The sequence below is a fragment of the Cetorhinus maximus genome, chromosome 6 (assembly GCF_964194155.1).
Source record: "Cetorhinus maximus chromosome 6, sCetMax3.hap1.1, whole genome shotgun sequence".
In the NCBI taxonomy this organism is placed as follows: Eukaryota; Metazoa; Chordata; class Chondrichthyes; order Lamniformes; family Cetorhinidae; genus Cetorhinus; species Cetorhinus maximus.
Genome location: NC_135884.1, coordinates 94410917 through 94483005, shown reverse-complemented (window position 1 = coordinate 94483005; position 72089 = coordinate 94410917). Strand labels below are relative to the sequence as shown.

The following is a 72089-nucleotide window of genomic DNA, read 5'->3' as shown; positions in this document are numbered from 1 at the left end:
GACACAAGGAGCCATAAAAATAGATCTCAAAAGTCTCCTGACCTCTTACAAATGCAATGTTTGTCACGTTTCTAGAAGGCTCCAAGTGGGTAGCCAATAGCCAAGCCCAAGACATGTGAAGATATTTGAAAATCAATTTTGTGCAGAGAACCCAGGAGACCTCCGGAAGACAGTTCCAGCCCACAGCTCTCAGCTGAACTAACAGGGAACAGCTTTTGAGAGCTGGGTTTCTCTCTGCCACCAGGAGTCACAGAGGAAGTTGTCCTGAAAACATCACGGGTCTGTTGAAAAGGAAGCCAGGCAGTCTTCAAATGTCGTGCTGACAGAACCAGTAAAGAAAAGGGACCTTTACTCATTCCCAAAGCTGCTCTATCTACAGAGTCCATCTCATAAGGCAAATTCCAACTATTGAACTACAAAAGCCATCACAGCTGCTGAACACAAACTCCCCAACCTCACTCACTCATGGATCACTTTGAGGAAATGGCATTTACATAGTTGTTACATTGGTGATGTGGTAATGTCACTAGACTAGTGATCCAGGGGCCTCGGCTAATGTTGCAGAGACATGGGTTCAAATTCCACCCCGTAAACTGGTGGAATTTAAATTCAATTCATTAATAAATCGATCTGGAATTAAAAGCTAGTTCCAGCTTTGGTGACCATGAAAACTTCAGATTGTCGTAAATACCTAAACTAAGGCGTGTGTAACACTGTTAGGGTGGCAGTCAAAAACAGTGATGGGGGTGCACCCATCGACCGGGCCTTTTGGTCTCAACCCAATAACAGTGAATCTGTTTTGAACACCATGGCCTGGATTTTCCAGACCCATCACAGGCGGGACAGAAAATTTGACAAACCAGCAAAATGTCCATTGACTTTCAATGGGAATTTCCATGAAGGGACTGGAAAATCCCAGCCTATGGGTCTGCAGGAATACACCCAAGGCTGAGACTATCACAGACAATGAGTCTGTGCGTGACACAGTTTTAATGGGTATAAATATTACCTCCCTTAATGTGCAAAATGTGAAGTCTACTACATAATGTGTTCCAACCTTGGGGTACCCCACCCAGGTCAAAGCTAACCGGCTGTTTCTGCAGGAGTGTGGAATACTGCACCTCAGCACCTACCGGCAGTGGTCACAATGGTGGTCCCATGGACCATCGATGTGGTCAGGATGAAATGGTTCTTGTTCCTCTGGTCTGGGCATTCTGCTGTGGGGAGGAAATTTCACCATCCCTGAAGTTAAGGAGATGGTGGGCGGTCACCTCTCTGTAGCAGACGTAATGTCCAAAAACAGTCTGCTCTGGTTAATCAACACGTACACCTCAACAGCGAGCGGCTGGCCATCCTTCAGCAGCTCCCACAGCTGCTGGCAACGTCCAGGCTGGTCACCCTAGGCAGTGACTTCAACTGCAGCATCAATCCAGGTGGACGATCAGCAGGGCCGACAGTAAACTGGACGCTTCGTCCAGGCTCCTGATGAAAACAATAAAAGACGCCAAGCTGCACGACATCGTCAGCAACCCTGCAGATGGAGTACCGTGTTGATACAACTGGTCGAGGCCAGCCAGGTCCGTCCGTTCCAGGATAGACTTCCTGATTGGGTCCCGTGCGTTCATGGTCAGATCCACTGATGTCAAACCTGAGTTCTTCTCTGACCACTGCCTCCTACTGGCCGACTGTCGCCTTCAGGAAGACCAGAGGGTTGGTTGAGGGAGATCACAGAATCACACAGTGCAGAAGAGGCCCTTCGGCCCATTGAGTCTGCACCGACACGTGAGAAACACCTGACCTACCTACCTAATCCCATTTACCAGCACTTGGCCCATAGCCTTGAATGTTATGACATGCCAAGTGCTCATTCAGGTACTTTTTAAAGGATGTGAGGCAACCTGCCTCCACCACCCTGCCAGGCAGTGCATTCCAGACCGTCACCACCCTCTGGGTAAAAAGGTTTTTCCTCACATCCCCCCTAAACCTCCTGCCCCTCACCTTGAACTTATGTCCCCTTTTTGACTGACCCTTCAACTAAGGGGAACAGCTGCTCCCTATCCACCCTGTCCATGCCCCTCATAATCTAGTACACCACGATCAGGTCACCCCTCAGTCTTCTCTGCTCCAACGAAAACAACCCAAGTCTATCCAACCTCTTTTCATAACTTAAATGTTTCATCCCAGGCAACATCCTGGTGAATCTCCTCTGCACCCGCTCCAGTGCAATCACATCCTTCCTATAATGTGGTGACCAGAACTGCATACAGTACTCCAGCTGTGGCCTCACCAAGGTTCTATACAACTCCAACATGACTTCCCTACTTTTGTAATCTATGCCTCGATTGATAAAGGCAAGTGTCCCGTATGCCTTTTTCACCACCCCACTAACACGCCCCTCCGCCTTCAGAGATCTATAGACACACACGCCAAGGTCCGTTTGTTCCTCAGAACTTCCTAGTGTCATGCCATTCATTGAATACTTCCTTGTCAAATTATTCCTTCCAAAGTATATCACCTTACATTTTTCAGGGTTAAATTCCATCTGCCACTTATCTGCCCATTTGACCATCCTGTCTATATCTTCCTGTAGCCCAAGACACTCAAACTCACTGTTAACCACCCGGCCAATCTTTGTGTCATCTGCAAACTTACTAATCCTACCCCCCACATAATCATCTATATAAATGACAAATAATAGGGGACCGAGCACAGATCCCTGTGGTACGCCACTGGACACTGGCTTCCAGTCACTAAAGCATCCTTCTGTCATCACCCTCTGTTTCCTACAACTGAGCCAATTTTGAATCCACCTTATCAAATTACCCTGTATCCCATGTGCATTTGCCTTCTTTATAAGTTTCCCATGTGGGACCTTGTCAAAGGCTTTGCTGAAATCCATATAAACTACATCAACTGCACTACCCTCATCTACACACCTGGTCACCTCCTCAAAAAATTCAATCAAATTTGTTAGACATGACCTCCCTCTGACAAAGCCATGCTGACTATCCCTGATCAAACCTTGCCTCTCCAAGTGGAGATAGATACTCTCCTTCAGAATTTTCTCCAATAGTTTCCCTACCACTGACGTGAGACTCACTGGCCTGTAGTTCCCTGGTTTATCTCTACAGCCCTTCTTAAATAGCGGAACCACATTAGCTGTTCTCCAGTCCCCTGGCACCTCCCCCGTAGGCAGAGAGGAATAAAAAATTCAGGTCAGAGCTCCTGCGATCTCCTCCCTTGCCTCCCTCAGCAGTCTGGGACACAAATCATCTGGACCTGGAGATTTGTCCACTTTAAAGCCTGCCAGCACCTCCAATACCTTGTCACTCCCTATATCAATTTTCTTAAGAACCTCACAGTCTCTCTCCCCAAGATCGATACCTTCATCCTCATTCTCTTGGGTGAAGACGGATGTGAAGTATTCAATCAACACTCTAGCAATGTCCTCTGGCTCCACCCATAGATTGCCCCCTTGGTCCCTTATGGGCCCTACTCTTTCCCTGGTTATCCTCTTCCCATTGATATACTTACAGAATATCTTGGGATTTTCCCTACTTTTACCAGCCAGAGCTTTCTCATATCCCCTCTTTGCTCTCCTAATTGCTTTCTTAATTTCCACCCTGCACTTTCTGTACTCCACTAATGCCTCTGCTGATTAGCTTTCCTTCTACTGCTAAAAGCCTCTTTTCCTTCTCATTGTATCCTGAATATCTCTGGTCATCCATGGTTCTCTGGGCTTGTTACTCCTTCCTATCACCCTAGCGGGAACATGTTAAGCCTGTACCCTCCTCATTTCCTTTTTGAACGCTCCCCGCTGCTCCTCTGTAGATTTCCCCACAAGTAGCTGTTCCTAGTCTACTTTGGCCAGATCCTGCCTTACTTTACTAAAATCCACTCTCACCCAATCCAAAACATATTTTTCCAATTTGTCTATTTCTTTGTGCATAACAAGCTTAAAATGTACAATGTTGTGGTCGCTATCACTAAAATGCTCCCCCACCACCACCTCAGCCACCTGTCCGGCTACATTCTCCAGAATTAGGTCCAGCACTGCGCCGTCCCTTGTTGGACCCTCTATATATTGACCTAAAAAGTTCTCCTGTACACGTTTCAAGAAATCCACTCCATCCAAGCCCTTAACACTATGTCTATCCCAATTAATGTTGGGAAAGTTCAAATCACCTAATATAATTACCCTATTGTTATTGCTTTTACACACCTCCGCAAATTGTGCATGTATTTGCTCCTCAATCTCCCGCTGACTATCTGGGGGTCTATAATAAACACCTAACAATGTGGCTGCTCCTTTTTTATTCCTAAGCTCTACCCACAAAATTTCATTCGATGCCCCCTCCAAGATATCATCGCTCCTTACTGCAGTAACTGACTCCTTAACTAACAATTCAATGTCTCCTCCTCTTTTACCCCTCCCCTATCTCGCCTGAAGATTCTACATCCCGGAATGTTGAGCTGCCAATCCTGCCCCTCCCTCAACAACGTCTCAGTGATGGCTACTATATCACAATTCCACATGTCATCCAGAGATGAAAGCTGAACGAGAAACTGATGACCCCAGAAAACATCAAGGAACTCAAAAAAGATTACAAAAGTTGGAGAACTGTGAGAAACCCTCTTTGAGTCCCTGTAGCACTGGTGGGAAGTGCTCAAGGCAAACATCAAGAGATTTTTCATCCTCACAGGTGTTTACAAGGCAAGAGTGATTCAGAGGGAAATGTCCCGACTCCAGAAAAGGAGGCAGAATCTGCTCCTGCTGCAGTTCATGGGGTTGAAATGAAGCAGGATCTCTGCAGGTGAAGTGCCAGCAGTCCTCACTCTTTGCTGTGGAGGCCTCCAAGATCATCTTCTGGTCCAGCGTCCATTCTGTGGAGCAGGAGGAGACGTGCTCGTGTTTCTTCTTCCCAAAGGTACACAGAGAGCGCTCTGCGATCAGCAGCCTGAAGCTAGAAGGCGGTTCAGTAACATCATCGCAGCCTGACATACCAAGGATCAGATAATCAGCAAAGCCTTTTATGCTGGATTGTAGGATGTGAAACTCACAGACAGCACAGCCTCCCAGTCCTTCCTGTCCTCTATCGTGGGGGTCTGAGACAACAATTCGCAGAACAATCTGGACAAACCACGAGCTCTGGATGAGCTGCCAAAGGCCGTCAGGTCCTTTAAGATGAGTAAAACTCCAGAAGTGATGGTTACTGGCTGAGTTGTATTGGACTCAGTGGGACTGGATCGGCCCAGACCTGTTGGAAGTATACAAGAGTGTGCTTCTGGCTGGCAGCATGTTAGAATCCATGAGGAAAGGCATCATCACCCTCATCAAGCCAAAGGGCTTAACAAATCAAGCACGGTGAGCATCAATAGTAAACAGACCCACATAGTCAATTACAGAATAACTGAACACAACAACTGGCAAAGCTGTATTTATTGTTCATCCCGACTCACCTTGAGGACATTAAAAATCACCCATACAGGACAGGGACCTTGTGTAGGTTGAGTCAGGTAAATGTGGCATCTCTTCCCTGAAGGACATTAGGGAACCCGATGGTCCTTTATAACAATCAGGCAGCTTTCATGATCCTTTTCTGCCAAAACCCCACAAATACCAGATATATTGAAATTACAGCTGACCACGATAGAGGAGTCACAACATCCAGGTTTTACTGGGGACTTGAGGCTGTAACCTTTACCACATTAATTGATTTAGCTTTTTACCAAAACTGATTTTAAAAAATGAGGTATCAAAGGAAATTGTAGCAGATACTTCTGTGAAGTTTATCAATTTCAGGGTGAAATGTATTGGTGATGGGAAAGCCCAGCTTTACTCTTTAGAACCCAGTCAGTTTCAGGATCTCCCAGATGAAATTTCCAAATTCAGACTCCATGAGTTCCTCCTGCTTTGATACCCTGGCCTCAATTTTAACCTGCACCTCTCGATTAGTGAGCGAGGTTGGTGACCGGGGGAGCAGGTGAGGGTAGTGGAATTGACGAATCCAACCTGTTGCAAATATCTAGTTCATCATTCACGTGTTTTCGAATTTCGCTTTTAGTTTAGGAATTAAAGTTTAACTGTAGAAAATGGGCTAAATCAATTAAAACAAACTTGGATCCTGTTACACTTAAAAGGTTGTGACCATGTTGTCTTGAGAGATTAATAGCTGGAAAGGCAAGATCATAAAACAACAGCTGGAGAATCTTAAACAATGCATAACCTATCTGTGAGCATTTTGCAGGAGACATCATGCCTGTAATCCTTGCAGTAAAGGCAGTGCAAATAGGTGTTTTTGTTTTCGAAGTTGGAGCTAAATTATTTTAAAATCATTCACTGAGCCTGAAAAAGTTGCAAAATCTATTTATTTCTCCAGATCAAAGAAGAAATTGTCAATGATGAATAATTAGATAATTAACTTGAAAGCCTGTTTGAGAACATCCCAGAGCATGCCACATTGTCATGGACATGGATGGAACTCTGGGTGGCTCTCTGGTTTCAATATATCTGGGTGTTTGCTGAGAGTTTTAGTTGCAATTTGGACCTGGTGTGGTTCGATGTTCACTAAGAGGTAGGTGAAGTAAATGATGGTTACCTAGGCCTGTGCTGTAAGCAGAATGAAAAACTAACTTCATCATTCACTGTGTTGAATGTGGGTGAGGCTTAATCTCAGTTTGAATTTTGTAAGGGAACAGGAGCTGGAAGGTTGCCCAGTTTGAAACTCATGGAAGAGTCTACAATTGTCCTCACAGACCTTTGTGGCAATGAAAGAAACCAGCAGATTAACTTGGAAGGATTTGAAAAGTAACCAGAACAAGGGACTGTGGCATCTAGTCAGGAGCTGAAACTGAAGAGAATTAAAAATAGTTTACAGAGGACTGTGCATACTTATGGGTGGTAAATAACTTTGAGATTGATGTGTCTGATAAGAGAATTCTTGGGGGAAAGTAAGAAGTAACGCTGGGTGCAAAACATACATAGTTATAACCATATTAAGTTAACAGTACTTGTTTTGTTTAAGTCTTTCATGTACAATAAAGTTTGTTCTTGTTTAGGAATGTGAAATCATGTGGCATAATTATACTGGTTAAAACAAGGTGTTTGGATTTATCTCTAAATGTTAATAGTCCCTAACCGGATCGTAACAAACCTACCTCCCAGCCTCTGTAGTCACAATGCGATCCAGGCACTGGATGAAGCTCTCACTGAAATCAGACACAACTAGACAACATGCAAAAGTCATGGCCGATGATGTAAGCAGTGCTGTGATTTATTTTTAACCTCGGTATCAGGGATATCCTGCACTCTCTGGCATCAAGAAGCAGACTTCTTGGAGGAGCCAACTGGTTGGAAATGGCCTGGCTAAGTTTTAGATTGAACCTTGCCTGGCTTTAAGCTCCTTGTGAACCAGGAGGGGCAGGAGTGCTGCTCCTCAGCTTCTCACCTGGAGGCATTCATCTTCCTCAGCCTGAAGCTCCAGTCCTCCTCATCATAACCATCAGCAAACCCCTCCCCCACCTCCCCCATTCGTTGTTCTCAGCTGACTCATATGATCATAAGAAATAGGAACAGGAATAGGCCGTTTTGCTCCTTCAGCCTGCTCCACCATTCAATAAGATCATGGCCAATTTGATGATGGCCTCAACTGTTCCTGTCTGTCCCCCATAACCCTTGACTCCTTGTCGATCAAAAATCTGTCTAACTCAGCTTTGAATATGTTCAATGAATCAGCCTTCACTGCTCTTCGGGGAAGAGAACTCCAGAGACTAACAACCCTCTGAGAGAAGAAATTCCTCCTCATCTCCATCTTAAATGTGAGACCCCTTATCCTGAAACTGTGCGCCCTCGTTCAAGATTCCCCCATTAACTAATAATGTTTCAAGCTGCGAAATATCACTTAATATTCAACAAATATCATTTGTAGTTATATTCAAGAGTTTAACTAGTTAAGCTATAAATTTAATAGCATACTTCTACACCCCCAATACCAGCTGAAATTACTGGCCCAGTTTAGAGAAAGAAAATGAAACCTAAAAATTCAAGAACCAATCACCTGCCTTCTCATCTAATTAATGACTCTGGACTGCAGCTCTCAGGTCTCGGCTGTCTCTGGCTACCTCTCTTAGATCACTGTTCTGTAAAAGACCAGAACAACATTTCCTTCCACACTGTGCTGAATTCCCTCACTTACCAAATTCCCTTGAGTTAAGCGCACTGTTTCTCTGTACTATGTGGAACTGGACTTAGTGCTGCTTACTTTGTGCTGTTGTATAAAAACCTCCTGTCTTCATATTAACTGAAATTCCAGAGACCTGAGTCAGGACCTTCTGGCGAGAGAAGTAGCTACCTAATTAACTAACTGTAGCTGCCTCCAGCAGAGAGCTTGTTCATCACTGACTCAGACTGAAAGAAACTACAATTTAATGTTACAGTTAAATGCTAAATCCAAACTTGACTAGATTTTAGAAAGACATCAAAACTTAAAATTCCCTCACTCACCAAATTCCCCAAATTAAACACTCTGCCCTGCTGTACTCAGTCAAGCCAGACTTTGTGCTTCTTCCCAATCATAGACCAAGGACTACCCTACCCCACTAATTGGTTAGACCTTCCCCACAGGTTCCAGACTGTGGCCTCCTAACTCTATTGCCTGTAACTTTGCCATTCCTTCACTGTTGCTGGGTCAAAATCCTGGAACTCCCTCCCTCACAGCACTGTGTGTTTACTTACATCACATGGACTGCAGTGGTTCAAAAAGGCCGCTCATCACCACCTTTCTCAAGGGTAATTATGGATGGGCAATAAATGCCGGCCTACCCAGCTATGCCGATATCCCATGAATGAATAAAAAGCATCCAGTGGAGTGGCAATTGAGTCGGATTGTTACTCATAGTTACTCACTGTGAAACCCAGTCTTTCCTATCTTGCCCAATGTGCTGACTCGAGTCGGGCGAGGTCTGTGTTGGGCACCGGATTACCGAGGCCGACAGTCAAGGGAGGCTTGTCGCAGGTGAGTACGCCACTTTTTTACAGCACTAGATGCCGGAAATCAGGTAAGTTTAAAGGTCCAGCCAAGTTTAAAGATCTTTGACAAGCCAGGGAGAAGGTAAGTATATAGGGTAAGTGGGTCGGATTGGGTGTGGGGGTGGGGTCAGGACAGGCCTGGGGGCTGAAGAACTTGGGGGTCGGGTCAGTGGGGGCAGTTGGGAATCAGGTGGAAGACAGGAATCGGGTCAGAGGGAAGTTGGGGGGTGGGGGGGGGGAGAGTCAGGTTGGGGGTAGCCGGATGGGGGGAAATCGGATTGTGGAGGAGTTGAGTTGGGGTGCGTCAGGTCCGAGGATGACAGGTCAAGGGGAGTCGGGTTGGTGGGGGGAGGAGTTGGGTCGAGGGGAGTCGGCTCGGGGGGAGTTGGATCGATGGGAGGAGGAGTCGGGTCGAGGGAAGTTGGCTCGGGGGGAGTTGGTAGTTGGGCCAAGCCTGGGTGGGGGCAAGTGGGCGGTCAGGTCATTTCAGACCGGGGGAGGGGGGGGCCATGGGGTGGGTATGGAAGGGGGTGTTAGAGTAGTCAATGTGCTATTGGGGTTGGGGGTGGTGGAGTCCCGTGGGGATGGTTGGTGGATATTTGGGAGATGGTAGTGGGGGTTATTTGCGTGGGGGGGTTGGGAACCTTCTTGGAGGATAGGGGGTTGGGGGTGATCCAGTGAGGGGGGTTCGAGGGTGTGTGGGGAGTACTTTGGGGGATAGGTGGAGGGGGTAGTGGGGGTGTCCTGTGAGAGGTCGGGGTGGGTCCGTGCTATAGTTACTGAGGGGCTCGAAGCGGTTTGAATTCTTCTAACTTTTTCTGGGGAACTATTGCTGTAAGACAGTCAGAAACATCCGAAATTTTCCATTTAAATCATACATTCGGATCATTCCCAGTGCAGGCAATTGCCAACAGGAGGTATGAACTTCCTGGGCAATTGCCATGCAATCCTTACTGGGAACTTGCCGGGGCAGGGGTCCCCAGTGCATCTTTGGGGTACCCCCCAGGCACACAGCCCTGGAGCTGGCGAGTTTGGGCCCTATATTGCTGCTCCTGCCGAAAAGCAAGGCAGTCAGTCTGGTCGGATGTCAATCAGGATTCTGCACAGAGCTATTGAAATGAGCTCCTCCTGTTCCAATCGGCAGGACCTCCACAATCCCGGCCTCATCAGCTTCTTCACCCACGGCTGGGCTCTCTCACACCCTCCCCACCTCCCCGGTAATATCGAGGCCCCGTCTCCCCCTTTTCATTCAATAAAATCCCCACTCTGAACAGGCTGTCATTAACGTTTCTGGCTCAATAATCTGTCTGTAGTTAGATGTTTGATGGGTAAACAGACATATTCTTATGGGATCTGGGAGGAGATGGGATGGAAGAACTCAGATGTACTCCGATGTGGTCAGGAAGTTTGCAAATTTAAATTCTTGTTCACTTGAATCCCGTGGATTAAAGACTGACTTTAGCTGAAGTGAGTCGGAGCCGCCCCAGAAATACAGTAAAAACAGCAGGTTACAGATAGAGAGTGAATAATACCCAGACTTAAACCACAAACTTAATAACAAATATCAACACTGAGCGTGTGGAATCCATACCATTGCAAATTCAGATGGAGTAGTTTACTCTGTTACCTGGAGTGAGGTTTTCTGCTTGAACTGAGTGAGAACAGCTCTCGGAGGAAGAGATGAACTGTGTCTATATCCCAAATTAACCTGAACAGCAGCAAACATCATCTGACCATCAGGACCCACCTGTACAACAATAATCACAATATATTGTTCAATGGTTTGGATCGCATTTAGCTGAACAAGCTCCTACAATGAGAAGTTTTATTATTTATAATTCCATGGTGACCAGGTGAAGGAGGCAGAGATTGAATTTTAAAGGATTTGACAATCTGTAACTGAAAGCTTCATTACTGATGGAAGAAAGAATTTTCATTTCTACAACAACGTTCAGAGCCTCAGGATGTTCCCCACTTCACAGCCAATGAATAATTCAGGATTGTTTAGTGAGAATCAGATGAGAAAAAGATGTTTGTGGATTTGGAAGTTCAGGGAGCTTCTGTTTTGAATGAGGGGCTGAATTGAATTCCCGCGCTCTCCATCTTGGCGGGGAGACTGGAAGTGGCTGTCATTGGTGCCCAAGCTAAAGGCCCAACCTCAACCATGGTCTGGAGCTCAGAGAATCGCCCAATGGACAAGCGGGAGCAGGAACAAGATCCCGATCTCAGGGTCACCTGATTGAAAGGCAGCTGCTGGCAGCATCTTTAAAGGATTATTAGCCCCGTCTTCATCATCAGAACCAGCTCAGCAAGAATGCTGAAGATCCCCATGGACAATAAATACCCCCGCACCCCAGTGACTGTACTGAATACCCCCACACCCCAGGGAATGTACCGAATGCCCCTGCACCCCAGTGACTGTACTGAATACCCCTGCACCCCAGTGACTGTACTGAATATACCCCCGCACCCCAGTGACTGTACCGAATGCCCCTGCATCCCAGTGACTGTACTGAATATACCCCCGCACCCCAGTGACTGTACTGAATACCCCTGCACCCCAGTGACTGTACTGAATACCCCTGCATCCCAGTGACTGTACTGAATATACCCCCGCACCCCAGTGACTGTACCGAATGCCCCTGCATCCCAGTGACTGTACTGAATATACCCCCGCACCCCAGGGACTGTACTGAATACCCCTGCACCCCAGGGACTGTACTGAATACCCCCGCACCCCAGGGACTGTACCGAATGCCCCTGCACCCCAGTGACTGTACTGAATATACCCCCGCACCCCAGTGACTGTACTGAAGGCCCCTGGATACCAGTGACTGTACCGAATACCCCTGAACCCCAGTGGCTGTACCAAACACCCCTGCGCCCCTGAGACTGTACTAAATACCCCTGAACCCAAGTGACCCCTCGAACGGGCAGGAGCCCAGGGCGGCTGGGTAATTGTGAAAGGTGCAACTGGGGCCGTGAGCTGAGAGACAGAGAGGAGGCATTGAGTTTTCGTGTCCAGCACCAGACACATGGAGGCCCACAGCAGGCAGGGATGGGAGGAGGAGATGTGAAGCCCTCAGCCCCTAACTGTTTATGTTCCCTCATACAGGGCCCCGCACTCCAGGAGGACAGGCAGCCACTGAGACAGGGGAGCTGCAGCCTACCTCAGAGGAGGAGGAGGATTCTTCAGAGGATTCAGGGTCACATCATCCCGCCCACACCCTCCACCAGCGCAGATACTCTCACGTCGGTGGGTATCCGCTCACAGTTTGATTCAGTGTCACAAGCTGGTGAGAACATCACAGACTCGCCTAAGCAGCTGATGGAGGCTGTGACCGCCGAGGTCACTGACAGTCAGAGGACTGTTGGAGGCCAGGCCCATGCTGAGTCCCAGGCTGACGATGGGCCTCTGGATTCGGCAACATGGCACCTGCTGCAGCTGCATCTAGAGGTGAGAGAACATCTGCTGGCAGTTCCAGGAGCTCAGCACACACATGTCAGGACAATGGAGAGTCCATTCAGGCCATGAGGTTCCTCCAGCTGCTCTTCCATTTCTGGATCTCAGGGAGCTGTAAGTGGAATGGCGGGGAAGCTGCTGCCTGAATACGGGGGATCCTCTCAATGAGCTGCAATTGTGGACAGTGGCTTCTCCGCCCTCAGCCAGTGACCGCGGTACCTCCACTGGCTGCAGCAGCTGCCTCTCCACTCGCCCCGTTTTCAGTCTCCCGACTGCCTCTCCACTCGCCCTGTTTTCAATCTCCCGACTGCCTCTCCACTCGCCCCGTTTTCAATCTCCCGACTGCCTCTCCACTCGCCCTGTTTTCAATCTCCCGACTGCCTCTCCACTCGCCCCGTTTTCAATCTCCTGACTGCCTCTCCACTCGCCCCGTTTTCAATCTCCCGACTGCCTCTCCACTCGCCCCGTTTTCAATCTCCCGACTGCCTCTCCATTCGCCCTGTTTTCAACCTCCCGACTGCCTCTCCACTCATGCTGTTTTCAGACTCGAGGGAAGGACAGTCTGTAATTACAGCATTTTAAGGGAAATCATTCACAGGGAACCTCATTTCAGGAGCTTTAATTAAAAAAAACTGTTCTTCAACTGCAAGGACTTGGAATCCGAAATTAGGCACAGAGACTAGTCCCACAAGATATCGGAGTTCAGATGTGAGTGAAGACCTCACTCCAAGCTCAGTGATTTGGGCAAAAGGCTTTGTTTTATCTGAATGTTGAGATCAGCTATTTAGAAGCCACTCATCCTAACAGTGAAGGCTAGAGTGTCAAATTTGTTTTAACAAAGGTGCCCCAGGCTGAGAGGGCCGGGAGAGGCAAGTTTCAACAGCTCTTGGCAGAGCTCAGCTGAACTGTCGGGCGGTTCTGTCATTTTGTTCTCTCAGTTTAGGCACCAAATCCAGCTTTCCTGTCCTGTCAGTCAAGGCGCGGTAGCAACCCAGCAGAATAAAACTGCACAGTTTCAATACGGCAACAGAAACAGCCGGCAAAGCTAAATCTCTGCAATCTAAAGATCTGCAACTTAAAACCCTTTCTCCTTATTTCCAGCCAGATTAAAAGAAGCCAAGAATCTAAAAAACTACTTTTAAAATGTACAAGACAGAGAAAGAATAACGTAATTTTCTCCTGATCAGCGCCACTGTTAAGAGCCAACAATAATACATTGTTGCAGCATTTAGGGACAACAGAAAGACAACAGGTTTAGATTCACACTCGGAGATACAGCATACAGCAACTACATTCGTGTAACACCCAGTGCAGCGAATAACCAAGAACATCACACCGGCAAAGAAAGATTTGACTATGAACTGGCGAGCAGGAGATCTTCTTGCAGAATTTCAACTCTTTAGACAGAAGATGTGCTTACGCTTTGTCGACCAGCAGGTACAGGACATGGGGAAAAAAGCTACCTAATTAGTAATTGCTGTTGGCAAGGAGGGGTTAATGCATGTAAACTCATCAGGTCTATCTGCTGAAGACCAAAGGGACCCAAATAAAATCTTCAAACTCATCGAAGATCAACTAAAGCTCCGAGTTAACTTTAGAATTCGCAGGCTAGAGTTTATGGCATAGAAACAACAGCCAAGTGAAAGCATTGATCAACTTGTAAGCAGGTGCTGGTGCAAAGGAGCCGAATGCGACTTCAATGCCAAAGACCTTGTGGGGAGATTGGTGGAGCTTGTCATCACTTCAACACCCATCCAGTCTTTCAGGGAAGCGCTACTAGACAATACCAAAGGTTACACAATAGATGCACGATTGGATGGAGGTAGAAAATTTGAAGCATTAGTAGCTGGGAACAGCCCCTTCAAGTTCTCGATCACAAATCTACCACTGCCGCAGTAACCAAATCATTAAAGACACCCAAAACATGCATGTGTTGTGGTCTTACACACTTTTAAAAATTCATTCAAGGAATGTGGGCTTCACTGGCTAGACCAGCATTTATTGCCCATCCCTTAATTGCCCTTGAGAAGGTGGTGGTGAGCTGCCTTCTTGAACCGCTGCAGTCCATGTGCTGTAGGTACAACCACAGTGCTGTTAGGGAGGGAGTTCCAGGATTTGGACCCAGCGACAGTGAAGGAACAGTGATATATTTCCAAGTCAGGATGGGTGAGTGACTTGGAGGGAATCTTCCAGGTGATGGTGTTCCCATCTATCTGCTGCCCTTGTCCTTCTAGATGGCAGTGTTTGTGGGTTTGAAAGGTGCTGTCTAAGGAGCCTCGGTGAATTACCCAGGCCGTGTCCAGCATATTTCAACATGTGCAAATTATGTTCCACCAAAGGACATTGAGCAATAATGTGTCATAAACACAACCAAGCACACAAGCCCAGAGTACAAAACTCACGACAAAAACACGGATATAATTCTGTTACCTGTGTATTAAAGAATGATGATTCTCTATATTTATACCTGGATCCAAGACGACTAAACATGGCACTAAAGCAATGTCCTCACAAAATCCCCACACTTGAGGGACTGAACCCCAAGCTTACAGGAGGAAGATACCTCTCGAAGCTGGACTGTGTGAAGATGGATATTCTTATTCTAATATTTTGGGAATACGGTGGCTTACTGTGCGTGTGTATGATTAATTTAACTGGAGGAAGGTTAGTAAAGACAGTCTGTGGCTGTGGGAACTGAGTGATGAAAGATAAAGAAGATAAAGGTGCTGGGTGCATCCATTTGTAATGAGAGGCTATTGTGAAGTTGATTGCATGAGTAAATAGGTTGGGTTTTAAAATTTGCATGAGGTGCTTGGTAGGAACTTGACTTTTCAGCTGTTAAATTTCAAAGGGGAGGTTAGAAGTGACAAGGGACTTTTACAACTTACAAAGGTTATAAGTAAAGAAGAGGTTATTAAATTTTATTTGACCTGAAAGTGGAGGCAATAGGAAAGCATGAAATATTTTTATATTTTGGAACAGTTGAGTTCAAAGAGATGGTTAAGACAATGAAATCGAAGATGAAAGGGGAAAAGGATATTTAAGGGAAGATGTTGAGCTGAGTTGTGTGGCTGTGTGGGGGAGATGGCCTGAGACCAGATCTGTGCTGGGAGAAGGTGTGGAAATAGTGAATTTGAAGCAGTCATCGAGTTTTAACCAGAGCAGACTTTGTTTTCAGAAAGCAGTCTGTTTCTAAACTTTTCTTTTGGGTTTCCACAGCAGAGTGGAAAAGAATGAGAAGTCATGTGGTATACCTTTTTCTAAAGTGACAGCAGTTCTGCCTTGGGTAATATTACTGGATTCTTATCATTAAAAATCTATAAGGGAGCTGTTGCCAAGTAGTTTACTTGTGTTTTCTGACCAAGTGGGTTTTTTAGGAATGTTTTGTAAAACTGTTTTAATTGTGTAACTGTAATCTTATGTGCTTAAGTTTTATTTTCTTCTTGTTAATAAATCTTTTAATTTTAAAATCCGAAAAATGTCACTGGGATTCTATGCTTCTGGGATCAGTAGCTTTTCCCTTGTTTTCAAATTGTTAAACAAAAGTTCTGGTCAGTAAGACAAGTTTCCCTTAGTCTACTGCATTCGTTGCTCCCAATGCAGTCTCCTCTACATTGGAGAGACCAAACGCAAACTGGGCGACCGCTTTGCAGAACACCTGCGGTCTGTCCGCAAGAAAGACCCAAACCTCCCTGTCGCTTGCCATTTTAACACTCCACCCTGTTCTCTTGCCCACATGTCTGTCCTTGGCTTGCTGCATTGTTCCAGTGAAGCCCAACGCAAACTGGAGGAACAGCACCTCATCTTCCGACTAGGCACTTTACAGCCTTCCGGGCTGAATATTGAATTCAACAACTTTAGATCTTAAACTCCCCCTCCCCCCATCCCCACCCCGTTTCTCCCCCCTCCCCTTTTTTTCCAATAATTTATATAGATTCTTCTTTTCCCACCTATTTCCATTATTTTTAAATCTAAAACTAAAACTTTGTTAGTCTTTCCACCCCACCCCCACTAGAGCTGTACCTTGAGTATCCTGCCTTCCATTCTTAATTAGCACTTTTCTTAGATAATATCACCACCTTCAACACCTCTTTGATCCTTTTGTCTGTGACATCTTTTGATAATCTGCTCCTATCACTGCTTGCTTATCTCCACAATCATCCCACCCTCAACTTCTCTCTCCCCCCGCCGCCCCCCCACCTTAGACCAGCTTATATTTCACCTTTCTCCTAACTATACTCAGTTCTGCCGAAGGGTCATGAAGACTCGAAACGTTAACTGATTTCTTCTCCACCGATGCTGCCAGACCTGCTGAGTTTTTCCAGGTAATTCTGTTTTTGTTTTGGATTGCCAGCATCCGCAGTAGCTTTTAGCTTTTTGTTTTTATCCCTTTTGGATTTGTCTGGCTCAGCAAATAACATCGACTGTGGTCGTAAGAGATGCCAAGAATGGTTACTGGTCCATCCATCTGGCACTAGCATCACAAGACCTCATCACTTTTCATACCCGTTTTAGACGACATTGCTTCTTGTGCTTACCATTTGGACTCTCGTGAGCCAAGTGTTTCAACAACACATGGACCGCATCATAGATGTGCCTTGGTGCCTGTGCATCGCTGAAGACATAGCAGTTCTTTGCAGGGCTAAAGCAGAACATGACAACAACCTACATGTGCTTATGGACCATAAGATCATAAGACGTAGGAACAGAACTAGGCCATGTGGTGCATTGAGTCTGCTCCGCCATTCAATAAGATCATGGTTGATCTGATAATCCTTAACTCCACTTTCCTGCCTTTTCCCCATAACACTTGATTCCTTTACTGATTAAAAATCTGTCCATCTCAGCCTTGAATATACTTAATGACCCAACAACTACAGCCCTCTGCGGTAAAGACTTCCACAGATTTACTGCCCCCTGTGAGAAGAAATTCCTCCTCATCTGCCTTAAATGGATGATCACTTACTCTGAAATTATGCCCTCTGGTCCTGGACTCTCCCACAAGGTGAAACAACCTCTCAGCATCTAACCTGTCAAGCCCCCTAAGAATCTTATGTTTCAATAAGGTCGCCTCTCATTGAGTACAGGCCCAACCTACTCAACCTCTCCAAATCAATGAGAGTCAGATCAACTTCTTTGGCTCCATCTACTCCTCTCAAGGTATTCAGCCTGATCCAGCAAAATAGAAGATGTACAGAAGATGCCTACCCCAAAACACAAGGAAACCTGCAAAGGTGTCTTGGGTTTTTCAACTTTCTATCTCCATACATCACAGGTTTTGCAGCCAAAGTTTCCCAGCTCAGGAACCTCCTCAAGAAGGACACACCATACGTATGGCAAGAAGACCAACAGCACATTTTTCAGAGTTTGGAGGGAGCCCTGTCTTTGAGCTCATGTGTCTTGCGATACTACGACCCCTCCGAACCCACTGCACTCAAGGTGGATGTGTCACAAAAGAGTCTTGTGAGTGCTTACCACAGGAATGCAAGCCTGTTGCTTTTGCCTCAAAGGCTTTCACCACTGCACAAGCCAATTACTCTAACACTGAACACGAAGTTCTTGCATTAGTATTTGGCATGTTTCTGTTTGGAAAAGCTTCATGGTCCAAACAGAACACAAGCCTCTGGAGATGATCTGCTGGAAACCACTCACCATCACGGCTCCAGCGCCTACTGGTGAAGATTCAGGGCTATGACCTTGATGTCCAATATAAACCAGGCTGTAAAATGGTAACCTCTGGCATCCCGAGTCAGTTTCGCAACCCGTCCAACAACAAAAAGATGAGTCTGGACCTCTGCGCGGACAATATTGGATATGACGTGGAAGACAATCTCCACATTGACTTGAACTACTTCGGGCAAAGTCAAGCCAAAATGCTACAACAGGTGACCCAAGAAGACCCACAGCTACAACAGCTGAAGGGAGTTATTATCGCTGGTTGGCCCGATCACATCACGGATGTTCATGAAAGGATCTGGTCATTCCGGCACTACAGAGATGAACCGGGCATCTCCAAAAGCATCATATTCAATGGCAAGCAAGTCCTCATACCTCAGCCAATGCATCAAACCATGTTAAGCCGCCTAAACATCGGACACATGGGCACAGAACAAACAAAATGCCTTGTGAGAGAATCAGTCCATTGGCCTAGTATTAACAAGGACATTGACAGATTGGCACAAACATGACATACCTGTCACATGCACCAACCACAACAGAGTAGAGAATCATTGTTACCACATGAAATCCCCTCTGTCCCTTGGTTGAAAATAGCCAGTGATTTATTCCACCTCGACAGTGAAAATTACATCTTGGTAACAGACTATTTTACCAAATTCCCTTTCGTTTGCCAAGGACACAACCAGCTTTACAGTTGCTGACACACTTACTGTGATTTTCAGAATGTTTGGTGTGCCTGAAACCATCGTTTCAGATAATGGTCCCCAATATACAGGACAACCTGTCAGGACATGTGCAAAACACACTGTGATTGCTGAACCACAGGCGGGTCAGAATGACGATGACTTAGACAGTGTTATTTCAGTTATAGGGGACAACACAAGTAGCCACACTATAAGACAAGATGATCCTGCAATGAACAATTCCCAACAAGAAACACAAGCTGAGAATGTGCAACCACAGGACGCAACACAACACCCTGAAAACTACACAAGAACAAGAAACGGTCATGTCGTATGCCCAGCAAAGCGTTATCTTCATGTATAAAGACTCCATACCATGAGTCAGTCTTGTTATGCATGATATTCACTGTTACCTTTGTTCTCACCAAGTTTTTCTTCGATCAGAAAGGGGAAAGGGGGATGTTGTGATATTGTGTGCCTGCCAATGCAGACAATGACATATACCTTTAAAAAGCTGCAGAGTGACATCACGGACATCACCGTGTATGAGCTGGAGTATTAAAGTGCAGCCTTCATGTTAGCTGCTCACTATTTCCTGTGCTCTCTACTGTAGATGCTCACCACTACCTGTGACTCTATCAGCAAGATTCTATGGTTGGAATTTTATGCCAGCGGGATTTTACAGTCCCACCGAAGTCAATGGAGTTTAGAATGGCTCGCCGCATTTTACGGCCCGGTTCCCACTGCGATGGGGCCTTGAAATTCCAGCCGATGTACATCCTATGAGTCAGGCATATAGTCAACTGATCAGCCTATGTAACTGTTAGGACCCAGGCTAGATCACGGCCTGTGCAGAGCTGTGTATGGCTGTTGCTAGTAATAAACTTCAGATACTAGTGTTCGACCAGAACCCTCGTCAGTCTCAATATCTTACTCAGTATAGATAGCACAGAGACAGATCCCTGGAGGTCTAATCGAGATCCTCAACATATACGGTGGCAGTAGATTGCAACATTCCATGTCAAAAAGTATCTCAATGCACAACGGCCTCACAGGCATTTAGACTTTGTACATGTTAAGGATGATTGTGTCAGTAATTTATTGAAATGACGCTTTTTGTGATGTGGGTCATTCATGGAGTTATTGCTGCCTTGTCGATGGAACCTGTATCTTTCCACCTTCAGTTGCTTGTCTGTGTAGGGGAAGGCCGAGTTTGGTCATCTCCTCAGCTGTGTCACTGTGTGGAGCCTGGGCGCTCGGCAATAGTGAGTGATGTGAAGGAGCCAATGTCCTGCCATAGTGAGTGTGAGTTTTTATTAGACAGGCAATGAAAGGGTATCATAGTTACAGGATGCAGGTGTGAGTGAGATTGTCCTGGGCCTCCCTTGTGTGTCTCTCAATGCCCCTTGTCTCCAGTGTAAGGAACTCATGATCCTATCCCACATGCTCAGTCTCCTCCTCCACATCCACCTCATCGGCTGAGGAGTGACGATCAATCTTCCTGATGAAAGGACCCCCTCTCTGCAGTGCCAGGTTACACAGAGCACAGGGTCCATGATGATATGAGACCCCCACTCTGGGACATACTGCAGCGCTCCACTGGATCAGTCCAGGCAACGGAATCGCATCTTTAAGAGTCCAATGACCTGCTCATTCATTGCTCAGATGAAGCTGTGACAGGTATTGTACATTTCCTCTGCTGCAGTGTGAGGGTTCCTCACAGGTACCAGTAGCTATGTCTACAATGGCTAACCCTTGTCCCCAAGGATCCATTCCTGAAGGTGCGGGGGCAGGGGGTGCGAGAACAGCTGTAGCACCTGGGACTGCCGAAGTTTGTCACCATTATGACTGTTCCCTGGGAACCAGGCACACAGCTGCACAATGTTCTTTCCATGGTTGAAGACCAGTTGCACATTGAGGGAATGGAAAGCCCTTCCTGTTGATGAAGGCCACTGGCTGGCCCGTGGGAGCCTTGATGGTCACATGTTTAGGCCTATACTCACTCGAGTTTAGAAGGATGAGAGGAGGTCTAATTGGAGGTATATAAGATGCTAAAGGGGATAGACAAAGTAGACGAAGAGTGGATGTTACTCCTGGTGGGGCATTCTAGAATGAGAGGCCATAGTTTTAGGCTAAGGGGTGGTAGGGTTCAATCAGAGATGAGCAGGAATTTTCCCAAAGGGTCGTGAATCTGTGGAACTCACGACCTCAGAGTGCAATGGATGCCAGGACACTGAATAAACTTAAGGAGGAGATAGATAGATTTTTAATTAGTAACGGGTTGAAAGGTTATGGAGAGAGGGAGGGAAATTGGAGTTGAGGCTGAAATGAGATCAGCCATGATCGGACTGAATGGCAGGGCAGGCTTGAGGGGGTGAAATGCCTACTCCTGCTCCTAGTTCTTATGTGTTCAATCGATGGCACCCTTGCACCTGGGGGAATCCAGCGATGGCCCCGAAGCCAAGGACCCTCTCCACCTGGCTGTCTGGGTGGGTCTGGTAGCACAGAGTCACCAGTCCTCTTGAACAAGGCATTGCTCACCTCCTTGATGCAATGATGAGCTGTTGCCTGGGAGAAGCTGCATGTGTGCCCAGTGGGTCTCTGGAAAGAGATGGATGTGTTGAAGTTCAGTGCCATGGTTATCTTCAGGGCCATGGGCATTGGGTGTCACCGAGGCCCATGGGTCACACCTCATCCTTCAGCATGGCACACGCATCACTGACAGCCTCCCTTGACAGCTGCAGTCTTCATTGACGCTGTCACTGGACAACTGAACTGCTTCTGACGCAGTTACATCTTTCCTTAAATAGGGAAACCAGTACTGTACACAGTACTTCAGATGTGGTCTCACCAGTACAACTGAAGCATAACCTCCCTATTTTTGTAATTAATTCTCCTCAAAATAAATTCTAATAGCTTTCCGAATGACTTGCCGTACCTGCATACCAGCCTTTTGTGATTCATGAACCAGGACATCCTGATCCCTCTGCATCTCAGCTCAGCAATCTCTCACCATTTAGATAATAAGCTTCTTTTTTAATCTTCCTGCCAAAATGAACAATTTCACATTTTCCCACATTATACTCCATTTGCCAGATCTTTGCCCACTCACTTAACCTATCTATGTCACTTTGTAACCTCCTTATGTCCTCTTCACAATTTACTTTCCTACCTAGCTGTGTCTCATCAGCAAATTTAGCAACCATTCCTTTGGTCCCTTCATCCAAGTCATTCATACAAATTGTAAAACGTTGAAGCCCCAGAACTGATCCCTGTGGCACACCACTCGTTACATCCTAGCCAACGCATTTATGCCAACTCTCTGCTTCCTGTTACTTTGTCAATCTTCTATCCATGCCAATACACTACCCCCTATACCATGAGTTTTTATTTTCCACAATAACCTTTGATGTGGCACTTTATCAAATGCCTTCTGGAAATCTAAGTACAGCACATCCATCGGTTCCCCTTTATCCACAGCGCATGTGACTCCTTCAAAGAGCTCCAATAAATTGGTTAAACATGGTTTCCTTTTCACAAAAACATGTTGCCTCTGCCTGATTGCCTTGAATTTTTCTAAGTGCCCTGCTATAACATTTTTAATAAGTTGTAGTATTTTTCCTATGACAGATGTTACGCTAACTGGCCTGTAATTCCCTGCTTTCTGTCTCCCTTCCTTTTTGAATGAAGGAGTTACATTTGCTATTTTCCAATCTAATGGAACCTTCCCCAAATCCAACGAAATTTAGAAAAATAAAACCCATGCATCAACTATCTCACTCATCACTTCTTTCAAGACCTTAGGGTGAAGTTCAACTGGACCTGGGGATTTGTCAGCCCGCAGCCCCAACAAATTGCTCAATACCACTCCTCTGGTGATTGTAATTTTCCAGAGTTCCTCATTCCCTTCCATTTCATGATTTACAGCTATCTCCGGGTTGTTACTCATGTCCTCTATAGTGAAGACTGAAGCAAAATACCTGTTTTATTCATCCGCCATCTCCCTACTCTCCATTGTCAATTCCCCAGACGCATTTTCTATAGGACCAACTCTCACTTTGTTAACTCTTTTCTTATTTAAATATCTACAGAAACTCTTACTATCCATCTTTATGTTACTGGCTAGCATTCTCTCATACTCTAATTTTACCCTTCTTATTCATCTTCTTATCATTCTTTGCTGTTCTTTAAATTCCTTCCAACTTTCTGACCTGCTACCCGTCCTTGTATAATTATGTTTTTTCTTTAAGTTTAATATTGTCTTTAACTTTATGAGTTAACCACAGATGATGGTCCCTCCCCTTGGAATTTTTCTCTCATTGGAATGTGTCTATTCTCTGTAATCTGAAATATCCCTTTAAATGTCAGCCACCAAACCTCTATTGACCCATCCCTTAACCTAATTTTCCAGTTCATTTTGGCTAGCTCCACTTTCATGCCCTCATGATTGCCCTAATTTAAGTTTAAAATACAGCCCTCAATGCACTCGTTTCTCCCTCAAAAGGAATGTAAAATTCAATCATATTATGATCGCTGCTACCTAGGGGTGCCTTCACTAGAAGGTTATCAATTAATCCTCTCTTTGCTTAATACCAGGTCTAGTATAGAAAATAGAAACTCCCCCATGATTATTGCTGTACCTTTCTGACAAGTTCCCATTATCTTTTTTTTTATACACTGTCTTAACGTGTAGTTCCAATTAGGGGACCTGTACACTACTCCCACAAGTGACTTCTTGCCTTTATCATTTCTCATCTCAACCCAAAGCACTTGTACATCCTGGTTTCCTGAACTTATGCCATCCCTCTCTAATGTTTTACAGGGCCATCCTTCCAACTTTTTGTAACTTCCTGTTCTTCCTAAATGTCACATATCCTTCAATATTCAGGTCCCAATCTATGTCAACCTCTTGGCATGTCTCTATGTCTCTGTAATTGCTATCAGATCGCACTTATTTATTTCTATTTGCACTTTCAGTTCATCTGTTTTGTTTTGAATGCTACGTGTGTTTAGATAGAGTCTTTAGTTTTGTTCTTTTATTATTTTTGGAGTGTCTAGCTTTATCTGCTGATTTACTCTTAGATTTGGGCTCTGTCCCTTCCTGTCATGGTCTGTTTATCATTTCCTACATTAATACCTTTCTCTCTTGCCTTGTCTCTACTCTTTGGTTTACTACATCTTCTCAAATTTGATTCCTTTCCCCCACTATTCAGTTTAAAACCCTGTGAAAACACTTACCCAAGAGAAATTGGCAGTAACAGCAAATTCTGTATTGCTTTGGAAATCCACGTTGATCACAGCCGCCTTGACATTCGGAGTTACAAAGGTTTCACTGTCCTTGGAAAAGCTCATTCCCATCATTACCTTACTTAGCTCAGACTCCAGGCTGTAAAATAAACAGACAGTTAACACTGAATCAGATAATAATAACAGGAATTCACTCATTAGGGTGGATCTAACTTTGTGTAACAGTGAAACATGGGGAATAAAAATCAAGAGGGATGTAAAACGAGCTGTGGATTCACAATCCTGGTTCACACTATCACAGGAAATCAAAACCAACCGGATGCCTTTGCGCCACTGCTGGGATGTGTCGGAATGATGGAGGGGGGGACAAGTCACAGCTGCAATAATTCCACCATTTGGCTTTTCCTGGGAATATCTTCACAAAAATGTTACTTATCAAACTTACCTTTTCATGATCAAATCTGTATTTGTGCTGGTATATAAAATACTTATTTATTTCAAATGCAATTTACATTAAGATGTTCTACATAACTAAACCCTGAGTAGCCCAACAATGAAAATCCTACTTTAAATAAGAACCAAACTGCGCAGAATTTGAACCAAATGCTCCCACAGCACACTAGAAATTCCTTTGCATGTGCAAACCCAAAATCATCCAAATTTTCAGTCCTGGATCATTTGCAGATTTCAGAGGGACCATGACAGGAGACAAGGATCGAAAACTTTTATTTTTATATTCACCATTTTATATTCGCCACGTCACTAAGGGTAAAGGGAGACTAGATAGAAATGTTCAAAATCATGAAGGGTCTAGACAGCTTGGATAGAGAGAGAAACTGTTCCCATTGTCTGAAGGCAAGAGCACCAGAGGACAATGATTTAAGTTGACTGGCAAAAGAAACAACAGCGATATGAGGAAAAACATTTTTATCCAGTGAATGGTTGGAGCCTGGAATGCACCACTTGAGAGTGTGATGGAGGAAGATTCCATCAGGGCTTTCAAAGCGGAATCAGGTAAGTACCTGAAAAGACAAAATTTTCAGAGTTACAGGGGAAAAGAATGGGGCAGTGGGACTGGCGGAGTTGTTCTTGCAGAAAGACAGCATGGACACGACAGGCCAAATGGCCTCTTTGTACTGCCACTATTCGATTATTCTATTCCATGTCACACCATCTCAATTGTTGTTTAGGGATATGTACATACAAAAGAAAGATGAAAAAAGACCATCGGGACCACCCAAGCTCATTTTATCCATCAGAATCTGAAGACCTCGGGTGCTCCTCTCCCAGAAACAAAGTGGGAATTTCTGCTCCGGAGAATCCGGATACTAATTGTATCTTCTCTCTTTAACAGGCACCAGCAGGAAAAGGAAGAGGGCCTCCAGCAGCCAGCCCATCAGCCCCAGTCCCCAGACTACCTCGGATGAGAATCCTGAGGACCCACTGAATGCAGAACCATCACTGCATTCACCCACACCCTCCACTAGCACAGAGACACACACCTCAGGGGACCCAGTTTTAGAGCAGGCTCAGGGTCACCATTTGGTGAGCACAGCTCCGAACCAGGTCCACAGCAGACAGAGGCAGGGACATCCAAGCTCATCGACACTCGGAGGACTGCTGGAGGCCAGGCTCCTGCTGAGTCCGAGTCCGATGACGAGTCTGTGGACTCAGCCCTTAGAGATGTTGGAGCTCCAAAGACAGACACAGGCACATCAAGCAGGGTTGGCAGAGCCTGTCACTGGATTAGAACGGAGGATTGAGGAGTCCGTGTACGTTCAGTCTGATGTCATTACACCGACATGCCAGCACACCAAGGTCAACAATGAAAGATGGCGATTGCCATGGAGACCTTGGCCCAGGACTTTGTGAGGGAAATGCACAAGGATCTGCACACCATCACTTCAGCTAGGAGAGCGTTCAAGCATTGACTAGGCAAGAGGGTGGTGGGGCACCTCAACCTCACTCCAGGAACTCCTCCTCCTCAGGGAGGGCCCCCTGGGCCTCTCACAGGGACGCGGAGCATCAGCCAGGACAGCCCAGGCAATTCACCCAGGACTCCCCAAGGCTGTTCAGCCGCTCAAAATCCCCTCTGCCTGTGACCTCAGCAACTCCAGCTCCTCAGGCCAAGGAGGGTCCATCTGCTGTACAGCAGGACACCCAAAGCTGGCCGGGGCCCACCAGGCCTCAGCCCTCCAGAGGACACCTGCCAAGGTCATCACAGGCAACAGGACAGAGCGGTCAGTGCCTCCACCTCTGCTGTGATGTCCGGGATGCACCTAGATATGTCGGTAGGGTAGGAAAAATTAAGAAATGCGAAGAGCACTAAGAGGTGCTCACAATCTGTATATACTTTGCACATACGTAAATATATCTTGTTACTGTCAACTTCTCAACTAGTGTTTGTCTCTTCTATCTGATGCAATGCCCTGAGGTGATACAAGTGGAACAGATGCCCCACCCCCACCTCCTCATCGTGTGACTCGGCTCTATGGTGTCTCAAACCATCTCATTACAGTGCTCAGCCGTTCTCTGTGCAGCAGCAACACGGGCAAAGCCTCTGCCCCTTAGAACATGGTGGTTGGGCCATGCATCTCTGAGACCTGGGCCAGAGGGTCACATCACATGGCCTCATGAGTCTAGAAGCTGCAGGCTGGCTTAGCTGTCTGATGCTTCTGCACTAAAGAGTGCTCAATGTTGATCGCAGAGGATTGAATGGTGACCCGCATTGCAGTCAACCTCAATCAGTGCATCTTTCAATGGGCTCCATTTAATGCCCGTTAGACATGAGTGTGGGTTATAGATCCACCAATACTCAGGCTCTTATGTGCTCCTGGCTGCCTGCAGTGTTATGTCACGTCCGTGTGTACATCTATACATCATCCCTTTAGTAGTCCCCACTTTCCCACCTGCATGATGCAGAGCTATGGACCAAGTTAACCAGTGGTGAGTCTTGAGATTCCTGCTAGAGGACAATGGCTATGTGAGATCGGAGGTGTGTGTGTCAAGACCCCAGGTGATGGACTGTGACATGGGAGGATGCCACTCTGGACCTGAAGGTCTGGCTAGTGTGCCTTGACATTGACCCAGTGCCAGCTCTCTGATGGGCAGTCGACATGGTTATGCGGTTGGTACAATGCCATCAGTGTGCCTGGTTTCCGTGTGGACATCTGAGATTGGTGGAATGAAAATCTGGAGGCCTCAAATGGGATGAGAGTGAAGCTCCACTACATCTGAAGTGTGCTCTTTATCAACGATTTAACTAGTTAATGCCTAAATGGAGTGTCTGCATTTTCAGGCCCACAGATGCCAAGTCGAGGCTGCACGGGAACTTGGGAGACTCCAAACGGAGGCTGGATCATGAGTGCTTGACAGTGATCAACCAGTGCTGCTGCTGAAGCTTGCACAGTCCACTGAAAGGCTCATATCCATGACTGAGAGTTCCAGATGTCTGTGTCCTGAAGAACCATCTCATGCTGGGGACTCAGTATGATGATGAGGCCTGAACACTTGTCTTGCTTGAACGATTGCCTGTGGAGATAAATTGCATTTTGGATTCAGATTAGACCTCAGACACCAAGGTGAGAAGCACAGAATGATGATTGTCCTCTTTGAGGCACCTTGCAACATTGCAGGCATACTGCCACAAGTGCGCTGAGGATTGCAGTGCTGCTCCTGTCTCTTGAAGGCTGCCATAGGCAGTGGAATGTTGGTGATAGGCTTGAAGAGGTTGCATCATGTCTAATCTGCTCACAACACACGCTGGTGGAGTTTTTAATCCCATAATAGGAAGGCCAACTGTTCCAGAGGCTGCCTAGCCTTCCAAGGATGAGAGCATCATAGTGGAACTATTCATTCAGAGACTGATGTCCTTCAGTGAGTTGATGAAGATAACAATGAAGATGTTAAGGTGGACCCAGCATGGAGGACACTGGTGACAGGAGCTCGTATGAGCTAGTTGTCACCATCCTCCTAGACCCTTGGTGGCTATAAGCACCTCACGTGCACGCCTGCCTTGACTGAGCCATGCTATGGTGATTCAAGAAAGCGGCTCACCATCACTTTCTAAAGAGCAGTTAGGGATGGGTAGTAAATGCTGGGCTTGCCAGTGATACCCAAATCCCATGAGGGATTAAAAAAAGATCGTGGAATGAGTTCTCCTCAGTTCATTGAAGGTTTTCTATAAAAATGGTTTAAGTGTAATTGAAATATTCTCTAGACTATAGGTGTCAGGCTATTCACTTTCTCACCAACCTCTCCTCCCCATTCTGACAATGGGCTTTGTAACTCTTACTTCTCAGTACATAATAATCCTCATTCCCATTTAACTTCTCACAGGGGAAAAGGAGCCCACAATAGAAAGTAGCACTTGGCATCAAGAGGAGGGGAAACAGCCGTAATGGACCCCACTCTCTCTAAGAATTGGGTCGTTGCTTTCCAAAGACACTGAATGGTGGAGTTTGAAGCAGATGGAGAAACAGGAAGGGAAATCTCTTAAATAGGCTTTAAATTCAGAACATTGTGCAGTAACATCCTATCAGAAAGACTCTCAAATACCATCCAGGAGCACTAGGTCCATGGGGAGTACTTGCCTGTCCCATGTTAGTATTATTATTTTAGTTCATTTTGTGCCTTTGTGGGAGGTCCTCTGGTTTCTGGAACAGGCTCCTCCAGGACAAGTTTGAAAATAGCATCAGTAGCAGCGAATTGGACACACCAACACTGCAATTACCCGATAGGAACTCCAATACATCCACACTCAAAGGGTCAGATAGCCAATAGGAGGGCAGCATAAGTGATGATTCATGGAATTTGAGTGGACAGGAGCAGGAAGCCTCTTACCAACAGGTAAGCTCACCGTCCACTCCAATTGCTGAGGCAAACCAGATCTCCACAGCCCAGCTTTGTGAGTGTGTATGGTTGAAGGTCAGTGATGGATCCATCCTGAAACTCCCACCAAATAGCAGCAAACAGGAAAGAATCCAGCAGCAATTTCAGGGCAAATCGGCAGTGCAGTCCCACACAGCAGAGACGGCAGGAACAGTTCAAACAGCTGCCATCCAGGCCTTGTGCTGCACCATGGCCACATCATTGGGATAAACACACACGAGAAAATAAATCATATGAACTGGAAAGTGTTAAAGTGTTAAACAGAAAATGGCAAAATGGCAGCAGTGATTTGTAGATTTATAAACATGGACACCATTTACTCCTCCACAGCTTCCAGTCTGTCACCAGTAAGAAAATATTCCAGTTTCTCTTTATCACAATCAAAGTGAATAACCTCCAATATCCCCACATTGAACTCCATCTGTCATAGTTTTGCCACCTCACTTAGTCTGTTTATGTCCCATTGTAACAGGGGTAATTTCACAATCTGACCCTCCCAATGCAGAGCAGCGCTCATTAGGGGCATATCTTGAGAAACCTGCTATTATTATAACATGGTCTTCACTCTAACTTATAGCCACCATCTCTGTGTCTATTCTATAACATCTGGGTTTATGTATCTCCTCCATTTCCACTATTCATTTTCCCTCATGTACAAGTCTGCACTGTTTGCCCCTCCTTCTTGCTACTTCTAATCCTGTCTCACTTTCCCTTGTCACCTTCACTGGAGGAGGAGGTTCCACAAATATCCCCATCCTCAATGATGGAGGAGCCCAGCACAGCAGTGCAAAAGATAAGGCTGAAGCATTTGCTACAATCTTCAGCCAGAAGTGCCGAGTGGATGATCCATCATGGCCTGCTCCAGAAGTCCCCAGCATCACAGAAGTCAGTCTTCAGCCAAAATGATTCAGAGCACGTGATACCAAGAAATGGCTGATGGCACTGGGTACTGCAAAGGGTACGACAATATTCCGGCTATAGTACTTAAGGCTTGTACTCCAGAACTTGCCGCACCCCTAGCCAAGCTGCTCCAGAACAACTACAACACTAGCATCTACCCGGCTATGTGGAGAATTGTCCAGGTACGTCCTGTACACAAAAAGCAGGATAAATCCAACCCGGTCAATTACCACCCCATCAGTCTACTCTTGATCATCAGTAAAGTAATGGAAGGGGTGATCAACAATGCTATCAAGCAGCACCTGCATAGCAATAACCTGCTCACTGACACCCATTGGGGTTCCGCCAGAGCCACTCAGCTCCTGACCTCATTACAGCCTTGGTCCAAACATGGACAAAAGAGCTGAACTCTCATCAAGGCTGCAGTTGATCAAGTGTGGCACCAAGGAGCCCTAGCAAAACTGGAATCAATGGGAATCAGGGGGAAAACTCTCCACTGATTGGAGCCATACCTAGCGTAAAGGAAGATGGTTGTGGTTGTTGGAGGTCAGTCATCTCAGTTCCAGGACATCACTGCAGGAGTTCCTCAGGGTAGTGTCCTAGGCCCAGCCATCTTCAGCTGCTTCATCAATTACATTCTTTCCATCATATGGTCAGGAATGGGGATATTTGCTGATGATTGCACAATGTTCAGCACCATTCGCGACTCGCCAGATACTGAATCAGTCCATGTCCAAGTGCAGCAAGACCTGGACAATATCCAGGTTTGGGCTGACAAGTGGCAAGTAACATTCGGGCCACATAAGTGCCAGGCAATGACCATCTCCAACAAGAGAGAATCTAACCATTGAACCTTGATGTTCAATGGCATTACCATCACTGAATCCCCCAGTATCAACATCCTGGTGGTTATCCTTAACCAGAAACTGAACTGGACTCACCATATAAATACTGTGGCTACAAGAGCAGTTCAGAGGCAAGAAATCATGTGACGAGTAACTCACCTCATGACTCCCCAATGCCCGTTCACTATCTACAAGGCACAAGTCAGGAGTGCAATGGAATACTCCCCACTTGCCTGGCACTTGCCCACAACACTCAAGAAGCTTGACACCATCCAGCACAAAGCCGCCTGCTTGATTGGCACCAAATCCACAAACATGCACTCCCTCCACCACCGACGCACAGTAGCAGCAGTATGTCCCATCTACAAGATGCACTGCAGGAATTCAACAAGACTCCTTTGACAGAAACTTCCAAACCCACGACTGGTACCATCTTGAAGGACAATGGCAGCAGATAGATGGGAACACCATCACCTGGAAGTACCCCTCCAAGTCACTCACCATCCTGACTTGGAAATATATTGCTATTCCTTGACTGTTGCTGGGCCAAAATCCTGGGACTCACTTCCTAACAGCACTGTGGGTGTACCTACATCACATGGACTGCAGCGGCTCAAGAAGGCAGCTCACCACCACCATCTCAAGGGCAAACGGGATGGGCAATAAATGCTGGCTCAGCCAGCAAAGCCCACTTCCCATGAATGAATTTTTAAAAAATTAATACGTCTCTAATTCAGGTGACGACGATTCTGTCTAAACAACTTGCTTTGCCTCAGCCTCAAAAGGATATTGTTTTCAGAAATGTAAATATCACTGGAATCAGAAACAGTCCAGAAAACAAACTGGTGAAGTTAACCATTTAGAGTGAACATGGCTTTACCAGGATCCAACAGATCACCTGAAAGTTTCTTCAGTTCCAAGAATTTTAGAGTGGGTCAGGAGAGGATGGAATAGGCGATCCTCTTAGTTATCAATGGAATGGAGGATGTTTGGAACAGAAAACTTGCAACTGAATTCTGGATGTTCAACAGGTAACAGTGATTATAATCTTCTGAGCAGGAATGGGAAACTTGAAAATTGCAGCTAAAAAGAGTAAATCCACTCCTTTTAATTCAAAGGTGATATTTATGCTTGAAACTGTCATGCCCCAGTATATTCTGAACTTCAAATTATTTTTTATATTTTAAAACTGACCACAAAAGGCTGCAAAAGATGGCTGCTCATGGCTCACCTGACCTCTTTTGTGGATTGAAGCCACTCCCCTGAGGAGGGATCAAAAGGAACATTCTAGACTAATGTTGACTTAGTGCCCTTTCCTGAAACTAATTCAAAAGGGTAAATATCACTCAATGGGTCATTCACACCCAAAGACACTGCAGTCTCCGACTCTCAAGTTGTTCAACCAATCACACACCTTATTTTGAATAGGATGTTGAACTAATAAAGGGTCACATGGTGTGACAGCCATGTTTGTGTCTGCGTTTAAACCTGCAAGAAGCTGCTTGCAGACGGAGTTCCAGCGAAAGTCATTGAACTAGTGAAAGTCATCCAAGAGCCAAGATAATAAACAGCAACACTTTGAACATGGAATATCCTAAGGACTCCCCGCAACCTGTTCCAATGACAAAGAACCTCGCAGCTTACTGAAAACCCTTGTTTCACAAGACCTTCACTTCAATTCTAAAGCATCAACTTTGTCTAAGAAACTGCAGGCCTGCCACAAAAGAGGCTGAGATAATTATAAACTGTAACAATATATTACCTTTATCTCTATCTAATCTGTGTGCATGTTAGAGTGTGCATGAGACAAGTCAGTAAAACATTGGATTAAATTCAGAATTAGTGTGCGATTAAAAAAAACCTTTGTTATTTTTAAATTCACAAAACGCTTGCTGCTGTAATTATTTAATTGAGAAACTCAGAGGGTAGGAAAGCACACCCCTCTTAAATACAGACACACTAATCACAGGCAGTAAAGGAAACTTATAAATTCCATCTATGACAAAACAAAATTTGATAATTCCGACAAGTGTAATTTTGATTAAACAGTGCAGCAAAACACTACACGAGCACCACAGAACACCATAAAATATCAAAGTAACCATTTAAATAAAACTTACTGTAACCCGAATACAAGTCCTGCAATACAAAGTTCAGTCATATTGTGAAATATTCTCTAATTATGACTTGCTTCTTCCTGACAGCAAATTTACAACAAAATTGTTGCTTTTAATTAAAAACATTTAGAAATTGACCAATAGGAAAAGACCAGCTGATCCATCAAGCCTGTCATGTTGCAAATGATCACTATGATTGCCATGACTCCCCACTCACCAGCCAATATGCTGCACAAAATGCTCCATTCAGACCTTAGCTTTTAGATATCAGTCAATTCCTCAGCAACCTTTCACAATTGGGATTGGTTCCTCTCTCTCTCTGTTTGCTCACTGGATCCATTCATTTGAGCCTTTTTCTCAATCCCAGTCACCCCCAGTTTCCTTTTTCTCCCATCATGTTCATGTAAACTAAGATGGGAATTCACTGATTGACTTTTTCCTTCTGAGGTTTCTCCTTGAAGCTGCTGCTCTGTGTGGGTAGAGCCTGTTTCAAAAAGGCCTTTTCGTCAGTGTTAAAGACATTCTTAGGTTTAAAACAAGTTAATATTTCTGGGATTGTTGCCACACACCCAGTTGCACTCTGTGAGAACATCGCTTCCCTCCCCACAGGCTGAATTTTTCCATCGGCGAGAAGGGGTGGGGCCCACTTGCCGAGGGGAAAATGACGCGGGATGATGTTGGGAGGAACTCCCGACGTCGTCCGGGCCCATTTAAATATTCAGGAAGGCGGGGGCACAGCAAAATCAGCTGTCTGCCCGCCAACCTGTCAATGGCCAATTGAGGCCATTGACAGGATCATTAAAACAATTAAAGGACCTGCATGTCCAACCTGAAGGCTGGTGGGCAGGCCAGGAGCCCCAGTGGGCTTCTGAAAAAACATGAAACCTCATCCACTGGGGAGATGAGGTTTCATGTTGGTTTTTAAAAAGTTTATTAAAGTTTTTATGCACTTTATTAACATGTCCCATCTCGTGTGACATTGTCACATGAGGGGGACATGTTAATGATATTTTTATTTTTCTATTTTTAAACTAGAAAACCTTTCAGCGGTCTCCCTGAGGCAGCACTTAGCATCAGGGAGATGTGCACTCTTTCACGCACATGAGCGAAAGAGCGCACTCTCACATTTGGGGTATCCCCCCCTCCCTCACACCCGCACAGGGAGGGCACAGTGCATCCTGCCGGACGTCACGCTGGGCGGGCCTTAATTGGTCCGCCCACGTAAAGTGGCAGCACGGCCCATTTCGGCGGCGGCGATCGGCTGCCCACACATCAAGGGCAAAATTCAGCCCCATGTGTGTCTGGATGAGATTTTGTGACTGTTTTTAAGGTGGTTGATCTATAGAAACCAGGTAGATTCCAAATTCTTCAATGATTTAACTCACCTTTCCCTGCAAGATAAGTCTGGTCTGCTCTTGCCTACTTGAACAAGCTCAACAAATCTGATTCAACACTGGGATGAAGTTAAGTTCATCTTCCCCTGGATACACAAGGCCTACCGAACATCTGCACTGACTCTCTTACTGGACGGGGTGGATGTTAAATTTCAGTATCACAACTTTCTCCATTTATCCAGGTCTCCTCTATATATTTGATACTGTGACATTCTGGCAAGCCAGACTCACCAAACTGCTTTGTCTCCACCTAAGAATGTACTGCATTCAGCTGGGAGAAGCTGTGATGTCTCACTACCTGATGTTGATTGTGGAGTTGAATTTGAGTAAAGTGGCAGAATAAATCAGACTCCACTTGTAGCAGGAACTTGAATTAGAATTAAGAGGTTTGAAATAAACAACACATTTCAATTCTGTTGAAGGGTCATAAGGACTCGAAATGTCAACTCTTTTCTTCTCCGCCGATGCTGCCAGACCTGCTGAGTTTTTCCAGGTAATTCTGTTTTTGTTTTGGATTTCCAGCATCCGCAGCTTTTTGTTTTTAACACATTTCCAATGCATTTTAAACAAGGAACATTTTTCTGGGATTTTTATTAAAAATAACAATTTGAACAAAGCAGTTTTGTATTACAAGGAGCAGATTTTATCTCTTGTCGGCAAACTCAAAACTAGATGAACAATACTCAGGATATATTCCAGAACAGAAAAACCGTCAATGAATCTGTTGAATTCTTGGGGCTGGAATTTCTAAACCATCACCTTTTAAATGCTTTTCTCCACTTCAAGCTGTTGACACTTACCCGACTGAAATGGTCTCATTGCATTCCTCCAGGATTCTGTTGGTCAGAGGAATTGCAAGACGAGTATCATTTAGTTTCAATGGCCCTTTCCCTGCGAGTTGAGTCAGTTTCTCTTTCTGATTTGTACAGTCAGAAAATGGTGATACTAATTGAAAAGAGAGCGAAAAAGATGAGGGACACTCAATATAATGAATATTATAAGAAATATTTTGATCGAATTATTTAAAAGACAAAACCTGCATTAATGTAAATCCAGTTTAGCTGTTCCAAGACTGTATTTGGTGAAGATATTTTATGTACTTTCTCTTGCAAATTGCAGTGTAATGTTTAAAAATTGCCAATGCTATGATTTCGGGCAAGTTTGGTGTCCATGTGATGTGATTTTCACTTCAAACCAATGCTAAGCTGGTGATGTAAATCTGGAGTCCGGTCCGATGTGACTCTGGAGTGAAGCAAAGTGAAACTCCCTGGGTTGGGTAGCCTTACACCACATTGATCTGACTTCACATAAAGTGTGAATCCAGTGTGGTGTCCAATCAGGTTTACAAAGTGCTCCACTGGTCCTTTGGAAACTTTGAAAAGCTACCTGTATTTCATTTAAAAGTTTAATCTGTGGACATTCTCCCGTTCATCTCTAAACATTTACATTTCTAGACTTAGGGAGGCAGCTTGTACACACATGTCTCCAGGCTTGTGTAGAACTCTGTCCTGTACAGCAGAGTGAAAAATCTAAAATAATAACCATGGGTATTGCTGAAAAAAGAAACATGTCGAAGCTTTTCGTCTTGCACTTATCAGGACACTTTGCAAGAATACTGAAGGGGAAAAAAACAATTTAAATTGTATGAGAAGAGAGTGCTGATTGGTTGGCAAGTGGACTCTGATTGGTAGAGATGTTGCTATGGAGAATGCACCAGTAATGGTGACTGATAGTAAACTGCCAAGCATTGATTGAAATTTAAACTAGGCAGCTTGACCCTGATTAGTCAAGGCATTGCACTGAGGAATGAGTCAGCGAACGGCTGTTACTTATTTTGCTGAGCTGAAACAAGCGCAGTGTATGTACATGTTCTTTCTGTCTGCAAAGAACAGGACCTTGTGTATTAATATATGTAGCTTCCAGCACACACAAATGTGCCACACTGTGGGCCCAACTGACAATCTTAAATTGGCTTTCAGCGTAATTCTTAGCACATTGAGGATTATTTAGCAAATGCTGTCCAATCGCGGAATCACATCTTATGTTGGACGCTGTGTTTTGAGTTTTGCAAGTAAGGGCTGGCTGGGTACAGTCTGTACCTTAGGTATGGCCTGTAGCTGAAAATGCTGGAAATGCTCAGCATGTCTGACATCATTTGTGGAGAGGGAAACTGCATTCAGTTTTATGTCAATGACCTTTTGCCTGAACTTTCTACCAAGTGAAAGGCACAGTGGGAGAAACAGTAACAACCCAAGTAAAGGAGAATGAGAGCTTCAGACTCTGGAAGTAAATCACTGTGATCGTGACAGAAGATTGGACACATTAGACCCTGAACACTCATCCTGCCAAATGACAAATGATTTCATATCTGTTGTTTTTAGGATGAATCCTTCTATTAAACTGCTTAACATTAGAACTAAAATGTTACTTTCTAAAAAATAAATATTAGTCTAGTTGGAAGAGACATCTTGAACTCTAGCTGGACAGGAACGAATATTTCTTTAATACTGTGGGTAGATATTTTTATGAGAAATGTACTTGAAAAGTTAAAGGAATGCATACTTCATAATCTGTATTTAGAATCATCAATTCCTTTCACTAAACAGCTCAGTAAATGAATTGTTCAGTGACATATAACAACATTATTTGCATAATTAAAGTTTTGATTTCAGTGTTTATTTGGGTTACATTACATAGCCCAGGCTTTCTACCTCCTCCTCCCCACTGACTGGGGGACATCTCTGGGGAGAGGGTCTCTGCTCTCCAGGAAGCTGTTCCCCTGACCTCAGACAACAGTCTGACCTCAGGGTCACTAATATACCAGAGGCAGTGCCACCGGCCTCCATTTAGGATCCTTCTGAAAAGAGACTCTGCGTGCTACTCACAAATTTTTTTTTACACTAAGCCCCCTTCTGCCAAACACGAATGTTGAATTCCTGGGCTGAGCCGGCAGCCCTTGTCTAGTGTTCAAATATCCAAAATTGTGGGAAATGTGGTGGAGAGCAGAATTCCCTCATTTACATACTCTTTACATAGTGCGATCTAGATATAGGCAGGTGTATTCTGGTTTGAAAGGATAAATGACCCCATTCCCCAGGGTAATGGAGAGGTATCTATTAAAGGAGAGGGATGTGCACAGAGGTGGGAACAGGGAGTAGCAGATCCCTGCACATACTTAAGAACAGAGATGTGGTAGGGGGTCCGGTTCAGCACGGAGATGTGGTAGGGGGTCCTGGCCAGCACCTAGGTGGGGATAGGGAGGCCTGGGCGATCACCTAGGTGGGGGTAGGGGGGTCCGGGCCAGCACCTAGGTGGGGGTAGGGGGATCTGGGCCAGCACCTAGGTGGGGGTAGGGGGTTCCAGGCCAGCACCTAGGTGGGGGTAGGGGGTTCCAGGCCAGCACCTAGGTGGGAGTAGGGGGTTCCAGGCCAGCACCTAGGTGGGGGTAGGGGGGTCTGGGTCAGCACCTAGGTGGGGGTAGGGGATTCCAGGCCAGCACCTAGGTGGGGGTAGGGGGGTCCGGTCCAGCACCTAGGTCGGGGTAGGGGGGTCCGGTCCAGCACCTAGGTGGGGGTAGGGGGGTCCGGTCCAGCACCTAGGTGGGGGTAGGGGGGTCTGGTCCAGCAGGTTGCCAATAATTCTTTTTCTGTTAAGAATAAAAAGAAACCATGGGGCAGAAATTTGCCGTCAGCGAGAAGGGGGCAGGGCCCGCTTGCCGGCGCGTAAAATGACGAGGGATGATGTTGGGCAGAACCCCCGACGTCACTGCACCCCATTTACATTTTCAGGAAGGAAGGGGCGCAGCAAAATCAGCTGCTGGCCCACTGACCTGTCAATGACCACTTGAGGCCATTGACAGGATCATTTAAACAATTGAAGAACCTGCCCGTCCAACCTTAAGGCCACAAGCCCCGGCGGCAAATAGATAAAACATGAAACGAGTGGGATGAGGTTTCATGCAGGGTTTTTAAAAGTTTAATAAAGTTATAGTGTAAATTATGAACATGTCCCATCTCATATGACTTTGTCACATGAGGGGGACATGTTAGGGAATTTTTTTTTTCTATTTTTAATCCTTTCCAAAGTGTAAGCAATCTCTTACCTTCAGGGAGATGCACATGCGCGAAAGAGCGCACTCTCGCTTTTGGGGAATCCCCCCCCGCCCGCACAGGAAGCGCAAAGCACTTCGTGTCGGGCGTCACGCCTTAATTGGGCCGCCCACATAAAATGGATCGGCTCCCCGCCCGCCGGAGATTGGGTCAGGCCCGCCCGCCCGACAGGCAGAAAAATCTGCCCATGGTGTAGAAAGAGCCTGCTCGAATAGTTAATGTACATAAAATACATGGTCAATCCATTCAAAATATTACTTTTATTCCCGGATTATTACATACCGACAGGGATATAACAAACAATATTAAGGGGGAAATATATTGATATCACGGTTAACTACATTCCCCGTGAATAAGCAAGTTCCTATTAAAGGCCTGAGCCTTACCTGCTGCCTGGTTTCTGTCAATTCCCTTACACTCTCTCATACAGGTATACTATTCTAAATATGGCTGCAGCAACTGCTAAGCATGCGTACGTCAACTTCCTTGACAATAAGGGGATCTACAGAATTATCTCCATCAAGCAGGACATAAAGAGGTTTGGCCTGAAGATGCACACTTCCACGAAGGTGTACAAGACCCGCTGGATTCAGGTGAGCAGAGGCAGCTCCGATGACTACGATAGCGGTGCACATCTCCGGGGAGTTGATGATCCTTATTTCAAAGCACGGGTCTTACTGCTTGGAGGTAATGGGAATGCTGGTCATTTGTGAAATTGGGAATTGTCTCTGATAAGTTGATTAATTATTGCTCCTGTCTCCGCAGAATCCCCCGAGGCTGTTAGAGCAAAAAAGGGAGGGGGCCAGCCTTCAGCAGCCTCGTGTGGTGGATAGCAGTGTGGGGCAGAGCTGGGAGCAAGTTCCTGGCACAAGCAGACCAACGCTGAAGAGGGTGTTTGATGCCTCTAGTGCGGCCAGGGTAGGTGCTCTCCATCAGCAACTCATTTTGTCCCATCTCACATAACCGTCAACATTTTCCTTGAACAGGACTGTAAGGGCACTTTTGTGAACAGTCTGTCAACTGTATCTGGGCAGTGGCAAAACCATTCCTAACCTCTAAATTTTCATATGTTAATAGGAGAAGGAGGACAAGACAATGAATGCCCGGAGAAAACAGCTCCGAAGCTTCTCGCAGACCGTCAAGAATATATGTGCGGTGCTCCAGAGGTCATGATGCCGCCAGGGGACATGGCAGACTCTCCCTCCATTTCATTAATGGAGGTAGAAATGGACAGCTCTCCACCAAGGGGGCTGACTCTGAGTGCCGGGAAAGGCCACACAGGGACTTGAGGAACAAAACAAAGTCCTGAGGGTGGAAAACCTAACCCACAACCTGGAGGAGCCACAAGCAGAAGCCAACACCTCCAGGACCCAATGGAGAAGATGCGGGACCTCAACTTGTACCTTCAGGAGCAGCGAAGGAGCCGCTCACCAGGTAACATTTCTGTTTCCATAGCCTGAATGCTCAGGAAAATTTTCTGTTTGGAAGGTGCAGTGCAGCACCCAGGCCACAGTGAGGTCCGCATAAGGAGCCAACATCTTTTACTTTGTGTTGCAGCTCCAGAGCCTCAACAATCCAACCAGGCCATGGGTGACATTAGGCTAGCATCCCCCCTGCCCCCCAGATCAATGCAGCAGCATGAGGATGTACCCTCATCAACTGCCTCACAGATACCCATCCATGAAGACACCCGGCTCTACAGTCCCGTTGATGGAAATGTAATTTCTCTCACAGCGTATCAAGTACTCCTACCAGACTCCAGAAAGCACCTCTTTGGGAGATGATCATCTATAAGACCATAAAACGTAGGAGCAGAAGTAAGCCATTCGGCCCATCGAGTCTGCTCTGTCATTCAATGAGATCATGGCTGATCTGACAATCCTCAGTTCCACTTTCCTGCCTTTTCCCCATCACCCATGATTCCCTTACTGATTAAAAATCTGTCTACTTCAGCCTTGAATATACGTAATGATCCAGCCTCTACAGCCCTCTGCGGTAAAGAATTCCACAGATTCACTACCCACTGAGAGAAGAATTTCTTCCTCATCCCTGTTTTAAATGGTCGACCCCTTACTCTGAGATTATGCCCTTTGGTCCAAGACTCTCCCAGAAGGGGAAACAACCTCTCAGCGTCTACCCTGTCAAGCTCCCTGAGAATCTAATGATTCAATAAGGTCTCTTCTCATTCTTCCAAACTCCAATGAGTACAGGCCCAACCTACTCAAGCTCTCCTCAAAAAAAAATCCCTCCATACCTGGAATCAACCAAGTGAACCTTCCCTGGGCTGCCTCCAGTATATCGTTCCTTAGATAAGGGGAACAAAGCTGTTCACAGTATTCTAGGTGTGGTCTAATTAGTGCCTTCTGTAGTTTTAGCAAGACTTCCCTATTTTTACACTCCATTCCCTTTGAAATAAAGGCCAGCATTCCATTTGCCTTCCCTCTTCCCTGCTGAACTTGTATGTTAGCTTTTTAGGATTCATGCATGAGGACTCCCAAATCCCTCTGTGCTGTAGCTTTCTGCAGTCTTTCTCCATATAAATAATATTCAGCTCCTCTACTCTTCCTGACAAAATGCATAACCTCACAATTTGCCACATTAGAACATATATCCGTATCTGTAGCATTTTTCATTCACAGTTATTCTGTGTAAATAGTTTCTGCACTTGATGCTGACGCCTACAGCTGTGAATGCAGGTCGGTGTCATCCTCAAGGAGCGTCAGTGGGTGAATGTAATATGTTCGAGGATGAACCCCACGTTTATCAAGACTCTGGCTTCTGCTATATGGGCTGCAGAGGTTCTGACCTGCTGCTCTATTTATGGCAAACGGTGTGCCTGGATCGTGAACACTGCCGCACCTACCCTAGCGAAACCTCCGCTCTCACCCATGAAGCTGAGCGTCATTAAAGGTGAGTACGATGCAAACACTAACGGTTTTCTCCCATCAGCTCGAGCCCAGACTGCTAAAAACATCATCCCTGATCTAGCTGAATCCTCCATCTCCAGTTAGCAGGCTTCAGCTGTGACTTATTTTCTCCTCCTTTTCTCCCATCTGCAGCTGCTATGCCCACCACCTTGAGAAGGAAGGAGTGAGTGTGGAGGAGGTGGCTAAAGAGAAAGCTCGTATGAACAATCACACCACAGAGAAGATAATGGACCTTAACCGGAAGGAGAAGCAGCAGCACCAAACCAGCCAACAGTTTAGAGTCACACAGGGCTGTGCTTGTCTAAAAGCATTCATTCCTTTTCCTGAATCAATCTTCATGTTCTTTATGTAACTATCATAAACTATTTGCATCGGTTCCGCAAAATAAAGAAACTGTGTATAAAAACTTAATGACTCCTGCCTCAATGTGTTAATAAGAGTCAGAGCCCTCAGCACCTTCACCCACACAAACACTGGAAGGAGACCACCTTTTCGCACTTTTAATTAAAGATAACCAGCTTAATCATGACGTATTCACTCTTTAAATAAAGGTAAACATAAAGAAAAATAAACCTTTGAATGGAATAATAAAGCAACAAATAAAATGGGCACCTATTGTATGTGTACGTTAGGGAAATGAGGAAATAACCTATTTGGACTAATTCATAACTGGCAGTGACTCCACCTACTATGCAAAAACCAATGGTGCTATAACCAGTAGTACTGGTCCATGCCCATAGACTCTGACCAGTTCTCCAGGGTCACAACCATCTGTGACCAGTTGAACTGGTTCGGACATCGCCACCACCATTACTATCACCAGCTGGGAACTGGAAGCAAAAGGCCATTGTATACTGGTCACACCTGGTTCCAGTCTTACTGGTTTCTCTTCATTCCCACCAGCCCCCAACCACCCTGCCACCCCTCCCCCACCACCTGCCATTAGCAGGAGGAGAGGAAGAGAAAGCCTGGGCCTATTTCTGTTCCTGTCTTTATTTATTATAAATCTTAGAGATTTTTCAAATGGAAGACAATCACAATGTGTAATTTATTATTCTACTTACCACATGCTCCTTCAGATCCTGTAAATTGTAAATAAGAAGCATTTTCGATGTGAACAGGACTGAAGTCTGTTCCGTGGATGTAAATGATATCACTCAGCAGCGATGAATCATTACTTGAAATGCTGTTGGTGAGAATGAAATTTTGACAACATTTCGCTCCAGTGGCCATGGCAGTTGAATAGGATTTAACAACATCGCCATGGGTTACGAACAGTTGGTCAACACGTTCTTTCCAAGTGATGCAGATTTCTGACAAAGCATCGGATGTAGTTGCTGCAACATCTTCCGTACAGATTGAAGGACCGTTCTCAATGAGATGAGCTTTTATTTCTAAGCCAGCTGGGTTTATGGACACTTTCAATGAACAGGGCCCAGGGCCAATATCGTGATGAGACGTATTAATGTTGCCTTGTAGGTATCCACAAAATGTAAATTCACCTCCAACTCTCACTGAAAATATAATCACAGAATAACCATTAATCCAACCTCCTAGAATTTTCTCAGGAATTTTTCTAATCAACGACTGTGACTTTGATGGAAAATTGAGAGAAATCCCACACGACTTGCATAATCAGAAATTCATCATCAACGACAACACCAACCTATATTTACAAAGGACCTTTAGAGTGTTAAAGAGTTCCAAGATACATCGCAGGAGGATTATCAAACAAAAATTTGACATCCATGGACATATGGGCCAAGATTCTGCCCTCGTCGGTTGGGCTCGGTGAGGGCAAGGGGAGAGGTCGGGGGGGTGCGAGGGGAGAGGTCAGGGGGGCGAGGGAAGAGATTGGGGGGGTCGAGGGGAGAGTTTGGGGGGTGCAAGGGGAGAGGTCGGGGGTGGCGAGGGGAGAGGTTGGGGGTGGCGAGGGGAGAGGTTGGGGGGGGCAAGGGGAGAGGTCGGGGAGGTGAGGGGCGAGTTCTGCGGGGTGAGGGGAGAGGTTGGGGGGGCTAGGGGAGAGGTTCGGGGCACGAGGGGAGAGGTCGGGGAGGCGAGGGGAGAGTTCTGGGGGGTGAGGGGAGAGGTTGGGGGGCAAGGGGAGAGGTTGGGGGCGCGAGGGGAGAGGTTGGGGGGGCGAGGGGAGATGTCAGGGGGGGCGAGAGGAGAGTTCTGGGAGCCGAGGGGAGAGGTTGGGAAGCCGATCACTGCCCGCGATCTGGGCCCAACTGTGATTTCATGTTGACGGCCAATTAAGGCCCACCTAGCGTGAAACGTGTGCTGCAGCGCTCAACACTGCCTGTGTGGGGAGGAGGGAAGCGAGCGCGGAAGTTCCTCCATGCGCGCGGGTGCATGCAGGAAAAGCTGCCTGAGGTACAGAGCTGCCTCAGGGAGATGAAGATTTTGAACAATGAAAAATAAAGATTTTTAAAATGTTAACAACATGTCCCCTTGTGTGACTCTCGTGTGGGCAGAGGGACATTAAGTTGGCATAGGGGTGTGGGGGGCATGGCAGTGGGTGGGGGCATGGGTTGACATAGGTTGGCATAGGGAGTATGTGGGGCATGAAGGGTGAAGTCTGGAGCGATGTTTTTTTGTTTTATTATAACTTTTATGTAATTAAACACGGTGCCAGGCACAGAGGCAGGCCGTGTACCCAGCCCAACTCTGCGCTGCCGATTCATTCCGGGGTCATCCACCCCGACTCCTGTTTCAGCCTGCATCCCCCGGCCGTCAGTCCCACATACGGGGGGGCCATTGTTATATGTCGTGTTCACAGTGCCGGGAATTCACCCGACTCTGCGCTCCCAACCCGGGGACAACAATCTGGGCCATAGTTTTTAAGCAGCACTAAAGGAAAAGCAAAAGGTAGAGAGGAGGAGAGGTTCAGGGAGGGAATTGCAGAGCTCCGAGTCTGAGTTACTGAAGGCACATCTACCAATAGTGAAACAATCAGGGATGCACAGAGAGCCAGAAGGAGAGGAGTGCAGATATCTCAGAGAGTTGTGGGACTGGAGGAGGTTACAATATCTGAAATAGACTCCCCAAAAATCCCAGAATTAAATAGGGACCAGAGGAGCCCGAGAGCAGGGAGCGAATTAGTGTTGGAGATGACCCTCGTGGCCGAAGAGCCTGAAGGAAGGCAGGTTATTAAACCCAGAAAGGAAAAGGGTAAGGACTTGCCTGAAGTAGGGCCAGCAGACACCTTTTTTCTGACATTAAATAGGGACAAAGGGAGCTCCCAAACCCATGAGCAGATAGGGAGTGAGATGCCTTCCCCAGTCAAAAAGCCATGAGGGAATGTAGTTGGTACTGCACCTCCACTTGAAGACAGAAGGGTTCCAAGGACATGGAACAAGTTAAGAGAAAGCCCATTCGCAAGCCAAAGGTCCTAGCTAGGAAGCCAATGATTGGTTTGGCCAGTAGCTTTATGGTGAATTTCAATGTGGAGCAGAAAATTCCCCAAATTGGCCCAGAAAGAGTGAGGGTAACACCTGACTTAGTTGAAAAACTGCCGGGAGGCACAGCAAGAGCTGACCATCCACTAGAGGGCAGTAGTGTCTCAAATGACACAACGTCTACCCACTGACTGACCAGCAGAGGGACCAACATCCAGATTGGATCCAACCTCTGTTCACACACCATAATGCAGAATCGCAAAGTGACTGGACAGGGCCGTGAAGGCTCGAAATGTTAACTGATTTCTTCTCCACCGATGCTGCCAGACCTGCTGAGTTTTTCCAGGTAATTCTGTTTTTGACTGGACAGGGTTACCCACCCTGTCTAAAACGATCCATAAACACCCACCAGCCTACGGTATGAATGCAGGAGAGGCCCCTGCCAGACAACCATCTTCCTCTCATCCAGGCCCAGAAAGGCTGGCCCAAGCTCGGGGGCCAACTGCTCGCCTTTGCTATGCCAACACAAAGGATCCAGCACCAGAAGCTGGAACTCTCCAGTTGTGCTAGCGCCTGAGCCAGATCCTGAAGTGGAATCCTCTACAGAGGCCCGATCCCTTTAAAACATCCCACTCTCCTGACCCTCAGCTCACATCCCGTCCCTGGGTTCAAACAGATGAACCCACAGGTAACAAATCTGGACAGGCAAGAGCTAAACTGGACAAGGGCAGCTCAGCCCTATGATCCCAGTGCCTGGCATCCACAGAGTGAGACGTCCAGCCTTCCCCTGTGGATTGTCCAGAGCAGCTTGACCATCACTTTCCCCCTGAGTACTAGCCATCCTGTAAAACCCCCAGACCCTTTCAAAGACACTTAATCAGGAGGTTGGAATGCCTGACCCCCAACCAAGGGACGTCTGGACTAGCACCGAATAGGTTTCCCCATTCAGATGAATTTCGAATCTTCCCAAGTCACCTAAAACTTTCCAAATTCCAGGACTGGATAATGTCCTTGCGGACACCCAGTCTGGGATTTAAATCACAAAAAGAAAATGCAGCAGGGAACTGCCATTTCCCCGCTAACAGTGTGTCTGATGTGCCAATGTGAATGAGGGAATGCATGTATACTTCTTCATTTCATATTCCTCCTCCTTAAGACCACATATATATAAAAAATTGAAATAGAATTCATATTTTTGCACCAAGGGTGGAGGTGTGTCCTGCCGAGTTGGCATGAAGAAGAAAAAAATCTAAAAGAAATTTGTTTATTTTCCATATTCTCCTGATAAAATTCTGTTTTTGAAAATAGACAAATGGCTGGACTGCCGCTACCACATGATAGTAGTTCTGGAAGTTTCAGAGCAAATTAAAAATGGACAAAGGCGAACACATCGAACCCCTGGAATATAACACTCCTTGCATGGTATAAACATTCCAGCCAAGCAAACACAAAGGATAGTAGATGAGACGTCTTCACTAGCCAGCTATGGACAAAGGCAGACCTATTTGGGACTCCTCATCTCTAAATTGTGCTAATGGTTCTCCAGTTACCTGCTCAAAATGTAATAGGGTTTAACAAGCGTGTCTCGTCAGCTGTATAGCTTGACCCAAAACCACCCTGTTACACGACTGAGATTTGAGCTGTTTGAATTGCTTTATGAACATACATATAAACAAGGAGCAGAATCAGGCCATTCAACCCCTCGAGACTGTTCTGCCATTTAATAAGATCATGGTTGATCTGATAGTAATCTGAAATCTGCATCCCAGTAACCACATTTAACTTATCACCCCTTGCTTATCAAGAATCTATCCACCTCTGTCTTAAAAATACTCAATGACTCTGCTCCCACCACCTTTTCAGGGAGAGAGTTCCAAAGACTCACGACTGTCTGAATGTAAAAACTTTGCCTCATCTCTGTTTCAAATGGGCAACCACTAATTTTTAAACAGTGACCCCTAGTTCTAGATTCTTCCACAAGAGGAAACATCCTCTCCACTTCCACCCTGTCAAGACTCTTCAGGGTGTTATATGTTTCAATCAACTCACCTCTTACTCTTCTAAACTCCAGCAGATACAAGCCTACCCTGTCCAGCCTTTTCTCATAAGACAACCCACCCAGCCCAGGAATTAGTCTGGTAAACCTTCTCTGAACTGCTTCAAACATATTTACATCCTTCCTTAAATAAGGTGACCAATACTGTACACAATACTCCAAATGAGGTCTCACCAATGCCCTGTACAACTGAAGCATAGCCTCCCTACTTTTGTATTCAATTCCCCTTGCAACAAATGATAACATTCTATTAGCTTTCCTAATTACTTGCTGTTCTTGCATCCTTGCCTTTTGTGATTCATGCACTAGGACACCCAGATCCCTTTGCACTTCAGAGCTCTGCAATCTCTCATCATTTAGATAATTTGCTTCTCTTTTATTCTTCCCGCCAAAATGGACAATTTCACATTTTCTCACATTAAACTCCATCTGCCAGGTCTTTGCCCACTTACTTAACCTATTTGTAGCCTCCTTGTGTCCTCTTCACAACTTACTTTCTTACCTATCTTTGTGTCATCAGCAAATTTGGCAACCATCCCTTCAATCCCTTCATCCAGTTCATTTATATAAATTGTAAACAGTTGAGTTCCCAGCACTGATCCCTGTGGCAACCACTCGCTACACCTCACCAACCTGAAAAAGACCCTTGGATGAGGTCCATCAGGACCCGGGCTCTTGTCAGCCCACAGCTCCAACAATTTACTCAGTCCCACTTCTCTGGTGAGTGTAATTTTCCTCACTTCCTTCCCCACTTCCATTTCCTGGTTTATAGCTGCCTCTGGGATGTTACTTATATCCTCCATTGTGAAAATTGATGCAAAATACCTGTTCAATTCATCTGCCATCTCCTTGTTTTCCATTATCAATTCTCCAGGTTCATTTTCTAAGGGACCAGCACTCATTTTGTTAATGCTTTTCTTTTTTAAATATTTATAAAAACTCTTACTATCTCTTTTTATATTTCTGGCTAACTTTCTCTCAGACTCTAATTTTTCCCTCCTTATTAGTCTTTAAGTCATTCTGTGCTGTTTCTTATATTCTGTCCAATTTTCTGGCCTTCCACCTATCTTTGCACAACTATATGCTTTTTCTTTAACTTTGATACTATCTTTAGCCTTTCTAGTTAAACATGGATGGTGTGTCTGTCCCTTGGACTTTTTCTTGCTCATTGGAATGTATTTATTCTGTGCATTCTGAAATATCACCTTAAGTGTTAGCCACTGCATTTCGATTGACCTATCCCTTAACCTAATTTGCCAATTCACTTTCGCCAGATAAACTTTCATGCCCTCATAATTACCCTTATTTAAGTTTAAAAACTTAGTCTCAGACCCACTCCCCTCTCCCTCAAACTGAATGTAAAATTCAATCATATTATGGTCACTGCTACTTAGGAGTGCCTTCACTATGAGATCATTAATTACTCTAATTTCATTGCATAATACCAGGTCCAGTATAGTCTGCTATCTGATTGGCTCCAGAACATGCTGTTCCAAGAAACTATCTCAAAAACATTCAATGTATTCCTCATCTAGGTTATCTTTGCCCATCTGACTTTTCCAGTCCATATATAAATTAAAATCTCCCGTGATTATTGCCGTTCATTTCTGACAAGCTCTAATTATTTCTTCCTCTATGCTTAACCCAACCATGTGGTTACTGTTAGCGGGCCTGTCCACAACTCCCACGGGGGACTTCTTGACTTTACCATTCCTCATCTCTACCCAAACCCTTTCCACATCCTGGATTCCTAAGCTTAAGTCATCCCTCTCTATTGGGCTAATACCATCATTTACTAACAGAGTCACCCCTCCACTTTTTCCTCACTTTCTGTCCTTCCTAAATATCCTGTACCCTTCAATGTTCAGATCCCAATCCATGTCCTCCTGCAGCCATGTCTCCATAATGGCTATCAAATCGTAATTATTTATTTCTATGTGTGCTCTCAGTTCATCATACAGCTTTCCGATTCCATCTTCAGTTGAGGTTTAACTTCAGAAGAGAAAATCGGACTCTAGCTTGGCAGCTGGCCTCTCTGGCCTCCATCTCTCTAAGAGTCTGATCTCCAGAAAGAATCCAATATTTTGCCGACAGAGTGAACTGATACCCAGGATATAACAGCACTTTGCTTCATCTTCAACAGTCTCAACCAGCAACCGAGTTCCGAGGATCAAGACCAGGAATTCTACCAGACAAAGCCCCCTGAACGAATCTTCATTGGACATTGACTTACTGGACTCTGGACTCACATGAAACCATAATTCTTATTTTTATCATGGTCTTTGCCCTGAACCCCTTTCATTCCCTTTTCCCTCTTTTATGATATGAATTCAAAAGTGTCAGACGTAGTGAAGCCCCTTCCTGCGTTTTGTGCATGTGTGTATAAAATAAACTACTCGCTTATTTTACCTTTCTCAAGTTTGCTGTGGGGTTATTAATAGAGGATTGGATCACTCCAAACTGAAGGATTGGGGAAAACAAGCCACCACTTATAATGGGGGAAATCACAGTCAAAAACACCTTTCTGTTTACAGATGGGTGATGAGAGGAGAAATCAGGGCTGTTCTAAATTAATCCCCCTCCTGTCCGTAACATGATGATGGATTAGATATGTGGTCGGAAACTCCTGTCAAATATGATTCCAAGATTGCGACAGTCATAATTATGGTGGCCAATCAGGAGAATCCTCATGGAAATGCCTGGCGACAGCAAACACCTGATTGCTTGGTTGGGTTTCAGTTACCCATGGTTTTTCAGTTACAGGCTAATTGTCTTTTTAAGTAGTTAAACCTGAAAATTCCACTACAAATTTACAAGGTGCTATGTAAACTTTATATATGTATTATTAATATCAAGATTTTGCGAAGAATATTGTTATAAATCCTATGACACACAATAGATCATTTAGAGGATTTAAAGTATAATTAAAATCACTGAACAGTTTTCATTAAAACTACATTTAACTAGTTGTCACCCTTGGGCCAGTGATTGCAATCTCACTGAACTGACAATGTTATGGGATCAAGCCCCTTCTAGAGTCTTGAACACATATCGAGGCTGACACTACGTTGCAGTACAGCAGGAGTGCAGCAGTCCCTGAAGTGTTGTAGTTTCAGAGAGACATTAAGCCTCGTCCCTGTCTATCCTTGAAGGAAGGTGAAAAGATTGCATGGCACTATTTGAAGAAGAGCAGGGGAGCTCTCTCCACGGTCCTGGATAATATTTATCTTTCATCCAATACCACCATCTGGCCATTTTCTCATTGTTACGTGTGGTTCTTGCTGTACATAATTTGGTTAATGTGTTTTTTGGTACTCGGTCAAGCCCTCACCCTTTCATTACAAACTGAAATTCTTTCTTTTATGTTGAGTAACAGTAAATAGGTTTCAGATTGTCAGGGAAAATCTTATGAAATGGTTCTCCCACTGTGGAACATGGGCCTAAACTTTACAGTTTTCAGTCTGTCAGAAGAGTGTGTACAAATCCCTAACACAGTCTCAGTTAGTGCAGCTCCAAGTCACATCCAGCATTACAATGATTTTCCTACATTTAGAATATAAAAGGTGATTGAAATGCTGCACTACTGTGAAAAATATAAATATCCCCTATTCCCCCCTAAACACTCCATTCCTCTACTGTTCCAGATCCCTTGTTTATTCTTCCATTTTGCCCTGCCTTTGGCAGCGAGCAGAGACCCTGCTTGAATTCTCATTTTTTTTAATTTTTAGATTACATAAAGTTTGTCCTGTTATGTTTTGGGGACTCACCATAACCCTGGAGGAAAGAAAGTGGGGCCTGGTTAAAACGGAGCATTCAGCCTTAGTGTACAGTTCCTATTGGCACAATTTTAATAGCTCACAGCAAATCAGTGAATGAGATACTCATCAGAAGCCTAGGCAGGAGCCTCTGAAATTTATGCAAATTGCAATCTCATGACATCAGTAATTCCTGCATTTGCTCCTTCTCCTATGAAGGTTAAAGATGAACATGTTTTAAGATGCATTTTTAACTTTACACCTGCTCAAACTGACAGGGACTTGATCTGTCCAGATCAATGGGATCATTGAACTGTCAGTGAGATCAGCAACAACGGAAAAGTTACTGCATAGAGTAAATATAAAGAAATGAAGTGTATTCTGCCACTGTGTGTTTCATGGACATTAAAGACCTGATCAAAATGGAACAGGCTTAAGTGGATAGATTACCTATTCCTGGAGGTGTGTTTTAATGAGTATCTTAAAGGAGCAGAGAATGGTGAAGAGGAAGAGGGTATTAGGGAGGGAATCCCAGATTATGGGACCTTGGTAGCTGAAAGCATGGCTGCCAATGGGCAGACAAAGGGTGGTGAGCTGCACAAGAGCCTGAGTCAGAGAAATGGAGAGGACTGGAGAGAGGTAGTTGTAGGGCTGAAGGAGGTAACAGAGACAGGAGGTACAAGACCACGGGGGGAATCAAACACATGGATGGAAATTTTAAATTTGAGAGTTGAGGAACCAGGAGCCAGTGCAGGCTGATGGGAAAGTGGGTGTTGGCCAAGCAGGACTTGGTTGAGGATTGGATACCAGTGGCAGGGTTTTAGATGAGCTGAAGTTTATAAAGGATGGAGGATGGGAACTAGGCCAGGAGAACCTTCTAGTAATTGAGGCTGGAGACAATGGAGGGATGAATAAGAGTTTCAGCCACAGGTGGTGTGAGATAGAAGCAGAGATGGGGACATTAGGTAGACATAGGTAGTCTTTGTGATGGAGAGGATATGGGCTCAGAGTCTCAGCTGAGAGTCAAAGAGAATGCTAACATTGTGAACAAACTGCTTCATCCCCAGTGGGCAAAGCGGAGGATGGACGGAGGAATGGGTTAAGAAGGATGTGACAGGCTAAAGTCAAGGGGCAGAATTTAGCCCTCGATGGGCGTGCGGGCCCCACCGGCTCGGTGGAGGGTGGGCAGCCGAACTCTGCCTCCGAAACGGGCCCCGCCGCCATTATAAGTGGCCGGGCCAATTAGGGCCCGCCCAGCGCACTGCCCGATGGGAAGCGCTATGCGCTTCCTGTGCGGGGGGGAGATATTCCCCAACTGTCAAAGCGAAAGAGCGCACTGCTCCCTGAAACTAAGGGCAGAATTTTGCCCTTGGTGGGCGTACAGGCCCCATTTTAAGTGGGCAGGCCAATTAAGGCACAGAAGAGCGCACTGCTCCCTGAGGCAAAGCTACTGACAGGTAAAAAAACACCAAAAATAGAAAATATTAAAATTATTAACATGTCCCCTCATGTGACATGAGATGGGACATTTTAATATGAAACACATTAGCTTTATGAAACTTTTTAAAAACGGACATGAAACTTCATCCCGCCAATGGATGAGGTTTCATGTATTATCAGAAGCCCGCTGGGGCTCCTGGCCTGCCCACCAGCCTTAAGGTTGCACGGTCAGGGTCTTTAACAATCTTAATTAGCTTGTCAATGGCCTTAATTGGCCATTGACAGGTTGGCGGGTGGACAGCTGATTTCGCTGTCCACCCACCTTCTGAAAATTTGAAGGGACTGGGATGATGTCGGGGGTTCCTCCCGACTCATTTTCCCGTCGGCGAGCTGGCCCCGCACCCAAATCGCCAATGGGAAAATCCTGGCCTAAGTGCTGTCTCAGGGAGAGCGCTGAAAGTTGGAGCGCTGGAATCAAAATAAATATAACTGAAGCCAGCAACATCAACAGAATGACTTCTTCTTCTTCTTCTTCTAGCCTTTCTTGCCACCTTCCCCTGGTTGTGCATTCTGATCTCCTCCTAAAAAATAGCAAAATAAAAAAATTATTAACATGTCCCCCTCATGTGACAATGTCAAACGAGATGGGACATGTTAATAACTATTACATAAAGTTTATTAAAGTTTTTAAAAACAGACATGAAAACTCATCCCACCAGTGGATGAGGTTTCATATTTTTTCAGAAGCCCAATGGGGCTCCTGGCCTGCCCACCAACATGAAGTTGGACGGGCAGGTCCTTTAATTGTTTTAATGATCCTGTCAATGGCCTCAATTGGCCATTGACAGGTCGGCGGGCGGACAGCTGATTTTGCTGCGCCCCTGCCTTCCTGAATATTTAAATGACGTGGGATGACGTTGGGGGTTGCTCGCCGCCGGAAAAATTTTGGTCAAGGGCTTTGATATTGTCGACATTTAAATGAATGAAGTTAGAGCTCATCCAAAACAGAATATTGGAAAAGTGGTCTGTCAATGCAAGGACAGTGGAGAGATGCAGAGGGAAAAGCAGCATTGTTAATTTAATCTGTGACTTTAATGAAATGAGCTTGATTGAGATCTTACCCTCAAAGGTAAGAGTCTGTTTAGAGAGTTCACACTGCTCCCTCCTTCTGCCTGGTCTGTCCACTTTCTCAACCTGAACCTGCCAGCGAGGAAGAAACTCAGTAATAAAAGCTGATGTTACACAATTCTCACAAAGGAGGGCTTTATAACACTGAAAGACATTGCTGCTGGACAGCAATTGGACTGATTTCTCTTACTGGAGGAAATTTCAGTATTCTAAAGGACCCGTGTGAAATTTCTAATCTTTTATTCAGTTATTGTACTGCAGCATTTGTCTGATATCTTTGTTTCTGTAATGGTCTGAATTAGTTATTTTACCTTCTATAAAGCAGTGTAGCAGAGTGTTACTTTCTGTCTTTCCTTTTGACAGTCAACCACTGGAAATGTACACAAATTCCATTACACAACGTTAGTATGAAATAGGGTCAACGTTAGTGCTGAGATACACAAGCCTTCGGATGTGTATCTGTATCCCATTGGATCACCAGCCTGGTACAACCATTGAAAGTGAAATGGGATTTTAAAGATACAAAACAAAGGAAGTGCTGAAAAATGAATTACCTTTTCCAGTGTGGAAGCAGAAGAAATATAAAATAAGATATTGACACTTCATCAGCCTGGGAAAGGAACTTGTTTTGAGAGGCATCTTCCACTGGATTCCTGCTCTGGAAAATCAACATTTTCAATATGGGATCATTGAGTGAATATTGCTTAAATGCTGGTTATATTTAAAATGTGTAAAATTAAAACTTAGTTAATTGATTAAACCTCTTTGGATCAACATCCAGTGACACAAAATGAAAGGATGTCAATCCTACTTGTGATCATTGTCATCAGTGAATTGGTTGGGGGGAAATTATTTCGATTTTGGTGGAGAGAGAAGCTCAGATGGAGATTTCAGGCCACATGGACACAGCTGTGAGTGGCCATGTGAAGCAGGACTGATAGGAGCTGGGGGAAGCTCGTCTGTCCCCTCTGTCAATTCAGGAGGAGACCAGAGACTGGAAATAAAGACGGAGGCAGTGTGACCATTAAATTAAATTACTGAGCTCACTTCTGGTCGCATTGAAGATGGTGTAGAGGACAATAGTAAGACTGCTCCCCAGTTTAAAGGATAGAAAGGTTAGGGAAACTCAAACTCCACAATCTAAAATCTACACGCAGGAAGCTATCAGCGATGCATATAAAATATTAAATGTTACAGATAAGGTGAACCCAGAGTGTGGCTGTTTTGGGGAGCGGAAAGGGGGGGTGGAAATTCCATTGATCCTGAGTCAGGAAACAGGGGCTGAAACTCACAATTAACCCGTGCAATTACCATTGAGACAGGCAGAATGCAAACTTCATGTTGTCGCCTCCCCTCACAGAATCACAGAATTCTTACCGTGCAGGACGAAGCCTTTCAGACCATTGTCTGCACCAGCTCTCCAAATGAGCAACTCACCGAGAGCCATTCTCCCCGCTTTTCCCCATAACCCTGCACATTCTTTCTCTTCAAATAACAGCCTCTTTCCCTTTTAAATGCCCTCATTCTCAATCATTTGATGAGTGGGAACAGTTCCTCCCTGCCTACCCTGTCCAGACCCCTCATGATTTTGAATACCTCAAAGAAATTCTACTTCAATCACCAGCCAACTTTATTACATTCACCAAACCCCAAATCTTAAAAGATGAATCCTAATTTGGGGGAGCACTCAGGCCCCTCCTAAATTTTAAGACACATACTAGACTAGTCAGATATACACTAGACCAGACTAGCAGCATTGAAACAGTGACCCTAGAATTTTAATTCCAATTACACTGGCTTCCCACTGTTTCTGGAGGTTCCCACAGCCCTCGGAAACAGCGGGAATTCTGTCTACACCTTACAAAAGATGAGCAGGGAATGGGAAAATGCTCAATTGGGAAATTCGCTCCTGATCCGGAGCCAAGATGCCAACGTTTGTGCATAGATTGGATCACCAAGTGGGTGAGCCATATCAATCTCACAGATCAGAAGGAGCATTGCTGGGTTCAGACAGCCCTCTCTCCACAATCCTAGGCACAGGACTGGAGGAGGTTCTGAGAACATGGGGCATGTGGGCACCAGAGTTACACCCAAAGTCATGCACTAGTCCTGTACAAATGTGATGCCCCCTTGCAGATCCCACTAATCCTGGCAGGGTCATTACTGGAGGAAAATGTGAGGTACAACATCAGACCAGGAAATTCAGCAACAGTGTGTATAAATGTCAACTAAACAGTACACTTGTCTAGGTTCATCAAATACTTCACACAGAATATTCTCTGAATATAATTATAAATTATAAAATCTCCATTCTATCAAACCACATACTTATATTCAGAAGTTTGCAAAAAGCAGAAAACTATAGGATTAACCCTTAGCATTCCAAACACAACAGTCAGTGTGCTAACTGTTTCAAGTTCCACTTCATTCAGGAAGGAAGGTTAGGTTCAGGACAATAAATTAATGCAAACAGATTTATGATCCTCATCGTACTTTATCAATCCATACATAAATAGTGAAAGAATACAAGTTAAAAAAATAGTAAAACAACACCAAATCCTGACCTGTGAGTTGATGATTCCTGGACACTATGTGAATGCACAATGTAGGAATTCTGTACATGCTGGAAAATTTGCTGTGATGTCAGTTTTGCATTGACGACCAACTTCCTTAATCTCATGGGACAAATGGAGCTAAGTTTTGTGTGTTGATTATTTGTGCACCAGCATAATGTAAATGGAAATGTGAAAACAGCAGCATTAATATTCAGTGTGATGTCATTGGTTACAAGGCACAATCACTGATCTGGGCTTAGACCGTCAAGAAATGTTTTCCATTAATGGACTAAAAGATGTGCCTAGAACAGTTGTGTTGCTAACTAAAAGAGAAAAAAAAATCTGAAAGGAAAGGAAACAAAATTGTGGACATGGTTTCTGGTCTGAAATGGAACTCAATGTTGAGTTTAGAAGGCTGTGAAGTGCCTAATTGAAAGATGAGTGAAATTGAAAGGTGCTGTTCCTGAATTTAAGGACAATGTTATTTTCTGATGTTATTGAATGATCGTGTAACTCATGAAGTAAGCCAGACATTAATATTGTGACAGTCTCAGAGGAACATGCCAGGTGGTGAAAATCCTGCATGGAGCGGGATAACATTGGATACTGAAATGATTAACAATTTCCCCAAATACAATGTGAATATAAATATTCATTTAAAGAATATTTAAAAATGCAGCACTCTGACTATTTTCTCATCCCAGCAAGTGACAGTAAGAACACTACCATCTGCATCATTGTGTAATACACTCCTATTCTTAGAGATCCTTGTTCCACTTACTGTGAGCAACTGCACAGTACGTCAAATACTATTTATAAAATTCTGACATCTGTTACTCTTAAATTTGTCACATATTGAAGGCTATGTCACAATTGCACCTGATTGGCTGAAACATCATATTTGTAAAGAGCAATAAACCACACCTGAGTAGAAAGGGGAGCAACCAGTAAATAAGTCACACATTAAACTGAGGCCCCATTTGCCCTTTGAGGGGGATGTAAAAGATCCCCTAGCACTATTTTGAAAAAGGAGCAAGAGAATTCTCCCCAGTATCCTGCCCAATATCTCTCCTTCAATCAACATCACAAAAAGCACATCATGTGGTGATTATCACATTGTTTTTTGTGGGAGCTTGCCGTGCACAAATTGGTTATCTTGTTTCCTACATTACAACAGGGACTGCACTTCAAACCTACTTCAGTGGCTGTAAAGCACATTGCGACATCTGATGGTGGTAAAAAGCGCTCTATAAATGCAAGACTTCCTTTCTATAAAATAAGATAAAGAAGAGCCAATTATTTCCTGTTCATTTCTCTTGAAACCCTGGTCTTTAAAAAGAAGAAAAGTTGGAGATTTTGAAGTAACTTCAAATCGACAAGTTTCCCCATCAAGAGCCATTAGTCTCTCATTGATTTTAGAATAGGCATGTTTACTCTGATAGACTTTGTGCTCTGAAAGTGATACCAGATTTAATACAGCTGCCCCTTAGCAGCTTGTTACAGAAAGGAGAGAGGAAAACTGAACTTCTTTATCCACTCGCCAACCATCCATCAGCAGGAGGTGTTTTTTGAATTGTTTTAAGCAGGCTGTGGCATGTTTGCCAAGCCCTCAGTTTATGGGGTCTTATTTGAAGTAATTCACAGCAAACTCACATTATGATTAACTCAGGGGGTTAGAGGGAGGTGTATTCACAATGTCCCACTCCACTATGCACTCACACACAGTAAGATAGAGAAAAAAGAAAGTTTTACAACTATGGGTAGTAACAATAAAAGAACCACAGAAATAAATATTAATTCACATGATTATCAGGGTCCAGAGTCAAAGTCCAGTGAGGCGTTCTTTCATGTAGGAGCTCGGGTTCAGCTAGCTGAAGACCAAAGTTGCAGAGCTCTCTTTACAGTTGGTGCCGATACCGCAAGATGAAGTTGATACACAGAGACTGGGTCAGTTCTGCAGGTGATGGTAGGAAATCTTCCAGCAGAGACAGGCTTCGAGGAGCAGGCTGTTGTTCAGCCTGGAGTCCTGTTCCTTGGTGTTCATGGGTTGGATGTGAAACAGCAGGCTCCTTGTGAGGCCAAAGATGTAATGTTAAAACTGACCAAAAGACCAGAGGCTTGGGTCATGTGACATGGTTGGATGCCTGTGCCCATCCCCCCCATCTCCATCATAAATGGATATCTGGGCTCTTTAGATTTGATTACAGCCCATCAATGAAAAGATTAAAAACTATGAGGTAGGCAATGGGAAACCAACTCAGATACCCTTCCCTTGTAAGTGGCTCAGATTCTAATGTGTGAGACTCGAGATACAATCTTCCTCAGGGCTGAACACAATGGATGGAAGGAATAATCTGTGTAAGGTAAATAGTGGAGAAGGAGCTCAAAATTAAAATTTGGGGCTAATTTTTCGAATGCAGGGAGACTCACTGGCTGATTGAACTTATTAGGAAATTGGGGAGGTACTACGCGAGATTCTCCTTCAATTAAATTTAATAAGGGGTTTGGAGTGGGTGGGAGAGGATAAGAATGTCCAATGAGCTATAAACAAAGTCAATACCAACTTTTTACAGCACAGTTTCAGTGCTCTGATCAGGTCAGAAGCTGGATTAAGACACTGATGTACTAATTGTAGAGATAGGTGAGTGTGGAGTTTTGGTAACAACAGCATGTTTAACAGTTTAGAGATAGATAACAATCTGAGGGAAGAGGAGTTGTGGGGGGTGGGGGTGGAAGGGAATAACTGCTTTTTGAAAGAGGTTTGGTTGGTGCCAGAAACGAGGGTGAAGTTGAAAATATTGAGCATGGAATTGAGAAGAGGGATTGGTGCAGTTGGGAACAGGGTCAGAATGGGGCAGAGAGAGTAGGTGATGAACATAAATACCTGGGGATGGAAATGTAGGACTATTATTTCAAAGAAAAGAACGAAGAAACGTACACGACAGGAACAGGCCCTTCGGCCCTCCAAGTCTGCGGTGATCATATTGCCTGTCAAACTAAAACATTTTACACTTCCGGGATCCGTATCCCTCTATTCCCATCCTATTCATGTATTTGTCAAGCTGCGTCTTAAACACCACTATTGTACCTGCTTCAACCACCTCCTCTGGCAGCGAATTCCAGACACTCACCACCCTCTGGGTAAAACACTTGCCCCGTACATCTCCTCTAAAGTTTTCTCCTCTCACCTTAAATCTATGTCCCCTAGTAATTGACTCTTCCACCCTGGTAAAAAGCTTCTGACTATCTACTCTGTCCATGCCACTCATAATTTTGTAAACTGCTATCAAGTCGCCCCTCAATCTCCATCGCTCTAGTGAGAACAGTCTGAGTTTCTCCAACCTCTCCTCATAGATAATAACCTCCAGACCAGGCAAACCTCCTCTGCACCCTCTCCAACACCTCCATATCCTTCTAGTAATATGGTGATCAGAATTGCACGCAATATTCCAAGTGTGGCCTAACCAAGGTTCTATACAGCTGCAGCATGACTTCCCAGCTTTTATACTCAATACCCCTGCCAATGAAGGCAAACATGCCATATGCCTTCCTGACTACCTTATCCACCTGCGTTGCCACTTTCAGTGACCTGTGGATCTGTCCACCCAGATCCCTCTGCCCATCGATGCACTTAAGGGTTCTGTCATTTACTGTATAATTCCCACTGGTATTAGACCTTCCAAAATGCATAACCTCGCATTTGTCCAGATTAAACTCCATCTGCAATTACTCCGCCCAAGTCTCCAATCGATCTATATCCCGTTGTATCCTTTGACAATCCTCGTCACTATCTGCAACTCCTCCAACCTTAGTGTCGTCTGCAAACTTACTAATTAGCCCAGTTACATTTTCCTCCAAATCATTTACGTATACTACAAACAGCAAAGGTCCTAGCACTGATCCCTGCGGAACACCACTAGTCACAGCTCTCCATTCAGAAAAGCACCCTTCCACTGCTACCCTCTGTCTTCTATGACCAAGCCAATTCTGTATCCATCTTGCCAGCTCATCTCTGATCCCTTGCGACTTTACCTTCTGTACCTGTCTGCCATGAGGGACCTTGTCAAAGGCCTCACTGAAATCCATGTAGATAACATCCACTGCCCTTCCATCGTCGATCATCTTTGTCACTTCCTCGAAAAACTCGACCAAGTTAGTGAGACACGACCTCCCCTTCACAAAATCATGCTGCCTCTCACTAGTACGCCCATTTGCTTCCAAATGGTAGTAAATCCTGTCACGAGGAATCTTCTCCAATAATCTCCCTACCACTGACGTAAGGCTCACCGGCCTGTAATTTCCTGGATTATACCTGCTACCCTTCTTAAACAATGGAACAACATTGGCCATTCTCCAGTCCTCTGGGACCTCACCCGTAGCCAGTGAGGATACAAAGATTTCTGTCAAGGCCCCAGCAATCTCCTCCCTTGCCTCCCTCAGTACTCTGGGGTAGATCCCATCTGGCACTGGGGACTTATCCACCTTAATATTTTTCAAGACGCCTAACACCTCCTCTTTTTTGATCTCAACATGATCCAGGCTATCTACACACTCTTCCCTAGACAAATCGACTACTAAGTCCTTCTCTTTGGTGAATACTGATGAGAAGTACTCATTTAGTATCTCTAGTACTCATTTAGTATTTCAAATCTTTTCTATTATGATCCACAGTTGATAAGAGAACTGTATGAATACTGCAACAATGCTGCATCATAAAATTCAGACAATAAGAAAAATTCATCAGGAGATTTTAATTTGAAATTAACTTTATATTTAAAGAAATAACTTGCGTTTGTATATTGCCTTTTATGACCTCAGGATGTCCCAGAGTGTTTTACAGCCTATTAGTTACTGTTACAATAGGAAATGCAGCAGCCAATTTGTGCACAGCAAGACCCCATAAACAACAATGAAATAATGACCAGACAAAATGATTATGGGGGCATTAGCTGAGAGATAAACATTGGCCAGAAAATCGGAGGAATCATAGAACAGTTACAACACAGGGGGCCATTCAGCCATTGTTTGCGTGCCAGTCTCACTGCCCCGTTTATTCCCTGTAGCCCTGCAATTCTTTTCTCTTCAGATAACTGTCCAATTCTCTTTCGAATGTGACAATTGAATCTGCCCCTGATCTTTTTCAAGGAATGACAGGGAATGTATTATGTCCACATGGGTATCAATTTAATCTCTCATCTGAAAGACAATCCCCTCTGACAGTGCAGCACTGGAGTCTTGTCCTGCATTATGTTCTGACGTTTTTACTTAACATCAACAACAAGGTGTTGTTGTCTGTTTATTTGCCTAGATTTTCATTTCTTTGGCTTTGCTTCCTCTTGCCCTCTTCGAAACTGGTTTTATCTGTTGTTAACAAACAACAATACGAACTGAGCTTTGCCCTTTGTTCTCTCTGTTGGAGTTTTATTTCCTCCTAATAAAGATGGTTGTTTCAAATTATTAAATGCGGAAAAGGTACAAAAACACCCATCAGGATAGGCAGTAAATCCAAAAACATTGCTGTGACCCGGTATGAACTGGACAAGTTCACATTTCTTTGAAAAATCAACAATTTGGCAGGTTTCAGGACAGTTCTAATTTGGGTGCATTAGACAGACCTGAGTGTGTCTGTGAAAAGCATGTAGTAATTTAAACTAGGACTAGAGCTTAATATGCAGTGGGAGGTCTGTTTGTGTGTTCGATCTAGAGTCTCAGTTAGGAAGGAACTATTCAGGGAAGTTTGAGTGAAAGAATTGCTGTTGAGGACATTGAAGGATGCAGATTCCTGCCCGACTGGTTAAAAATTGATCTGTCACCTGGACAGGTATCTCCACCCAGGGTCCCCTACATACTCTGCACAGGTATCTCCACCCAGGGTCCCCTACATACTCTGTACAGGTATCTCCACCCAGGGCCCTCCACATACTCTGTACAGGTATCTCCACCCAGTGTCCCCTACATACTCTGTACAGGTATCTCCACCCAGGGCCCTCCACATAGTCTGTACAGGTATCTCCACCCAGGACCCTCCACATACTCTGTACAGGTATCTCCAAACCAGGGCCCTCCACATATTCTGGACAGGTATCTCAACCCAGGGCCCTCCACATATTCTGTACAGGTATCGCCACCCAGGGCCCTCCACATATTCTGTACAGGTATCTCCACCCTGGGCCCTCCACACTCTCTGTGGACAGGTATCTCCATCCAGGGCCCTCCACACTCTCTGTACAGGTATCTTCACCCAGGGCCCTCCACACTCTCTGTGGACAGGTATCTCCACCCTGGGCCCTTCACATCCTTTCATTCCAGCAGCTGCGGAATAGGAAGATTTAATTTCAGATTGGGTGTGGTTAATCTTTCTTGTTTTAATTGAAAGTACTTGAGCCTAATTATGATTTTACCTTATTTCAGTTCTGTTTTCTGCTCACTGTTCCACATGGTCAGGTTTGGCAGAATCTCCATTCGACTCTTGCTGGCCTAGTGATAGGTGCAGACTCATCACCCGCTCAGAATCATTATAATCCATCTTCTCAAATTCCACTTCATCCTCATCCCACAATCTGTCATGATTGACAATCTGCAGACGGTGTAACCATGCACCTCCCTACCGCCCCCATCCTCACCCCCATACCCTTGTGTCTTTCACCTTCTCGATACCCAAGAACTACCCCGTGGCCAGGCAGTGATGGGGGAGGCTGAAGTCCACGAGGAAGGAGAGATTGATGAGGAAGAAACCCCATCCCTTGGCCTGACACTCACAGTCACCAGCTCAGAAACTGATACTACACATACTTTGAAGGGTGGCATAAAGCAGAATCTGCACGTGGACAGTCCCTGGGCAGGAATGGGCTGCAGCCAGGGCAGTGGGAAAGGATTGTAAGGGTGGCAGCTCCAAGGAGGGTGAGGTTGCAGATGGCTTCTGTTGCAGAGTTCTCAGATGGGGACTTCATTGTGATGGCGTACAGGAAAAGGCTGATGCGCATGCACACAGGAACGCTTAGTGCATTGGCAGGCCCACCAGAAAGTCTGCTTTCACACTCATGGAGCAGGGAGGAGTCCGGCTCCAACTTGGCACAAGGATTTCTGCAGAACTAGAAGCCTATCCTTTCCAACGTGGGAGTAGTGGCCAACTCAATGGGTAAACACTTCCCGGTCCTGTCGGGTCAGGTTTGATTGTGGGACCGGGAGGACAGTCTGAAATATTAGTGTGGAGTCTACAAGCTGACACATTGCTGCCCTCAGTTGATCTTCCTGGCGGTGGGTTGGTAACTGCAGCTGCTACTTGTCTGGGCAGTGGCATGTATCCCATCGGCATAATTAACTGCCATTTGTGGGATGATCGGGGATGGCAATGGGGTTTTTTTGGAAATGGATGTGGCCCCTCACTGAGGGCCAAGCCTCACAGGTGCCTGGAGGCAGCTTGCTGACAGCTGGCTGGGGGCCTAGGGAGCCTCCTACACTCCACCCCGCTCACTGCAACCACAGCTATCAGCAGCTCACAGCTGCTGCCACTGGCCATCCTGTGGAGGGGTTTCCATCCAGACAGAGGCAGCATCTGGGGCTCTGTCTGGGGAGGGGGCCGCTGGGGTTGAGTGGTGAGGAGGGAAATCCTTTGAGCAGACACCCTTACCCATCTGTCCTTTCTCCATTTTCCCTCTCATGACCCACCCGCACGTTCCTCCTAGCCAAAAGCTGGAGATCACTTTGCTGAACTTCAGTGAGTTCCCGAACTGTCAAAGGGAGACTTTCCTTCATCCCGGTTAAGGTGGCAGTCTGAACATGGGAGACAACATGCACTCGGATCTCTGCTGCGTTTCATGCTCCATTCAGGTGGCCACTCTTCCTATGGATGTAGACATCAGCGGAAAGACCTGAGACATCACGGCTCTCATGTTCGAGACTGACTCCTCCAGTCTCTCTCCATTTGAGTGCAGTGCCACTGGCAAGGCTAAACAACCTCACATATTTTCAGATGCTGCTCCAGAATAGTCCTGTTCATCGACAGCCCCCAAGATACAGCATCTACATCCAGCCGAGCAGAGCTTGGAGGCTCCTTCATCCCCCAAAGGGGATTGTTCAATGCTGTCCTTGAAGAGGGTGTTAAGAGGCTTCAAGGTGATTTAGACAGGTTGAGTGAGTGGGTACATACATGGCAGATGCTGCATAATGTGGATAAGCGTGAAGTTATCCACTTTGGTAGGAAAAACAGAATAGCAGAGCATTAGTTAAATGGTGATAAATTGGGAAATGTTGATGTACAAAGGGACCTGGGTGTCCTTGTACATCAGTCACTGAAAGCTAGTATTCAGGTGCAGTAAGCAGTTAAGAATGTTGGCCTTCATTGTGAGAGGACTTGAGTACAGGAGCAAGGATTTCTTACTGCAGCTGTACAGGGCCTTTGTCAGACCACACCTGGAGTATTCTGTGCAGTTTTGAAATTCTTACTTAAGGAAGGATATACTTGCCATAGAGGGAGTGCAGCGAAGGATCACCAGACTGATTCCTGGGATGGCAGAATTGTCACGAGGAGAGATTGGTCCAAATAGGCCTGTATTCACCGGAGTTTAGATGAATGAGAAGAGATGTCATTGAAACATATAAAATTCTGACAGGGATGGACAGACTGGATGCAGTGATGATATTTTCTCTGGCCAGGGGGGGTCTAGAATAAGGGGTCACAGTCTCAGGGTACGGGGTAGACCATTTAGGGCTGAGATGAGGAGAAACGTCTTCACTCAGAGGGTGGTGAATCTATGGAATTCTCTACCACAGGAGGCTATGGAGGCCAAGTCACTCAATATATTTAAGAAGGAAATAGATAGATTTCTGGACTCTGGAGGCGTTAAGGGATATGGGGAGAATGCAGGAGTGCAGCGTTGAGATGGAGGATCAGCCATTATCCTGTTGAAAGGTGGAGCAGGCTTGAAGGGCCGAATGGCCTACTCATGCTTCTATTTTCCATGTTTCTAAGAATTAGAACTGAGGAGGTGAGAGGGTTCTAAGCCATCATTGTGCAGATTATCAACTCTCAGTGGCTGCTGACATCAAATCAACATGGGTAAGTATATGTGATGTGGCTGGATGATATTTAATATTGCCCCCAGGTAACTGGGAGATCTCCATCGCACCATCTCCCATGGTCAGGCATGTCGGTACCCAGCTTATCTCCAGTGCCTTCTCCTCTGCAGCTGTCAGTTTGGTGGTGACTGCAGGGCCACCATCTGGTCCTCTGCCTCTCTCTTGTGTCCTGTGATCTCTTCTCCTCCCAGGATAGAAAGGAGAGAGTGAGGAGTACAATCTGTGGGATATGTTGAGAAGATAAAAGACCAACATTTGTGCAGGGTCACTGTGAGGATGGCAATCGCTGAAGGCGTGTGTCCAATGTTGCTGTTCTGTGGAGGTGCCTTGAGAGAGAGGGATGGGTGTACCTGCAAGGTTCGATGATCTGAGGACTGATGTGCAGAGGAATGTTGGGGAATTAGCGTGAGGGGAGTTTGCACTTGAATGTGCCATGTCACTCTCTTTCCCTGCCCAATCAGCTCATTAAAAATCTTACGCCGCTGTATCCAGGAGCAAGGCACCCACTCCGGTTGCTGACATCCCCTCTCACTTCCCACCAATCCTGTTCTCTGTGATTGCCTTCTTACTCAGATCCATGGGGAACAGAATCGCCCTGCCGGCTCTTCCAGCTCGAAGCACGATGAACAGGAAACATCTGAGAATTGTGATGCAGTCTCACCACATTGACACTCCATCTGTGAAGCTCCTGACTCTGTTTTGACACTTCTAGATTGTTTCCATTCTGAACCTTGCAGGATCCCTTTAAATAATGGATCTGAAACAGACGGCTGTGGGTCGTCATAAAGCCAACCCGCTGTAAATGTTCAAGAAACCCGGGAATCAGGTACAAACGTTGTGGTTGAGTTAAAAAGTGACTGACAAACACACTGCTGAAACCTCCTGATTCCCAACATGCTGTTAGCCTCCTCCATCAGGTCAGACAGTTGACATTCAGCCTGTTATGTCACCAAAGCTGAGAAAAATTCAAAATCGTCAATGCATTTCAAAACCAGTTCATGTGCCTTCGAGCCCTGGTGAGACACACAAACTGAGTTGTAGTGCCATGTTACATTGAGGCAATGATGTACTGTAACAGAGGATAGTTTAATGCAGATCACTCCTGCGCATCTCCAGGTGCCCAGCTCAAAACAGCACAGGCTCAAACTCTGGTTACCGAGGAAACCTCACACTCCAAGGCACAGGAATCACAGAGAGAAAAGCCAATCTTAAAAAAAGCAGAAGAGAATATGGGGCAGCCATTTTAATTCACAAATGTTTAAGTATGCACTGGGGCCTTTAAAGACTGTTGTGGTCTCCACAGCTCAGCGTGTGGAATGCTGCTCTTGTTCATCAGTAGTGATGTTCACACCTCCAGCTTTGTACAGGTTGCACTTACAGATGCAAAGGTATTGTGTGTTTCTCTCGAATAATAGTTGGATCTGTAAAGTCAATGAGGACATTGCTAAATGGTTCAAATGACACAGGACTCCGTGCTCTAAGAGCTGTTCCCAGGGTCACACACTGAGACAAACAACAACTGCAGCTGGAGGATCATCAACTCAAGACACTCTTTGGTCTGCCTGAAATTTGTTGGTCTTCCAGAGCAAAGAGTTGTCCCTGACCGAATGTTGCAGACTGGCACATTCCAAGATCCAGGACGCTGTGCTGAGGGACGCACTAAAGCTTGGGGCAGCCAACGCAGAGGCACATGGGGGAAAGGTCGTTGTCTAAGGTCTTTCAGCCATAGTACATCAAGGAGCTGGGAATTGTGTAGAACCCCTTGGGCTGTACGGCTCACATTGAATGTATGCAGTGAATATTACATGTATCACAATTGTATTGAAGCACCTCCGAGTGCAACTTGATCTATCTGTAAATAATTTGAATAGCATTGCACTTTCGGTATGACCATTCTGAAACATCTGTAATGTTCCTGTTATTTATTGAAGCACCTCAGAGTGCAACATGATCTCTCTGTAGGTAATTTGAATAGCATTGCACTTTCAGTATGACCATTCTGAAACATCTGTAATGTTCCTGTAATTTATTGAAGCACCTCAGAGTGCAACATGATCTATCTGTAGATAATTTGGATATCATTGTACTTTCTGTGATGGTCATTTTGAAATGTTGTGTAATTTCTTTTAGATATTTTATGAATAAAGTATATTTTTGCAAAAGAGGTAGAACTACCACCATTCAGGGTATGGCAAGAAACTCCATGGGCCTCCCAACATGTCCCCCATTTTAACTTCAATGGGAGTGTGCCAGAAGGATCTGAGTTTAAGATGGGACCCAGTTTTACAGCAGGTACTATATAGGCTGGAAGTTCAGCCTCTGCTCCCAAGACCAGCAGTGCAAGAGAAGTAGGGACTCTCAATGCTCGAAGTTCCCACGTCACCAGCTCTGAGCGGGATTATCACTCCCTTGGCAGCAGTGTGCCTGGAGGCTACAGCAAGTCAACGAATGATAGGAATGGGCACCAGCCAGGAGTTCAGGCTGGAAGCATGATGGGGAACCGGACCTTTAGCACCTGTGGCAGGCAGGCCACAGTCACATTTCCCATCCTGACCTTGACACTGTGATGATGCTGAGGCTTCCAGCAGCCTAGTCTGGAATCCACAATCTGTGGCTTATTCGAGTCAATGGGCTCATGGGAATAGATTCTGTCAGATGAGATGGTAATTTCATTTTTAGTCTTTCATTCGGTATATTCTGCCTCAATGTATTAAGTTGTCAAATTAATTCATTATCTACCAACTGATTTGCTTCTGTTCCTTAGAGGAATAAGGAGATGAATTGAACAGACATGTTTCCGAGACAACAAGCCCTTTGTTACATTTACACTTGCCCGGAGGTTTTCCAATGTAAATTGTTGGCAGGTAAACAGCCAACTGGCACAGTGTCTTCTACAGGGCATCTGGGATTGTGTGAAAAGGAAGTAACGATATCTCCTTAACCAATCAGATAGAAGAATTGGTAATGAGCAGGGCAGAGTCTGAAACAGGGAGTGTCAGAATATTAAATTCAAAGTCAAATTGGGTACAGAAAGCAAAATGAAGAGGGGAAGAAAGATCAGGTTGAGAGAAAGAGGGAAAAGAAAGAAGGAAAGAAACATTTTTAAAATATTTTAATTTATTTTTAAATCCTAATTAGAAGCTGGAGAATTCAGACTGCATATCCGTAAAAGGTCATTCTCAGTGCCAGAGTGAGACTGGTTGGCAGTAATTAAGAGTTACTATACTGTTAGACTGGAATGGACAAGACTTGTTATTTTTGGCAAGTTTTAGTCTAAAATGGAGGGGTGGGGGGGGAGTGGAAGTCACCCAGAGTGAGAAAGGGGTGGTGTACACTGAGTGAGAACCCAAGAGATAACACCCTGAGTGACAGTCCTGGGCAGAGGGAGTACCCTAGGTGGGGCGTGACGCTCGGAGCCGGGTGTTTGAGAAGCGGAGAATGGTGAGGAAGGGGCCTGTGCTGCCTCTGAATACACTTGGGGAGAGGCGGGAAATGTTGGCCGAATCCAGCCAGGAGGAAGATGATGAAGCGCCGGAGGAGGTGACTTTCAGCAGCGCCCGGGAGGAGGCTCAGAGCAGCATGAAAGCAGCGCTGGAGAGCGTGAGGAGAGACAAAGCCTTGCTGAAAGAGAAAAGAAAAAGAAAGGAACAATTATTCAAAGAGCAGAAGAAACGCAAGTTACTTCCAGATAGCATTCTTGAAGAGATCACTTCAGTCCCAGAAAAGAATGATCAGGCGCCTGACTCAAGTAAAGAAGGTGAAGATTGTAATTCTGTGCAGCAACCTGAGGAAGATAGTGGATTGGAGGAAGATGTTGAGGAGTGTGTAGACACCAGATGGAAGGAGAGCTATATGGCCATTCGATTAAAGGATCAAGGGGAAACAAATCACCAGATCAAAAATGCCAGAGATTTCATTAATAATCGGCTTTATGGTCCAGGCAGCAGGAGAGGCAATGTTAATGAATACTTCTCACTTGAAAATAAGAAAGCTCAAAAGAAAAAAGCTGCAATGCAGTTCGTCAACAAATGTTGGGGTGCAGAACAAAAACGAGCAGCTGTAAAGTTTCGCAAGTTATGGCTTCAGAATCATGGTTTAACTGGAAAATGAAAGAATGGGGCTACTGAGAAAATGGAAGTCTACATGGGGCTCTTAAATGGATGAAATGGGGTATCTCTTGGACTTGAAGAAAACTCTGGGCATTAATGAATTCGGTACATTAATGCTAACTTCTTGAGGAAGCTCTTTGCTGTTTGTGCTGTAATATTGTGCAGTTAATAGTCATTGACTTGATGGTACACAAACAGAAAATGCTGGAAAAACTCAGCTATGACAGCATCTGTGGGGAAATAAACAGTTGATGTTTCAAGCCTGTATGACCCTCCTGAAGAATTTCCAGCATTTTCTGTTTCAGGTTTCCAGCATCCACAGTATTTTGCTTTTATTATTTAGTTTGATGGTGTCTTTTGTGATTCTTATACTCAAGGATGACTGTTGAATTTGTTTCTATATAAAGAAAGGTGGCTTGAAATTTCTAATATTGTATAAATGTGATCTCCATAAAATATTTAATGGTGAAGATAAAAAAAAAACCTTGGTTTGGCCCTCCCAGAAAGGGGTTGTGCTCCTTGTTTGAGGAACAGGCCAGGAAGCCAGAACAGGGAGTGACAGATTTTGAATCTGGTTTTGTGCCCAATTTCCTAAACAAGGAATACATTGCCTCACTGTCGTGGATTTGGACTTTGTTACATTCGGGATCGGAACTCGGAAGTTTACAGAGGAACAGGGTAGGGGGGTGGCTATAGCTTCTAAAGCTGTTTGGGATTTTGCTGGAGTTGGTCAGAGAGCTGCTATTGTGATGACAGAGAGTCACTGGGGGCTGCACTGGGGGTGACCAACACAGGGATAGTCACTGGGAGCTGGGGTAGGGGGGGACTGACACAGAGTCACTGGGAGCTGGGGTATGGGGACTGACACAGAGAGGGTCACTGGGAGCTGGAGTATGGGGACTGACACAGAGTCACTGGGAGCTGGAGTATGGGGATTGACACAGAGAGGGTCACGGGGAGCTGGGCAGGGGGGTACTGACACAGAGAGGAAGTCACTGCGTGCTGGGATAGTGGGGGGCTGACACAGAGAGAGTCGCTGGGTGCTGGAGTAGTGGGGACTGACACAGAGACAGTCGTTGGGTGCTGGAGTAGTGGGGACTGACACAGAGAGAGTCACTGGATGCTGGGATAGTGGGGGGCTGACACAGAGAGAGTCACTGGGTGCTGGAGTCGTGGGGACTGACACAGAGAGAATCACTGGGAGCTGGGGTGAGGGGGACTGACAAAGAGAGAGTCACTAGGAGCTGAGGTATGGAGACTGACACAGAGAGAGTCACTGGGACCTGCGGTAGGGGGACTGACACAGAGAGAGTCACTGGGTGCTGGAGTAGTGGGGACTGAAACAGAGAGAGTCACTGGGAGCTGGGGTGAGGGGGACTGACACAGAGTCACTGGGAGCTGGATTAAGGGGGACTGACAAAGAGAGAGTCACTGGGAGCTGAGGTATGGAAACTGACACAGAGAGAGTCACTGAGAGCTGGGGAATGGGGACTGACACAGAGAGAGTCACTGGGAGCTGCTCTGGGGGAGTGACACAGCGAACATCACTGGGAGATGGGGTAGGGGGGTACGTGCACAGAGTCACTGAGAGGTGAGGTAGGGGCAACTAACATAGGGAGTGCCACTGGGAGCTTTGGTATTGGGTGTCCGCCACAGAGAGAGTCAATGTGAGCTGTGTTAGGGGTGAGTGACACAGAGAGAGGCACTGGGAGCTGGGGCAGGGGAAGGACTGACACAGAGAGAGTCACTGGGAACCGCTTTGGGTGGACTGACACATATAGAGATACTGGGAGCTGGGGCAGGGGGGTTTGACATACAGAGTCACTGGGAGTTGGGGTATGGGAGACATCCACAGATAGTCACTGGAGCTCAGGTAGAGGGGGTGACACAGAGACACTAGGACCTGGGGTAGCTTGGAATGCCACAGTCACTGGGACCTGCGGTAGGGGTGACTGACACAGTGAGTCAATGGGAGCTGCTTTGGGGGAGTCACACAGCGAGCATCACTGGGAGGTGGGGTTGGGGCAACTAACAAAGGGACTGTCATTGGGAGCTTTGGCATTGTGTGTCCGCCAGAGAGAGAGTCACTGGGAGCTGTGTTAGGGACGAGTGACACAGAGTCACTGGGAGCTGTGTTAGGGATGAGTGACACAGAGAGAGTCACTGGGAGCTGGGATGTTTGGGACTGACACAGTGAGAGCCACTGGGGGCTCGGGTAGTGGGGACTGACAGAGAGGGAGTCACTGGGAGCTGCTGTACAAGGGAGTGACACAGGGAAAGCCACTTGGAGCTGCTTTAGTGGGGACTGGCATGGTAAGAGACACTTGTAGTTGGTGTAGTGGGGGACTGATACAGAGATTTACTGGAACACGGGGTAGGGGAGATGTCCACAGAGAGTCACTGGAGCTTGGGTAGAGAGAGTGACACAGAGGGAGTCAGTGGGTCCTGGGGTAGCGGGGAATGTCACAGAGCCTCTGGGACCTGAGGTAGGAGTGACTGACACAGAGAGAGTCACTGGGAGCTGGGGTATGGACACTGGCACAGGGAGAGTCACTGGAAGCTGGGGTATGGAGACTGGCACAGGGAGAGTCACTGGGAGCTGGGGTAGGGGGACTGACACAAAGAGAGTTACTGGGAGCTGGGGTATGGGGACTGACACAAAGAGTCAGTTATTCACCCATTTTTTACATTTGGGGGAAATTCCCTGACCTTGTTGCTTCTTGTTTTCTCGAAGAGAGAGAGAGGGGGGGACCTGGGTGGTGGGGGTATCTCCTCCGGGCAGGTGTTCCCACTGCTGGGGAGGTGACAGGCTCAGCAACAGGGACGCTGTATGGGATCCGGCACAGTCAGCGTGAGGGAAAGTCTCCGCCTGCCCCTGAGTATTAGTGGCTGTGTAGAGTTTGTGCAGGCAAGTTTGGGGAGGGCGAGGTGATTGAAGCTCTGATAATATTTCCGCTTTGATCTTTCGGGGAGATCTGGCAGTTTGTCTGCTCACTGTGTGTGTGTGTGTGTGTGGGGTGGGACTGTTCCATGTACAGAGCTGACAGCGCAGTCAGACGCTGTCTGCAAACCGCAGCTCGAAGCGGGGGGAGCTCCGGGGCTCTGTCATCCTCAGCAGCAGCTGTACCGTCTAACTGTGTGGGGGTGCAATCTGGGCCCTGTTCATGAAGCCGGGTGAACTATCCTGTGTGATGGGTTCAATCTCCAGCCCTTCCCTTCCTGTCTTTCGCCGAGAAATTCACCCGAGTTTCAAACCTTGTGAAATATGAATAATGACTTTTACCT

At 45.6% G+C, this 72089-nt stretch overlaps 2 protein-coding genes across 2 annotated transcripts; one reads left to right on the top strand and one right to left on the bottom strand.

Annotated features, from left to right (window-relative positions):
- Positions 1-34951: 34951 nt before the first annotated feature.
- Positions 34952-53717, bottom strand: LOC144681356 (uncharacterized). The gene is made up of 3 exons (XM_078542952.1): positions 53617-53717; positions 42347-42796; positions 34952-35191 (listed from the first exon to the last, which is right to left on the bottom strand). Exons 1-3 carry the CDS (start codon positions 53699-53701, stop codon positions 35043-35045), a joined length of 684 nt encoding a protein of 227 aa, XP_078399078.1. The 5' UTR covers positions 53702-53717; the 3' UTR covers positions 34952-35042.
- A 14385-nt stretch (positions 53718-68102) lies between these two features.
- Positions 68103-69226, top strand: LOC144681930 (U3 small nucleolar RNA-associated protein NOL7-like). The gene has a single exon (XM_078544106.1). It carries the CDS (start codon positions 68134-68136, stop codon positions 68803-68805), a length of 672 nt encoding a protein of 223 aa, XP_078400232.1. The 5' UTR covers positions 68103-68133; the 3' UTR covers positions 68806-69226.
- The last annotated feature ends 2863 nt before the right edge of the window (positions 69227-72089 follow it).

Excerpts from the sequence above, each read along its gene's own strand:
- LOC144681356 (XM_078542952.1), bottom strand. The coding sequence starts at position 53,701 with ATGCCTCTCAAAACAAGTTCCTTTCCCAGGCTGATGAAGTGTCAATAT. Across the intron at positions 42,797-53,616 it reads CTGCTTCCACACTGGAAAAG|TGAGAGTTGGAGGTGAATTT; the intron begins GTAATTCATTTT and ends TTATATTTTCAG. Across the intron at positions 35,192-42,346 it reads AGGATCTGAAGGAGCATGTG|TATCACCATTTTCTGACTGT; the intron begins GTAAGTAGAATA and ends CTTTTCAATTAG.
- LOC144681930 (XM_078544106.1), top strand. The coding sequence starts at position 68,134 with ATGGTGAGGAAGGGGCCTGTGCTGCCTCTGAATACACTTGGGGAGAGG.